The sequence below is a fragment of the Taudactylus pleione genome, unplaced genomic scaffold, assembly GCF_031769625.1.
Source record: "Taudactylus pleione unplaced genomic scaffold, aTauple2 ptg000089l, whole genome shotgun sequence".
In the NCBI taxonomy this organism is placed as follows: domain Eukaryota; kingdom Metazoa; phylum Chordata; class Amphibia; order Anura; family Myobatrachidae; genus Taudactylus; species Taudactylus pleione.
The window spans coordinates 8,381,549-8,453,637 of record NW_028284491.1 but is presented as its reverse complement, the minus strand read 5'-3'; the positions used below and the strand labels follow the sequence as shown (position 1 = coordinate 8,453,637).

Sequence of the window (72,089 nt, the reverse complement as noted above, 5' to 3'; positions counted from 1 at the left end):
TGAGGGTCTGGATTTGTGGAAAGGCTGCTAAGGCCCAGGACTATGGAACAGAGGGCCTCATTCAGACCCGGTCGCAAGCGCTGAGCACTCGCAACTGGGTCGATGGTGGCCCACAGCGCATGTGCACGACGGAGCCGGCTCCGTTGTGCACATGCGCGAGACCCGGCTAGCAACGGGCAATCTGACGCTCCGGGTCTCGCAACAAAGGGGGTGAGCTGTCGATGTTGAGTGACAGCACGCCCCCTTTGGTGGGCGGGCCGGGGGGGTGGCTGCCCAAATGGAGGTGTTCCCATGAGAACACCTGTCATTTGGGGGCTGTTAGAGCCGAAATCTCTCTGGGGCTTGCGGCCACAAGACCCTACCACAAGGGTCTCGTCGCAAGCCCGATGGTCGCGACCATCATCATGGCCGCTCGCTGTAGCTGTGGGTGGTCACCCACAGCTATGCGAGCGACCAGGAGGCCGTTCTAAAAAAAAAAAACCCGGCCCTGATTCAGAGCGAGTGCTCTGCCAGAGCGACCGAGTCTGAAACAGGCCCAGAGCTGCCAGTTTCTACGCATACTTGCCTACTTTTTCTTTCTCCTCCCCGGGAGAAGCCCATGGAGGACAAGCAAGTGGTTTGTGACGGTGGCGGGGCCTGACGGTTTACGTAATTAAGCCACGCCCCTCACTGCAAATTGTTGCGATTGACATGAATTTAAATAGGGGCGGGGCTAAATGTAGAATTGTGTCATTAAGCCCTGCCCCCTAAACGGGGATCCGCAATCGCCGCGGAAATTCTGCCCACTTCACTAGGAAGTGGGCAGAATGTGGAAGAAATGCCTACTCTACCGGGGGTGCGGGGGGTTACCCGAAAAATTGGGAGCCTCCCGTGACTTCCGGGAGAGTAGGCATGTATGTTTCTACGTCATCTTTTTATTTATTTATTTTTTAGATTTGTATAGTAATAATATATTAATTACATACTACGAACATTTACATGGGCTCATTAAGGACTGTATTCTTCCTATAAATTTAATTTATATACAGGGGCATTTAAGGAATGAGGGATTTATTTGCATGCCCCCCCTTTCCCCCCGTAGACATGTGGAGCTGGCACCTGTACAGCTCCATATTTTTGGGACTTTTTCTGGTGGCAGTCAGGGCTCTCAGTACCTTTACTGCCCCTTATAGAGACTGTAAATCTGGTGCATTGATGACAGACCCCAGCTCCATATTTATGAAGAAAGAACAGAACATATGGTGCCAGCGGCAACCCAGTCATATGGGTGCTGGGTGGACATTATGTAGCACTGAAAGAACTATGATCCAGAAGAGAAAATCTCAGATTAGAGCCAATGACGTGCTTGCTCCTCTTCTCATCTACATTATCCACTGATGTCAGGTAGAGGTTCCCCAAAGGTAATATATGTATTGCGTGTGGGGAAGTGGGTTGGGGGGGGGGAGTGTTTCTGTTAAATATCACCCTTGCTTGGCAGCATCCCCCAGACCTGATCCCAGTACCAGGATCACTCCCATTTTGCTTACACATCTGCTCCTCTGTTCTATCTAAATTATCCAATTTCAAAAGGCTCCAGTTTTAAAAGACAGGTTATTTTTTTGCTATTAAATGCTACATAGTATAGTTGCTTTTACCTCCTATTTCTAATCCAGTTTGTGTTTTGACCTCCACTGTTTGCATGTGAGCATTAACTTATGTCTAAATTCCTGACATTTAACCTGTGCTACTTGCCCTGACCTTTGGCTTGTCTCCTTCTATATTTGTGTCTCATCCCTTGATTTCTGGTCAGTGATTTGTCAGTATTTGACTAGTGAAGAGAGCCTGGTCGCCAAATCCAATACCCCTTACAGTGGTTGCTTAGATTCTGTGCCAATGCTGAACCAATGCCCCACACTAGTGCTCCCACAAAGCAGCGGACTGGAATCTTATATTGACCCTGAAAATAATTTCTGAAAGTGACCTCATGTAGGCACAACCAAACACAAAAAAGTCGGCTAGGTTATAATGGTTATCCGCAGTCACAATGGTGGTAAGTGGGGCCAATGTCCGAGTTGGCGATAACAGAAAAGGTATTACAGCAGTACATGTAACGCCACAATATTTGTTAAATAGACTTCACAATGCAATCTTTAGCATGGGTAAGTCGCTGACAGTAACCCTTTGAAGTGGAAAAAAGCCCTACTGATTTATAAAAGCTATTCGCATTTAAAGAATTGTCTTCTTAGTGCAGCCACAGCACTGGTCCTGCGTAAATCATCACAAATCCAGCACTTCACTATCACATGTTTTCCCTTTTCGTGTGATGCCCTGGGGATGGTCCTTGGCTGGATTTTTTTGGGGTGCCTACACCTCGGACGTGAACCCCTTAATGTTAGGGACGCTGGTATAGAGGAGCCTTGACGTTGGCCCGGCGCCTAATCATATATTTGCAAATTAATTCCTCTGAATTTCTATTATCATGTAGGATTCAATTATTTTTGTTGATATTGCTGCAGTGTGCTGGAGGGAATATCCCTTTTTTTCTGTGGTTCAGTGTAAACCCCGCCCTTTACAAGCACCTGTGCAATATCATTAAGCTGATGTGAGCGACCACCACACTTTTTATTTACTGAAATTAGTCAGTCTTACTCATTACAGCAATACTGTCAATGCCGCCGCGGGCACCCATTCCGTCAGTGATGCAGGGAGCCTGCAGTGCACCCTGCATCGCAGCAGAGCAGCCAACAGCTAAATGTATTTGTCTGTGGCCCCTCTGGGGCCCCTAGCATCTCGGGACCCCTAGCATCTCGGGGCCCTGTGTGGCTGTGCCCTTAGTCCCCTCCTGTCGTAGAGCCTGATTGTCAGTACAACCAGTGGCATTACTATGGGGGGTGCGGGCCACACCGGGTGTTACCCTTGGAGAGGGTGACACTAAAATGCCAGCTTCTCTTTGGTGATAGGAGCTGGGTGCTGCAGTGTGACATTCTCTTGTAGCACTTGGTTCCTGTCACAGAGGAGGAGCCAACAGTGCAGCCACTAGTCGCAGGGCGCAGCCCAGCATCACCGGGGATGCTGGGTACACCCATTGAGGGATTTCTCTCGATGTCACGCCCCTTTTATGTTGGACCACTCACCCTTTTTGGGAGAATGTGGCACCACTGCACAAGGGGCATATGGGGTGCGCACCGGGCAGGGCCGGCCCTAGCCCAAATTTTTTGGTAAGCAAGTATATTTTTTGGCACCCCCCTATGCAGTGCCCCTTTTACAGTGCCACCGGTAGTGGTGCCCCAGTAGTATTCCCCTTATATAGTGCCCCCAGTAGTAGTCCCCCTATGCAGTGCCCCCAGTAGTGGTATCCCCTATGCAGTGCCCCTTTTACAGTGCCCCCGGTAGTGGTCCTCCCTGTGCAGTGCCCCTTGTGCCCACAGTAGTATTCCCCTTATATAGTGCCCCAGTAGTACTCCCCCCCCTATGCAGTGCCCCCAGTAGTGGTACCCCCTATGCAGTGCCCTTTATATAGTGCCCCCAGTAGTGGTCCCCCCCTTCTAGTGCCCCCAGTAGTAATCCCCCCATGTAGTGCCCCCAGTAGAAATCCCCCCCTTGTAGTGCCCCCAGTAGTATTTCCCCCCCCTGGTAGTGCCCACTGTAGTATTCCCCCCCTGTAGTGCCCCCAGTAGTAATACCCCCTGTTGTGTCCCCAGTAGTATTCCCCCCCTAGTAATCCCCCCTTGTATTCCACCTTCCCCCGCCCCCCCGCAGTAGAGACATAATAAAAAAAAACACTTACCTGAAACCCGCTTCTGGTCCGCCGAGGATATCAGCTCCTACGTCCGCCGCTTTGCATTATGGGAGGGATGTCACGTCATGACGTCACTCCCATTACCCACTGCGGGAGCCGGAAGATGTCCGGCTCTGGCAGTGGGAGCAGCAGCCGATGAGAGTCTGTCTGACTCTCATCAGCTGCTAAAGCAAACACACAGCTGTCGGAGCCGGCGGCTGTGTGTTTGTGCTATGTAGCGCTGACCGAACTCCATCCGGTCAGCGCTACACACGCGGTGCAGCTGTGTCACAGAGACACAGTTTGCACTGCGGCCCGCATGGTACGCAGCTGAGGCGCCCTACACTATGTGGCACCTTACGCAGCTGCGTACCATGCGTAACGGGAGAACCGGCCCTGGCACCGGGTGTCACCAGTACAACATCTCTCCCTGAGGATCAGTACCCTGGCTCCTGTCCTGGTTCAATATCTGTCCCAGTATTGTTTCACAGCATTCTGCTCCAGTGTTGCTTCAGAACATTCTGCTCCAACGCTAAGCTGAAGTCCCGCTCCAGTATTTTCTTCACAAGCATTCCGTCTCGATGTGTTTCAGCACACCTGCTCCAGTAATTACATTTCTCTCCAGTATAATCCAGCAAACCTGCTCCAGTATTGCTTTAATTACTTTATAGCATATATCACTGAAGCCTGCTCCATCCAGTACTCAATTCCAGTGTTTTCTGCAGCCTGCTTCAGTTCTCCTCTCACTACCCAGTTTCAGTATAATTGCAGTCTGCTCCAATATATCTTATTTACTGCTACAGCCACAGGCCATCTGTCACAAGCCGCCGCACTGCTGATGCTGTGCAAAGCGAACACCTGGCCACTGTTCGCTGAAACTCCGCCTACCTCCTGTCCATCATTCTGGGATCGGCCCGGATTGGCTCCTGCGTCCCTGACTTTCTCCTGTAAAAGTTGCTCCGATGCCGGTGATAGCGTTTCACGTGTTTCAGGCTCTAAGAATGGTCTACCGTATCCAGTCAGTTTAACCCCCAAAGTGCACTCCAAACAAAATAAAAAAATATATTTTCTGTGTTTGTAAATTGTGTGCACTGTGGCTGCACGTGCGTCAACAAAGGAGCAGCGTCAAGTGTGCGCCTGTGTCCCATAAGTAAAGGGCCGGCTGGATTGTCCGTTAAAGGGTGCTGTAACCCCCAAAGTGCACTCCAAAAAAATAAAAAAAATATTTTCTGTGTTTGCGAATTGTGTGCACTGTGGCTGCACGTGCATCAACAAAGGAGCAGCGCCAAGCGTGCGGCTGTGTCCCATAAGTCTGTTAAAGGGTGGTGTAACCCCCAAAGTGCACTCCACAAAAAATAAACAATTCTTTTTTTTCTGTGTTTGTGTGTGAAATGTATGCGCAGTAGCTGCACGTGCATCAACACAGCAGCAGCGCCAAGCATGCGCCTGTGTCATAAGTCAAGGGCCGGTTTGGACATCTGGTCCGGACTGAAGGATGTGCCAACAATGTCAATTTCTCACATGTCTACTGTCATTGCATATGATACTGTCACCACTGACAGAATGGTGGAGGAATTATTTTCTGTGTTTGTGAATTAGCTGCACGTGCATCAACAAAGGAGCAGCGCCAAGCGTGCGCCTGTCTCATAAGTAAATGGCCAGATGGCTTGTCTGTTAAAAGGTGCTGTAAACCCCAAAGTGTGCTCCACAAAAAATAAAAAATTCTTCTGTTTTTTTCTATCTTTGTGAATTGTGTGGGCTGTAGCCGCACCTGCATCCTCAAAGCAGCAGCGACAAGCGTGCGTATGTCTGTTAAAGGGTGGTGTAACCCTCAAAGTGCACTCCAACCAAAATAAAATAATCTTCTTTTTTTCTGTGTTTGTGCATGAAATGTATGCGCAGTAGCCGCACCTGCATCCTCAAAGCAGCAGCGACAAGCGTGCGTCTGTCTGTTAAAGGGTGGTGTAACCCTCAAAGTGCGCTCCACAAAAAATAAAAAATTCTTTTTTTTTCTGTCTTTGTGAATTGTGTGGACTGTAGCCGCACCTGCATCCTCAAAGCAGCAGCGACAAGTGTGCGTCTGTCTGTTAAAGGATTACATCGGTGACAGCATCCAAGTAGGCATGTCAGACAGTCCGTACCTGTACTGGCAGGAAAAAGAGGCAATTTGGAGGCCCCTGTACAAACTGGCTCATTTTACCTGAGTTGCCCCCCCTCCAGTGTGTACTCCGAAAGAGTGTTTAGTGTAGCCGGGAACCTTGTCAGCGAAAGGCGTAGGAGGTTGCTTCCACAAAATGTGGAGAAGATGATGTTCATAAAAATGAATTATCAACTTTTCCAGGGAGACCAGCCTCCAGAACGTACAGAGGGACCTGTGGTGGTGGATTCCAGCGGGGATGAATTAATACTCTGTGAGGAAGAGGATGTACACAACACTGAAGAGGGTGAGGAATCGGTGGATGAGGAGGATGAGGATGACATCTTACCTCCGTAGAACCAGTTTGTGCAGGGATAGATTAATTGCCAGCTTGTTTTGTGGGGGCCCAAACGAACCAATCATTTCAGCCACAGATGTGTGGCAAACCCTGGCGCTGAAATGATTGGTTTGCTAAAGTGTGCATGTCCTGTTTATACAACATAAGGGTGGGTGGGAAGGCCCAAGGACAATTCCATCTTGCACCTCTTTTTTTTTTTTTGCATTATGTACTGTGTGGGGCCTAGTTTTTCAAACTGCCATCCTGTATGCCACTGCAGTGTCACTCCTAGATGGGCCACGTGTTTGTGCTGCCCACTCGTGTCGCTTAGCATAGTCATCCAGCTACCTCAGTGCAACCTTTTGGACATAAAAACACTATTGTGAGGTGTCCAGAATAGACTGGAAATGAGTGGAAATTAAGGTTATTGAGGTTAATAATAGCATAGGAGCAGAAAAACCCACAAATTCTGTGATTTTAGCTGTTTTTATGCTTTTTTTAAAAAAAATACAGATCCAAAACACAAAACCCAGAACCCAAAACATGGAAGGGTGATTTTGGCAAAACCAATCCAGATCCAAAACACGAAGAAAGATCCAGATCCAAAACCAAAACACAAAACACGAAAAGTGGCCGGTGCACACTCCTAGTCCAGCACACACACCTAGCCCAAAGGGTCCCAACGCAAATTAATTAATAAACTCCTTGGGCTGTAACAGTACCTGTGTATATTAAAATCCATGCAACCGCTTCTGGAAGCCTATCCCATCAGATGTTCTAACATCTGCTGCCGCAAACGTCATAATTAGTATCTGGCCTACAATAGCCCTATGTTATGTGCAAAAGATCCAGCTGAGACAGACATCCCATCTCCTCCAAGACAAGAGTTTACTGCAAATACATGGTTGGCGCCTCATTATCGCCAAGTAACAATCATTTAGCAGATAGTGTGGTCTGTTGACAGGTGGATCAATCCGTACACACTAGTGATCTCCGTACTTAAGATTTATGGCCGACCATGTGGCGAGCTGGGCTACTGGTCATCAGCATGCTGTCATGATAGGCCTATTTTTATGTGGAGGCCAAGGGCTTTAGTCCCATCTGCCTTATCACTAATCAGGCCCTACTGATAGGTACTATCTTAATTGCTTGTGCATATGTTATATGATTTTGTGAGGGAGAGTTCTACCTGTTTCACATATGCTACTGGGGTATACTTGGGGCATACTTGCATATACAGATGTGTCATCATACAGTGCATCTAGCCTCAATACGCCACACTGCGCAACTTGCCTGACATGAGGGAGCCGCCAGGTCGCGTGCAACTATGCTAGCGTTATGCGTCTGTTTTTACCGAAAATGCATCTAAATCAATGCGACTAGTGCTGATTAATTTGATATGTGACACTTGTATATCTGTGTGCAACTGAGTCTGTATATGAAGCACAACGGAACTTGGAATGAAAAAAGCAGCGGTCGTTACATTGTAGGACTTCGTATACAGATTCAGGGACTCAGGGGGTCATTCAGACCCGCTCGCGAGCAAAGGACGCTCTCAAGCAGGTCGATGTTGTGCGAATGCGCACGACGGAGGGAGCTCCGTCATGCGCATGCGCGAGACCCGGCGAGCGACGAGGAATACGTCGCTCGGGGGCTCGCACCAAAGGGGGCGTGCTGTCGATGGTGAGTGACAGCACGCCCCCTTTGGGGGCGTGCTGGGGGCATGGCTGCCAGACGGAGGCGTTCCCATGGGAACGCCTACCGTCTGAAGCCGGCCCCACTGACATCAGTAATGATAGAGCCAAAATCACTCCTGGGCTTGCAGCAGCGAGACCCTACCGCAGGGTCTCGTCGCAAGCCCGATGGTCGCAATGGTCTTGACCATCTCGACCATCTTTTTGGATGCTCGCATATGCTGTGGGTGGTCACCCACAGCTATGCGAGCCGCCAGGAGGCTGCTCCATTTTCAGGGAGGAGGGCACTGATTCAGAGCGAGCGCTCTGGTCAGAGCGTTTGGCTCTGAATCAGGCCCTCAGTCGCATACAGATATACAAGTGTTGCATATCAAATTAATCAGCACAGTCTGCCGGTGAGCCCTAGTTGCATCGCATTGCAACTTAGATGTATTTTTGGCAAAAAAAATATGCAAAAAAGATGCCCAGCGCTAGCAGAGTCTCAAGGGACCTGGCGCGCTAAAAGGGGCTTGTTGGCGCAACTGCAGCAAAGATGTGTATATCTGTACATGATATTGTGTGAGCATCAGTTTCCCTTCATTCTTCTTCTACTCATAATTTTTATGATAAATGAGAGAAAGCTTTGCACACAACACCCTTGCACCATAATCATATAAGCTTATTTTGTATCTCCTTGTGTGTTAAGTCCTACTGGGATAAAGTGCTATGTAAATAACATTATTATTATTATTATTATTATTATTATTATTATTATTATTATTATTATTATTATTATTATTATTATATGTTTACTGCTAATGAAGCTGTGATGATGCCTTAAAGATGTTACAAGAAGTTTATTTACTTATTTTGTCATGCAAACAATAAAATCAGTGTCTAGCCTTGCACTAGGTAAATCATGCCCAGTGTCATAATGAGAGGTGTATGGTTGGTGCCACCACCCAGAGACAAAGGCCGCAAGGACAGCACAGTCGCTGCTGCAGTGCCCCTTTTTTCCACCAGTCATCCCACTACATAGAAAGGCACAGGGCATCCATCTTTCTGCTCCCCCAGCACTTGTCATGTGATGTCTTGATTGCATGTGCTCCAAGGGAGGGGGATGGGGCTACCCTGCCCAGGGCACCTCTGAACACTGCTACGGCACTGACCATACCTTCCAATATGTATGACTTTGGTGTTGAGACAGAGCGCACATGACGGCATCTCACATCACTTTAGGTGGGTAACATGCCCTGGCTAGCTTGCTCAGTACTTGCTGGGCCAATCACAGCCCTCTCTCAACACAGGGACTTAGAGAAAGGAGGGGGCATGTCCTAATTTCCCGCCCCTGGGATTGTTGCAGGGCCCAGTGGGGGCCGGAGTCATCTGCTGAAAGGGACATTTTCCCCTTTTATAGCCCAAGGAATTTTTTTTTTTGTGGTAAGGGTCTGTGTCCATTCCTCTCAGATTTGGCCACACCATGCAGTACCCAGGCCCTGTTTAGCTCTCTCTTCAGCCCCCTCTCCAAATAACACCCTTTCAATGCTGCCAACATTGAAGGAGACATATCTCCTAACTGTCTCCAAATCAGGATAAAAGAGGTAGTGCATACATACCGACTTTGCTGCCCCCTCCTCTGGGAGGCAGTGATGGGGCATGGCACCACGATTGCGTCATTATGGCCCACCCCTCTCACCCCCGCTATACATTGCGTAGAAAACAAGCACTGTATAGCGGGGCGGGGCTATGATGAGGCGATTCACCGCAAATCGTGTTATCTCCCCCCCGGACCACTCACTTGTGCCCAGTAAGTGGGTCCCGGTATAGGGGGTGCGAGTAAGTGGAGGGGGGGCTGCGAGAGGGGGTGCGTGTGGTGTGGAGGAGAGTGAGGGAGACTTCCCTACTTTTTCGGATGGCCGGGTTCGCCAGACGATTTTCGGGAACCTCCCGGCCATTCCAGGAGAGTAGTTAATATGAGGGAGTGTCCTTAAATCAGGACTGTCCCATCATCTGCATGCTGCAGCGGGTCGGCCTGGGGGCGGGTGGGGGCGTGGCCTAATCATGGACGACATGGCCTCGCCCCCTTTGGGAAAAAAAAGAGAAAAAATAATTTGCACCGCCGTGCTGGGGAGGGGGGCGCTGTTTGCCCCTCAGCCCGGTGCACAGCCAGTGGGGGGAGCGATCAGCGTGATCTCTCCACCCCTTTGGCATGGGAGACTACCCCGGCTGCTGCTTTAGCAGCCTCAGACAGTCTCCCAGTGCAGCCCAGCACACAGCATCGTGTGCTGGGCTGTTGTGACCTAAGAGGGTGGGGGAGCGGTGCTGGACCCGGGTAATTAGCAACCGCTCCCCCCCCTCTCGGCGCCCATGTGTACGGGCAATCGGCTGATCGCCCGTACACACTTGCTGATGGACAGATATGTCTGCAGACATATCTGTTCATCGGCTGTGCAGCACAGCCAATGCGATATGTCTGTGAACGATGTCGTTCACAGACATATCGTCTGTACACACGGGCCGACGGGGGCACGATATATTGGCTGATCAATTGATCGGCCAATATATCGGCCAGTGTGTACCAAGCATTACACCATACCATCTATCATAAAGTTAATTAATAGCTTTGATGACATGGGACTGGGCTGAGACAGAAAGATAGCAACGAGTACTAGCAACAATATGTACTTAATGCAGTGGCATAACTTCATCCCAGGTGCCCAGAGGCAAGATAAATGTTGGTGCCCCCCCCAAACTAAAATGTACCACCCCCCAGCACCTATGCCAGCCCCAGCTGCCGCCGCCCCCCTTATGCAGTTCCTTTTATATAATGCCCCCAGTAGTGGTCCGTCTATGTAGTGCTCCCCAGTAATGGTCCCCCTATGCAGTACATCCAGTAGTGAGCCCCCGGTAGTTGCCCCCAGTAGTGAGGCCCCTTGTAGTTGCCCCCAGTAGTGAGCCCCCTGTAGTTGCCCCCAGTAGTGAGGCCCCTGTAGTTGCCCCAGTAGTGAGCACCCTGTAGTTGCCCCCAGTAGTGAGGCCCCTGTAGTTACCCCCTGTAGTGAGGCCCCTGTAGTTGCCCCAGTAGTGAGCACCCTGTAGTTGCCCCTGTAGTGAGTCCCCTGTAGTTACCCCCAGTAGCGAGCCCCTGTAGTTGCCCCCAGTAGTGAGCCCCTGTAGTTGCCCCCAGTAGTAGGCCCTTGTAGTTGCCCCCAGTAGTAGGCCCCTGTAGTTGCCCCCAGTAGTAGGCCCCTGTAGTTGTCCCCAGTAGCAGGCCCCTGTAGTTGCCCCCAGTAGTGAGCCCCTGTAGTTGCCCCCAGTAGTAGGCCCCTGTAGTTGTCCCCAGTAGTGAGCCCCTGTAGTTGCCCCCAGTAGTAGGCCCCTGTAGTTGCCCCCAGTAGTGATGGCCCCCACCGCGCGCGCACACACACAAAAAAAACAAACAAACACTTACTTTTATCCCCGTTCCAGTGCTGCTGCCGTCCATCCCTGGTGTCTGCTCCTCGGCACTATGGGAGTGACGTCATTATGTCACTCCCATAGTGCACTGCGGGACCCGGAAGACGGGTCCTTCTCCATGCAGCTCCCGGGGACAATGGAGCCAGGTGCCCCCTTCAGGGCTGACGCCCGGCGGCAAATGACTCCATTGTCTCCGGGAGTTCCGCCATTGACTTAATGATAAATAGGTCAGTAATAAGGTCTGAAGGCCAGGGCACGTTTGCTGCTGATTTATTTACACTTCAAAATTAATTTCCACACAATGGCCCTCAGAGGAGCAAACCCAAGTGATGGGGCAAATTTGCACATGGACTAATCATGTTGTGATGCAGACGGTGCCAACAATGACTGTACTGCCGCTTTTGCATGTAGTACCCAGGTGATGGTAGCTTTTTTACACTATGATTTAGCTTTGAGCAAGAACACAACCCTCTTGAACTCTTTGTGTCCATACATTTAAAATTGTCTTCCCTGTGCACAAAATGGTTTAGCCCAGATGCACCTAACATGAGTGACCAGTTCATTAGGCACACCTGTCTCTATTAGGTGTTGTCTGATCTAACAATCACATTTGCAGACAATGCTATTCAAAAGAAGTATGCAAACACCAACACAAACTCCTGAGCAAATCCATGGGATGATACACCCCTGTTGTATATTATACTGATATTAGAAGTCACAGGGAATTCTGTGACCAAGCATGCGGATGTAAATCACAGAAATCTAATGCTAGGTACACACTGACAGATACATTGGCCGATCAATTGATCGGTCAATATATCTGCTGACACGTCGGCCAGTGTGTACCCGTGATATGTCGGTGAACGTCGTGGTTCACCGACATATCGCATTGGCTGTGCTGCACAGCCAATTTGCCAAATAGCGCTCGTTGACAAATTACATTCTCCAGCCTTAAAAACAGAGCTATCAACAATAATATATATATACAAGAATCTGTTATTTATCACAGAAGACGAGTATTAGACAAAAACTTGTTGATAAATGGGGGCACTGGTGTTTGAATCTGAACTGTGCTGCAGCCATGATGATCAGTCAGGCAGGACATTGCACAGGGGGAGGAGACATGGTGACCTCCCAAACCTTGTGGCTCACTGGAAATCAAAATTATCACAAAAAAACAACACTGTATTGCTCGTGCACGCAGCAGAGGCAGCATTTTGTGGACCCAACCATTAAGACAACGAACCCCTCTAGTAGGAGGGGATTCTATACTGTGCAATGTGGGCTGTTACATGTTCACTCAGGGGCCTATTCATCAACAATAAAACAACGGTTTTAAGGACATTTTCCTTAATTATTGTTTTTTTTTAGTATTCATTAACACACAACACAGGAGATATCACTGATATCTCCTGGTTAAGTTCCCCTGCGTTAATTTCCACACTCCCCATACATTAGTACATTAGTATGGGGATGTAGAAATTAGGCTATTCATCAAATTACAAAAATTATGTATTTTCGGAATTTGATGGTGTTACTATCCGCCACTCTCAGGTGGCATATAGCAGGTTAGGCTTACCTCCTTTCAGCTGGGCAGGTCCTCTTCCGGCTTGCTCCGCCGCTCCCTGATCTCTCCTCCGGCTCCGGCTGCTGCTCTGACTGTGTTCTCCCGGAAGAACAAGGTAATGTAAAAAACAAAAAAAACTACAGCAAGGCACGTGGGCGGTCAGGGTCTGTAGCTGCAGCCTTTCGGGGTCCAGGCGGCCAGCTAGGTGAGGGAGGTTAGCAGAAGGTGGGGTGGATGGACATAGAGTTACCGCACCAGTAATCAGTGCTGCGCATGCGCCGCTTTTGTGAACGTAATGGTGAATGCACAGCACATATTACAGCTGCGGTAAGTTAGAGCAGGCGGGGGAAAGTATCTATTTCCCAAAAAGCTGTCATCGCAAAAATGACAGCTTTTCGGAACAGATAGTTATGGAGAGGAGGAATGATGAATTCCACCAGTAATTAGGTAGAACTCCATGCGAGTTCTAAACTTAATTACCTCCATCAATATTTTAATGTTGATGAATAGGCCCCTCAGTCACCACATTTGCATTGTGGAAAAAAAAAATCAGATTATTGCCAATTAAACAGCAGGATCTGGGCCCTGGGGCCTCCTAGGGCTTGTTATGTCCAGTACTGTTGATTTAAACTTTCTGAATTCCACCCCGTGTCAGCCTCACCTCTAATGTTCTGTGACATAATAATAGCCGTAAATCTATGAGGCCTGCAGGGTGGAAACACTGAATTAATATCTGTTGTCCTGATCTTATCATTGTGAAGGAAAGCAGATCTTCCGCTAGTAAATCACTTTCATTGTAATTTTGTCTCATTGTTCATTGCCTATTCAAAAGGTTGAATGACAAGTGTCACTATTGGTCTAGATTGCATGAGTAATTACAGGCATTATGTCATTTCACAGATAACGCTACATCACAGATCTAACGTCTGCACCACATATATCACCATGTCACAAACAGATATATTGTTAGAGTGCCACATATCACAGGTTATTACTATATGCAAAGCAAGTGCTTGAAACATTATTTTCGGGAAGAAGAGCATGTGATCACATCACATTCCATGTCGGTAAATGTCAACTAAACAGCATCAACTAACTAATTCTATAATGATGACAAAAATTCCTAGAATGTACTTGCATCTCTAGCGGGTTGGACCAAGACACAGTCATCAAAATTAATATCCTATCCAGTGATCTAAGTGTACATTTTGAATAAGAAAACGCATTAGCTACCGACAGAAAACAAACACACACATTGGCCTCAGGAAAAAAATAAAACACAGAATCCCAGATAGGAAAAAAACAAACAAATAAGTCGCAGAGGAAAAAAAATAAAATGATAGGCTCCACATGAAAAAAAAAACACACACACACACATTGGTCCCGATAGGAAAAAAACAAGCACAATGGCCCCCGAGAGGAAGAAAAAACAAACACATTGCCCTCCCAGAGGACTTTAAAGAATTAAACACAGGCTTCACATAAAAAAAAAAACACACACACACACACACATTTGCCTCCACAGAACAAAAAATAAAGCACATAGGCCTCACATTAAAAAAATAAATAAACACATTGTCCCCAATAGGAAAAAAAATAAAACACATAGGGGCCAGTATGAGATGGGCAGCACAGACGGTGTAATGGTTAGCATTACTGCCTCACAGCACTGAGGTCGTGGGTTCAATTGCCACTACGGCCCTAACTGTGTGGAGTTTGTATATTCTCCCTGTGCTTGAGTGTGTTTCCTCCGGGTGCACCAGTTTCCTCCCACAATCCAATAATATATACAGGTAGGTTAATTGGATAACAATAAAAAAATTAACCCTAGTGTGTAAATATGTGCATGTACATGTGGTAGGGAATATAGATTGTAAGCTCCACTGGGGCAATCTTGGTGCAATATTAGCACTATACTAAATATTTGTGGGTATCCCCTAAAAATTGGCATTTTCGGTGAATATGTTGCAAAAATGTAATGATTAATATGCCCCACAGATTCACACTCAATCACTGTCTGTCTTGGACAAGACTGTCATACTTTGGGCCGGCGTTCTGCTTGTGGGCTGTGGCATCCAGGCTTACTCGACGTGGCTTGGCAGCTAGTGCAGTCTGTCTCAGAGTAGGCTCTCAGACAGTCACACAGCGATCCTATCTTTGTGATGTGACGTCATGATGTCACGTCACCCTTACGTGCTTCCAGGAGGCGGAACATTGCCAAACCTCCTTGTGAGGTTCTGGTCTTGTTGTGGACCCGGGGTGGTGATAGGAGCAGACACAGAAGCAGATTTAAATGAAAATGTGGAACTTTTAATGAGTGGTTTAGTAGACATGGAAATGGCAAAAGAAAAAGTCCAAGGATAGCACTGAAGTGCATTTGGGAACTGTAGTGAAGAAAATGGGAGAATGCTTGCGCTGAGAAACACGTTGCACTGGCAATGCAAGGGAGCTCTGAACTCCCCCAAATACCCAGTGCTAAGCTGTGACTGGTCAGAGAGTGAGCATGTGACATGCCAGGATTGGCCGACTAGGTCACATGGCTGAAAGCAAGATGGCAGCGCCCATCCCGGAGCGGAACGGAAGCACCGCCAGACCTACCCAGCACAGAGTGACAATATGCCCAAACAGGTCCACGCACAGCCAATGCTCCCCGCCAGGCACCAGCACCACCGCCAGACGCCCCCCGCCACAGCATCCTCACAGGTAACACCCGCCGACTACCATGCCGAGAAACCCTGGTCGTGACACTCCTCTTCTCTGAACAGCAGCACAGCACCTGTAAGAGTGTGGAGTCAGTGCAGTGGAGTCAGTGTCAGTGACGGGCCGTGTTCTATGTCAGGCTGAGCATGGTGCCCTACTTGGTGTGGCGCCATACGCCGCCGTGTACCGTACAAATTTAGAAGTGGACTTCAGTGTAGATTGTTGTGAATTCCACTTCTAAATTTGCAATGTCCCAAAGTGCTCGTATCTCATACCGTCACATACTGACAAACATTGAGGATACCAGGCTAGGGAAGCCAAGTCTGTGCAGTGCGCCAAGGAGGGGGATGTGTAGTTTGTGCCATGGGTTGTGGATAGAAGAGGAGAAATCTGTGCAGTATACCAGACTAAGAAAACTGAGTCTGTGCAGTATGCCAAATAGGGGGATGGGTAGCCTGTGCCATGGGCTGGGAATGTGGCAGGAAATATCTGTGCAGAGTAAAAAACTAATGCCGGGTACACACTAGAAGGTAATCGGCCGGTGTACGATGCGATGAACAACATATTGTGCGGTCGTTCAACAGCTGCCTCCACAACCATGTGGTCATTCATCAAATTGACAGATTGAGCAGCCTTTAGGCTCAATCTGTCGATGCGATGAATGACCCCGGAGGAGTGCGCATGGTCGGTCATAGTGCATACACACTTGCCAACATGGACGATATGTCGGCCCTATCAGCTGAATCAGGCGACATATTGTCTAGTGTGTACCTAGCTTAAGAAAGACAAGTCTGTGCAGTATCTCAAGAAGGGGGATTGGTTATAGCCTGTGTCATGGGGTGGGAATGGGGCAGGAAAAATCTGTGCAGAGTACCAGTCTAAAGGCCCCCATACATCAGCAATCTGCAAACCACAATTGAACAATTTGAAGATTTGTTGCCCGATTTTAGGATTTCCCAATCTAGCAATCTGCGCCCATACAGATACATATACAGATCTTCTTCAGTGATTTGCAGATCATTTTAAGCACACACAGATCTGACAATCTTGAAAGACCCATAATTTTACTAGTAACGGTCTGCAAATCTGTATGGGGGCCTTAAGCTGGGTACACAGGTAAAGATTTTGGGCCTGATTCAGAGCCGTTCGCTATTTGTGGTCGTTCGTTCAAAAACAAGGGGTGGCTATTCAAATGATCCGTTCGCAAATTGCAGTCTGTTCCCACCTCTAAGTCTGAACGAGCGAGCAAAACATACGCTCGTTTTTTTGATAAAAACGCCCCCTGGCCGCACGCACCATACGTCATGTCCGCTATTTATTAGATTAATCGAGTACATCGTACAGCGTATGAACTGCTCGCTATTCTTGTGGTTGGTGTTTTCAACCGCTATTTTGCGAGCAGTTCTGAGTTAAAAAAAAACAAGTGACGTGGTCAATGACGCTGCTGTATTAATTATGCACTCCCTTAAAACGCCCGTTTTGACCTTTAAGCACGCCTGCGTTCGGATCTCCACTCCCCGTTTTCAAGCACCTTCCCCTGTTACCACCCACATATGCCTCATTCTGTCACTCAAAATAGCAGGCCCTCGCTATATTGCGTACCAACGATTTTCGGCCGCACTGACTGGTTCGCGCATGCGTACTAAAAACCGTACGCATGCGCAGATGTGCGAACATCGCTCGGAACGAGCGTACTGCCGCTAGCGAGTGGCTCTGAATGAGGGCCCTTGTGTCCAACCATCCAACTAGTTGATTGGTTGGAATGAAAATCTGGTAAGGTATGAAAGCAAATGACAATCAGCAATTTGCCCCCAAATGCCGGAAAATGGCCAAGAAATTGTTTGGATCAAACATTTAACAAACTTGTCTGATGACCATTTTCATCTGTTTTCTGGCATTTAGGAGCAAATTACTGATCATTATTTACTCACATACGTTACCAGATTTTCATTCCAGCCAATCAAATAGTTGGATGGTTGGACAGAAAATCTTTAGCTGTGTACCCAGCCTTAAGAAAGATCAATCTGTGCAGTGTACTAAGATGAGTCTCCAAAAACAAGTCTTTGTAATATTGTATTTGTAAAAGATCACATAAATTGACAATACTATATTTTATGAAAACTCATTAAGTAGTTGAATGAATTAATGGAATATTGTATTCTGACAACAGGCCTCAGAATAATTATAAAAATAATAAAATCACACAATGCCAATAATATAGATTCATCCCACCTATTCTCAGCCGAGTAATGGTGAAGAATGATGTTCCATCCCTCCAGTGATTCCCAAACAAGAGTAGAAGGCACAATGATGGTTTCTGTCCTCCTGGCAGTACAATGACCTAGATACATTTTGTTTGTGTTTAATTAAGTAGTTACGAGTACAGACAATGGCTCAAACAATGATATATTTGCACGGTGTAAGGCCACATATGAATTCCAACAGATTGCACCCTGGTGGTTTCTTATGAATGGTAAGGACAGTCTGTAAGTAAAGTCATAGGCACTGGTGAGGTCATAAGTACTAGTGAAAAACATGTGAGCAGCACAACCGCAGCTGGAACAGCAAAAAGAATTACCTGAAAATCTCATGGTGGCACATAAAAAAAGCAGATGTACTGATGTATAAACGGCTGATTGGATGTTTTATGGTCATTTATGAAAGTGCAACATGTTCCCTTTTTTTTCTTAGGAAGTGCGATAGCAATATCTACTGTATATGGGGTACAAACATTTTCATCATCCACTGGGAGGACCTGGCCAGTTACAGTCTAGGTAAACTCAGGCTGATCACACTCATGCATCCAGTGTTGAGCCTAGATGCTAAATAAACAAATTTTGCAGGATAAAATATTAAAATTACATTTAAGAATGGGGAGAGGAAGGATCCACATTGATACAGTACGTGCGCAAACATCTATGTGATACAATCATTCAATTATACAAATGTAGGAACTGTATGAAGACAATCCCAAAGTGCCTTTGTTCTCATGATTAAATTACTTACACAGATTATAGATCTAAGGATTTGTTTGAAAAGAACCCACACACATATATAGTGGCACTATAAGTCTACACAATCTTGTTGAAAATAAAATAAATAGACAGAAATGACCTAGTCCAAGGCTGGAAAATTGACGTAAAAAGAGCCGTGTAGCTGTTACTCATTAAACATTAATGTTTAGATTTATTAATCACATAAAAAGTTAAAAGTATACATACAGTACATCATAAACCACAGTGTAGTAAAAATATTAGTATAGCTGGAATTATTTTACAACATTTAGCAGCTCCACATGTATATGTCACACGGAGGATATCACCGGAGGTGCACTGATGTCCCGTTCTTGTAGAGGGAATATGTTGCCTGGCAATGTGAGTGCTCCAGATCAAACCGGATGTTGATGGCCCAGTTGGTCTTAGTATGCCCAGTTATGTTAGTATCACTAGGGGACTCCTCAGAGTATGCACTGGATGTAAATCCCGTGGAGGGGGAATGCGCTGTCAGTCAGACAATGGTGTTTGTTGATTGATCAGTCATATCCGGTAAGGGTCCGTCTATGGTACACAAATATCAGTGTTTTAGCAGGTGGTGTAACAGGGATACAGAGTCCTCTGCCTAACGCGTTTCTCTGTCTTAAACAGCTTCCTCAGAGGCAATAAGACTCTTATTGCCTCTGAGGAAGCTGTTTATTATTATTATTATTATTATTATTGTTTATTTATATGGTGCCACAAGAGTTCCACAGCGCCATATAAAGTACATAAACAAATAGGTTGACCAGTGACTTACAGTACAATACAATACAGGACATGAATAATATACATTGCTACATTCGCGACCATAACACCCAGATAAGCAACAGAGCAAAGCAACCAAGTGTTAGGTGTCCTAGTGGGGAGAAAGAAGCAGATGAAAGTAGAGAGCAGAGAAGCACAAGAGGGTAGAGGGCCCTGCTCGCAAAAAGCTTACATTCTAAAGGGGAGGGGCAGACAAACAGGTATAACACAGAAGGGGTAGAAAGGGAGGAAGGAGCATGTAGCAGCAAGTTAAGATGAGAGCTTGAAGGCTATGATGACATAGTGGGTTTTGAGACCCATTTTGAAGGATTGCAGAGAGGTGGAGAGTCTGATGGGAAGAGGGATAGAGTTCCAAAGGTGAGGAGCAGCGTGGGCAAAATCTTAGAGGCGGGAGTGGGAGGAGTAATCAATTGGCATCAGAGGCGGCGTACATTTGTTGAACGAAGAGGATGGATAGGAGAGTGAAGGGAGATGAAGTCCGAGATGTAAATGGGAGGGGAATGGGTGAGGGCTTTGTAAATGAGTGTGAGAACCTTAAATTGGGTCCTGAAAGGGAAGGGGAGCCAGTGGAGAGCTTGCAGGAGAGGGGAGACAGATGCAGAGTGTTTTGAAAGGAAGATGAGCCGAGCAGCAGAATTAGGATAGACTAGATAGAGGAGAGAAGGGAGTTTGGGAGGACAGATAGGAGGAGGTTACAATAGTCCAATCTGGAGATGAGCAATGAGTGTATGAAGGTTTTTGTGGCATCCTGGGTGAGAAAGGGTCTAATCTTGGAAATATTTTTAAGATGAAAACTACAGGACTGTGAGAGATTCTGGATATGTGGTTTGAAGGAGAGGGAGGAGTCCAGGATAACTCCAAGACAGCGAACTTTGGGGCTAGAGGAGATAGTTGTGCCATCAATTGATAAAGATATGGTGGGAAGTGTGGTTATGTTAGGAGGTGGGAAAATTATCAGCTCAGTCGTAGACATATTAAGTTTTAAGAAATTGCTAGGACATCCAGGAAGAGATGGCAGAGAGACAGTTGGAGATACGAGTGACTAGAAAGGGGGAGAGGTCAGGGGAGGAAAGGTAGATCTGAGTATCATCAGCATAGAGATGATATTGAAGATCAAATAAGCTGATGAGTTCACCTAGTGAGGACATATAGAGTGAGAAAAGGAGAGGTCCAAGAACAGAACCTTGGGGAACACCTACGGTAAGCGGCTGTGGGGGGGAAGAGGAGTCATGAGAGGAGACAGAGAAGGATCGGTCAGAGAGGTAGGAGGATAGTCAGGAGAGGTCAGTGTCACCTAGAGCTAGGGAGTGAAGGATTTGCAGAAGGAGAGGGTGGTCAACAGTGTCGAAAGCAGCAGAGAGGTCAAGGAGAATGAGTAGAGAGTAGTGGCTCTTGGATTTAGCAGCAAGGAGGTCATTTTCAGTGGAGTGGACAGAATGGAAGCCAGACTGAAAAGGGTCAAGGAGGGAGTAGGAGGAAAAAAGGTGGTAAGGTGGTTGTAAACAACACGCTGAAGGAGCTTGGAGGCAAAAGGGAGGAGAGAGATGGCACGGTAGTTGGAGAGAGTGTTAGGATCAAGTGTAGGTTTTTTAAGAATGGGGGAGACAAGGGCATGTTTGAATGCAGAAGGGATAGTGCCTGATGATAGGGAGAGATTAAGGAGGAGGGCAAGATGGGAGCAGGCAGAAGGAGAGAGGTAGCAGAGGAGACGTGAAGGGATAGGGTCAAGGGGGGAGGTGGAAGGGGGGGGGACCGGATGAGGGACACAACTTCCTCATGACATCACTTCTCTGTTTAAGACAGAGAAACATGTTAGGCAGAGGACCCTGCACCCCTGCTACAGCACCTGCTAAAACACTGATAATTGTGTACCAAAGACAGACCCTTACTGGATATGAATGATCGATCAACAAACACCATTGTCTGATGGACAGCACATTCCCCCTGCACAGGCTTTACATCCAGTGCATAATCTGAGGACTCCCCCCGTAATACTAACATAACTGGGCATACTAAGACCAACTGGGCCATCGACGTCCGGTTTGAACTGGAGCAATCACATTGCCAGGCAACATATTCCCTCTACAAGAACAGGACATCAGTGCACCTCTGGTGATATCCTCCGTGTGACATATACACGTGGAGCTGCAGGTGAATTAAAATACCAACACCTCCCGTCTACACTCTTTCCCAGTGGGAGACATTATCACACTGCACTGGTTCACCAATAACGGTGCTTAGAGAGACACTGCCATTGCACACCCTCTTACGAAGTGTGAGCTATAACCTACCACACACTATTAATGACATTCGTACCACTGCTGAGCCCATGATGCCTCATTTATGGAGTAAAATTTTCCAGCACTATTTCCACTTATAACACTGTCGGCTATTATTGCCCTTACAGTGGTTGTATTAATCTATCTCAGTCATCCGGATTTAATCATTGGACTTAATGAGGCAAAATTATACTGATTATGTGTGTGATCTCTGGACATTTTATGTTTAGCTACAATAGTAGCAAATATTGATTCTACCTGAGCAGGGACTTCTAATTGTATCAGGATTGTAGCATGTGCATGGATCTTATAGTTGCAGAATACTGCTAAATGTTGTAAAGTAATTCCAGCTATACTAATAATTTTTCTGCACTGTGGTTCATGATGTATGTATATTTTAACTTTTTATGTAATTAATAAATCTAAACATTAATGTTTAATGAGTAACAGCTACACGGCTCTTTTTAAGTAAATTTTCCAGCTTTGGACTAGGTTGTTTCTGTCTATTTATTTTATTTTCAACAAGATTGTGTAGACTTATAGAGCCACTATATATGTGTGTGTTTTTTTGTGTAAATATTAACCAAGAGACTATTTGGTTTTCTTAAGCTGCATACACACGTAAAGATTTTCTGTCCAACCATCCAACTAGTTGATTAGTTGGAATGAAAATCTGGTAAGGTATGGGAGTAAATGATGATCAGCAATTTGCTCCTAAATGCCAGAATACAGATGAAAATGGTCGTCAGACAAGTTTGCAAAATGTTCAATCCAAACAATTTGTTCAAACAACAGTTTTTTGACCATTTTCTGGCGTTTGGGAGCAAATTGCTGATTGTCATTTGCTTTCATACGTTACCAGATTTTCATTCCAACCAATCAACTAGTTGGATGGCTGGACATAAAATCTTTACGTGTGTACCCAGCCTTCAGGTGCCTACACACGGTCAGATTTATCAGATGTGTCAGATGAACGTTTGAACAATTTGATAAACAATTTGACCAACGATTTGAACGATTTGAACTACAAACGATTTTTAACTGCATTAAAATGAATGGAATCGTCCAAATCTGACTGCAAACATATCAGATGTCAGATATCATTATCTGACCATCGGGAACGCGCATCGTTCATTGTTCAAACATGTCAGATATATCAGATTTTCCTTCAGATATGAACGATTGAACAATTTTTTTAATTATTATCGTTCAGATTTGAAGAAAAATCTGACCATGTATATGCACCATTAGAGGCTGCTTATAGGTATATTGCACCCTTCTTGTTGCATTATTTATGTGTACAAATCTACTCACCTTTTAAGTGCCCACCCTATACCCACATTGTCTTTTCAAATGAAGGATTTAGCTCTCCAGAGTACATAAAACTGTAAAAGTGCCAGATAAATGGAAAGGATATAGCAGTTATACAAATGTCTTCTCATACACTGTGCCTTCAGTAACCAAACAGCCCCTCTCATCATGCCAGGACCCCGGTTACTTGGCCGCGCCGAGCGTCTTTCTCACTCTAAATGTGCATCTTATTTACAGAAATAACACTGGAAGCAACAAAGCTACCTTGCTATATTGCACTGATCAGTTTGATGTGTGTCACTTCTGTGTGTGAATGAATCTGACTCTGTACACAAAGTGCTACAATACAGCGGCCGTGGCTTTTTCTCACGCAAAGTTCCGTGCTTCATCTGCGACTCTTTAAAGCTACTTCCTGTGTGGTTACAGTAGCAGCCCAGCTTCTCTAGTACATTATATGAGGACACATCTGTACCTGTTTAAATTAACTTACATTTATACTGAAAGGCTAAGTAACCCCCTCTAGAGCAGTGGTTCTCAAACTCGGTCCTCAGGACCCCATACAGGTCACTGCATAAGAGATGGCACTAGACATGTATAAAAAAAGGAAAAAACATGTAAATTACAGTTTTGTAACCTTAAGTTTGATATCACATATAAGTCACATATTTATGGAGAAAAATGTCTATCAATGATATGTATATAAGAAAATCTCTAATAAAATGGCCACCATTATTTGAGAATAATCTGGACAACAAGAAAATGGCCACCAATGAAATTCTAGTGCTATGGCTGTGCAGGAACCAGATCGAGGCCAGGAACCTCCATATGACAACTCAAGGTTACAAAACTGTAATTTACATGTTTTTTCCCTTTTTATGTATGTCTAGCGCCATCTCTTATGCAGTATCCATTTGTTTGAAAATATTGTTGTGTTGAAAACTTGGTGTGTTTTCTAGGGTACTGCTGTAGGAGGCTCCTAGTTAGAGCACTGGGGGTTTTTCCAATTACATTTTCTACCCATACAGGTCACGTTTTGCAAGTCACCCAGCAGGTGCACAGGTGTACTCATTACTCATTTACACATTTTAAAAGTTCCACAGGTGAAGCTAATATCTCACTTTTGATTCTGTGAGGAGTCCTGGAAAACATGCACTGTTTGGGGTCCAGAGGACCAAGGCCCTCATTCAGAGCCGTACGCTCTGAGCAGAGCGCACGCTCTGAATGAGGGCCGCCCTCCATAAAAATGGAGCGTCCTCCTGGACGCTCGTATAGCTGTGGGTCACCACCCACAGCCTATACGAGCGTGCAGTTTGATGGCCGCGATGGTCGTGACCATCGCGACCATCGAAACTGCGAGCCGGAGCCTGCGGTTGAGGTTTTCAACCGCAAGCCCCGGAGTGATTTTGAGAGCCAAAATCACTCCCACTGACATCACTAGTGATGTCAGTGGGCCGGCTTCTGACGGAGGCGTTCCCGTGGGAACGCCCCCGTCAGGGAGGCACGCCCCCGGCACGCCCACCAAAGGGGGCGTGCTGTCAATCAACATCGACAGCACGCCCCCTTTGATCAGACACAACGAGTGAAGGAAAGTCCTTCGCTCGTCGCGTCTGGCGCATACGCACGACGGAGCTCCCGCCGTCGTGCGCATGCGCAGAGCACACCATCGACCCACTTGCGAGCGGACAGCCGCTTGCGAGTGCGTCTGAATCAGGTCCCAAGTTTGAAAACCTGTGCTCTAGAGGATGGGTGGACTCTGCCCATAAAGGGATGCACCTGGCCTGCAGCATGTTGGCTCTGCAAATGCTCTTTTAGCATGGACCTAATCTGTGCCCCGAAAAACATTCCCCTCACCGTTACACCGCATCCCTCAACCTGGCCTGATGAAAAGTCAGAACAGATCCATTGTTTCATGTTGTTTATCTTAAATTCTAACCCTAAAATCTACGATGCGTTAGACCAGTCACTGTTTTACCAATCTTCAGCTATCCAGTTTTTGTGAGACCACAGTTTCCTGTTCTTAGCTGACAGACGTGGAACGCAGTGTGGTGCTGTAGCCCATCCACTTTAAAGTTCAAAGTGCTGGGTGTTCAGAGATGCTTTTCTGCATACCACTGTTGTAATGCGTGGTTATTGGAGTTACTATCGTCTTCCTGACCGGTTGAACCATTCTTCTATGAAATCTCTCATTAACAAGGCATTTCACCTACAGAACTGCCACTCACGTGATGTTTTTTGTTTTGTACACCAATCTCTGCAAACTTTAGAGATTGTTGTACATGAAAATCCCAGGAGTTCTGCAGTTTCTGATATACTGTATTCAAACCAACCTCTTTAGCACCAACAGATATTTGGCTTAAGAAGCAGGTGTACAAGAGTACTCAATAAAGTGGCCACTGAGTGCATTTTCTATATATTTTATAAGATATATTATATAGTTAAACATTTTGTAATATATATTTATATTTGAACAATTGTACAGAAAGGCTTAGTGTACATATTGCATAGTTTCACTGTACCTATTTCAGTGCTACATTCCTGGTTTTCTGTTGGCCCTGAAAGGGGAGGAGCTTACAGTGAAGTGGGTGGAGCTTCATCAAAAGAAGCCGTGATTGGGAGGCTCATGATGAAGATTGGCGGAGCAGGATATTCCTTGCTCTGATTTTTCCTTAATAAATGTTTGGAGATATGCACTTTGGCAGTTACAATCACCAGTAAAATATGTCTAAATTCTCTTTTCAGCTTTCTGTGTTTGTCGTCTCTTCTTCTATGTGTGTTCTATACATTCCTGTCCCCATCTTCATCTGCACCACTCCCCTCCCATACTGCGGATAGAAGTGCTGTATTATGTTGCTGGGTACTTATAATTGTATTATTTTTTCTTATTACTTACTATTAAATTGCCCACAATAATAATTAATTAAATAATTGTGCCCTCATAAATATATTTATTTTTTGGGCTCCTTAATTAAGTAGATACCCAGCTAGCACGGTTCAGGTGCACACCCATTTCATGGTCTCTGGTACCACTTCCATGAAAGGGATTTGCAGATACACCTGGTAGGTCCATTCAAATACTATATGGGTTAGCTTCATTTTCCATTTTGTGTGATTGAAGTGAGCCCTGAACCTGAATATTTTGCACCTTCTAGGCTTTCATACAGCCTAGAAGGTGCAAAATATGTCGTACTTGAAGACTAGGGATGACATTGGAGGTTTTGTGGGAGGGAAACACTGAGGCCTTCATTCAGAGGCGGCCGTACGGTCTACGACCACACGGCCGCCTCGATGTTTGTCAAGTGCGCATGCGCACGAGGGAGCCGGCTCCTTCATGCGCATGCGTGAGGCCCGCTACGACTGACAGCGCCGGTCGTAGCGGGTCTCTTTCCATAGGGGGCGAGCTGTCAATGTTGACTGACAGCTCGCCCCGTTTGGAAGGCGGGCCGGGGGGGTGGCAGCCCAAACGGAGGCGTTCCCATGGGAACGCCTACCATTTGGGGGAGGCCCCACTGACATCACTAGTGATGTCAGTGGAGAGCTTCTGGCTCTGACAGAGCCAGAAGCTCTCCGGGGCTTACGACAAGTGAGACCCTACCCTAGGGTCTCGTCGTAAGCCCCGATGGTCGCGATGGTCTCTGACCATCGCGACCATCACCCTAGCGGTCGTTAGAGCTGTGGGTGTAAACCCACAGCCTAACGACCGAAACAGAGGCAGGCGGTCAGGATGCAAGCGGCCGCCCAGTTTCTGAGCGACCGCTTGCATCCTCCGACCGCCTCTGAATGAGGCCCTGTGTGCTCACCTGTAAAATGGGGAACACCTGACTAGCTGCTCCTTCTCCTGCCAGCTCATTTAAATAACCAGTCCTGCAAAATTAGATATTTTGCACATATTCTTCTCTCAACTATGTCACAATCTTCAAAACTTTTCCTATGAATTCTTTCCATCTACCTCACCTTCTACTAGAGCCAGCTGATATGTCATAATAATAACTAACATCCTAAGACATGTTTAACACAAGGGGGGCTATTTAATAAAAATGTAATCCAGACCTAAAAAATAACATTCCTTATCACCACATATTATGGGAATGTTTTGGGAGGGCAAAATATATTAAAGATCTATTGCCGGGACAGCGCAGCAGTGTCATTTAGTACATTTACTGCGATCCATTAATGAAGGACTATTAACAGTACCTAGAATCTCCCGGAATTCGTCTGGGGGTCGAGCTTTCAGCTTATTGGCTCTGACTCTATGGAACTCACTTCCCCGCACAGTTCGAGAGGCCTCCACTCTAGAGTCCTTCAAAAATAGACTCAAGACTCACCTTTGTGATCTTTGAGAATTTGCATCATCATGATTTGTAATTCTGATTCTCCCACAATAAATCTTTCCTGACTAGTCCTGGACATTAATTGTAACTGATAAAAAAATCATTTATGTTGCTTGTTAGAATTTTTACTCATAATCTGTAGGTAAAAAGTCACAGTGTGTAATCAAGATCAGCATACTTTAGAGGTCAATGATTCCTATGTGTATAGTGAAGCTTTCTTCACTATATACTGAACAAATCCATACCTCCAGCTTTGGCAATGTGTATATGCCATATCAGTGACTGTAAGACTCGAAAATCAAGTTACAGTAAAAATAATAACAATCAAAGTTAACAGAAGCTGGAGACAGCACCATATTATGTATAATCCCTAAGTAACTGATTTGAAATATGTGGATTTATGCTTGTATAGTACTGTATGCACAGATATTTCTAGATATTCAGTGTACTGTAACCACCCAATGCCATGATTCTGCATACCTAACGTGCCTCACCATTGTGTACAAGGTGACTCAACTACAGCAAGTCAGCAAATTTGTAGCGTTTTAAATATCTGTGTACTTACCGTATGCTGGGTGCACACTAAACGGCGGGTCCCGGCATCAGCAAGTGCGTACACACTTGCAGAAGCCGGGAGTGACAGTGCGGAAGGGAGGGCCATGCCTCAGAATGCAGCATGGCCCCTGCTGGCGATATCGCCTGTCGGACCTGCATGCAATTTCTGCTGATGATGAGCAGGAGCTCCCATCGTCAGCGATATAGCGGGTACACACTGCCCGATGTGGACGATATGTTGTCCGATCCGCCGGATTGGACCACATATCGTCTAGTGTGTACCCGGCTCTAGGTTGTATTCTACAGAGGCACATTAGTGACATTTAGCCAGGAACATGCTGCAGGTATTTTTTTTGAAAGGGATACAAATTATTTTGAATCACTCATCACAGTACTATAAATACAGAGCAATGTAACTTGTATGCAGGCATAAAGCTAGAAGCTTACAGGCATATGACAATAAAAATGCCTTCACATATGTTACTCAGAAAGTCAACATTTAGACAATCAAAATGTTGGCAGTTACATTATTTAGACAACCAAAATATCGGCATGGACTATATGTCAACAATTAATATGTAGACACTAAAAATGTCAACATGGACATACGGCATTATGAATTGATGTACTCAAATTCGATGGTTTGCATACATCTCCGATTGTTGGGGGTCTGCGCATGTGCAGAACGGGTCCTGCGTGATTGCTCACAGACCACCCTTAGCCGCAGCACGATTGACATGCTGCGGCGTTTGGGGAGTGGACACAAAGGGTCTGATTCAGAGACGAACGCTATTTGCGGACGGACGTGCTGAAAAAGGGGCCGGATATTCAAATGAAGTGCTCGCTCTTTGTGGTCTGGTGACGCCTCTATGTCTGAACGAGTGAACAAAACATGCGGTTGCTATTTTGAAAAAAACGCCCCCTGGCCGCTCGCATCATACATCATCTACGCTATTTATTAGATTGATCGAGTACATCGAAAGGCGTCTGAACTGCTTGCTATTCATGTGGTAGCATTTTCCTACCGCAATCTTGCGAGCAGTTCAGGCTAAAAAACAACCAAGTGACGTGGTCAATGACGCTGCTTTGTTAATTATGCACACCCTTAAAACGCCCGTTTTGACCGTTTGGCACGCCTGCGTTCGGATCTCCACTCCCGGTTTTCAAGCACCTTCCCCTGTTACCACCCACAAACGCCTCATCCTGTCACTCAAATTATCAAGCATTCGCTATATTGCGAGCACACGATTTCTGACCGCACTGACTGGTTCGCGCATGCGTACTAAAACCCATACGCATGCGCAGATGTGCGAACATCGCTCGGAACGAATGAGCGGCCGCTTACGAGCAGCTCTGAATCAGGCCCAAAGACCGTTCTTTAAAATGGGGAGGGTGGCGCCCCTGTTTTGGAGGTGTGCCGTGTCCCGGGTCTGCATCGTCGGACGCAAACTTCCTGGACCCGGCTGTCCAGGTCGGATGGCCAGGCTGAGTAAGTTTCAGGTTACGCAGCCTGGCTGAAGCAGCAACCATCGCATCCGATGGCTGCGATGCTGGTCCGAGGCAGCACCTATGGACGCTGCACTGATCGCAGATGCGTGCAGGAGGTGTTTATTTCCTACAGAAGCCTCCTGCTGCATTTGCATTTTAATTGGATGTTATTGCACAGCCGCTTCCCTTTGGCTGTGCACCACCGCCCATCTCTGAGTCAGACCCATAATGTAGACAATATAAAAACAGGATAAAATGTAGACACAGTCAAAATGTTGATATTTAAAATACAGACAAATCATAAGGTCAACAACAAAATGTCAAAAGTCAAAGTATAGACATATTATGAATGTGTCGACATATAAAATATATACATGTACTGTAAGTGCAATTTGTGGACATGGGGCGGAATTCAATTGTTTCTACCCCCTTTGCGCCCGATGGAGCTATTCAATTTTTGCTCCGGTCGGGCGCGATCAGCTGCCAGCGCTCCATTTCAGCTCGCAGCCCCAGTGGGGTGCGAGCTGAAATGTGCGAAAAGTGACCTGTTTGGCCGCCCAAACATCATTTTTCGGGGTCGCGCCCAGCACTTTGGTCAGGGGTAGCTGCTTTACATGGCTAAACCCGACCACTTTGGGCATGATCAGCATGAAAAATGGCAGCAATTGAATAGCGACCCGCGATCTCCTGTCACTTTAGACGGGAGATCCGGACTGCGTAAACAATTGAATTCCACCCATGGAGTCTTACTGGCATATTCAAACTGCAATACAAACTTGAAATTAACTTAAAACAGTATGGGCCAAATGTAATAGGGTGAGAGTTTAGAAAATGTGAGAGTTTAGCAGTAAACTCTCACATTGGTTGAGTTTTATCTACAAAATGGGAAAACATCTGAATGAGATTTTAAATCGTGAGAGTTTTCTAAGTCTAAAAAAACATGCAAGTTCGCTCTGTTACTTTGTTTTTGGACTCTATTACATTGGCAAAGTTTAAAAAGTGTCAGAAACTCTCACTTTTTTAAACTCTCACCCTATTACATTTGGTCCTATATGTCTATCAATGGCATTCTATGGATGGGATGCATCAAGCATCTAATTTTTGGATGTGATGCATTCCTCCAGTGATCATATGCATAGCGGCTTTTAGTAATGCCATATGCATGTACATTTAAGCAAAGGACAGCTCTCCTGGTAAGAGCTGTCCTTTGTGGTGTTGGTACTCCTGGATTATAACCTGGGAGTCATTCTGCGCATGCATGGCCATTGGTGCCCACAACATAGATCCTCTCTGACCAACTGCCGCTGGCTTCCAACTGCCACTTGCCATATCACCTGACACTGCTCATGTGTCTTCCTCCTGACCTCTTGAGCATCTGCAGAGGCTGCTGGGAATTGTGGTCTGCCTATGTAATGACATGTGCATGTGCTGTAGCGCCATGCACAGTGTCAGATGTAATATCTTGTATAGTGGGGTATTACATATGTACTTGTCTATTACTATCCTATTTGATCACCACTGTATTATTTAACTTACTTTATGTTCCATACTATGTATGGTGCTGAAGGATCTTTGTGGCGCCTTATAAATAAAAGAATATTAAAAATATTAGTCCAGTTGAATAATTTTTCTGCTGCCATCATAGGGTGTGTGGTCATCTTAAGTCTACTCTTTGACCATTTGCAGTGTTGGTTATGTAGGAGCCTTGCATAGTGATGTTATTATTATCCTTTTTTATATGGTGCCACAAGGATTCCACAGATGAGATGAGATGAGCCGAGCAGCACTAAGGACAGATTAGATTGGACAGAAGTGGGAGTCAGAGAGACCAGATAGGAGGAGGTTACAGTCTTCCAATCTGTAGATGACCAGTGAGTGGATGAGGGTCTTAGTAGCATCCTGGGTGAGAAAGGGTCTGATCATGGACATATTTTTGAGATAGAAACGGCAGGACTGCAAAAAGTTCTAAATGTGAGTTTTGAAAGTGAGGGAGAAGTCAAGGATAACTCTTGGGGCTAGAGGAGATGGTTGTGCCATCAATAGATAATGAAATTGTGGAAAGATGATCAGCTCAGTCAAATGTTAAGTTTAAGAAAGCGCTAGGACATCCAGGAAGAGACAGCAGAGAAACAGTTGGAGACGCGAGTGAGGAGAGAGAGGGAGAGGTCAGGGGAGGAGAGGTAGATCTGAGTATCATCAGCATAGAGATGATGCTGTGCTACTACTCACCTATAAATTATACAAATGTTAAATTAAATTCCCCAGTTATAGTCTAAATATATAACTATGGTCCTAAATATTGCTGAATTTTCAGATGTATGTTTTATATGAATGGAAAGCAGTAGCTGCTGAAATGAATAATTAGGGGTGGGAGGGCATAGTAATAATTGGCATGGGGACATGTGTTTCTCTAGCCATATCCTGGTTACAGTAATTTCTTTTTGGCAGGAATTAGAAACAAATGTGAAAGCTAATCTGCTTCTTAAGTGTATTACTCAAATGTGAAATCTGAAAACTGTCAATGACCTAATTGTTTGCCACAAATATTATACCTAACAATTTTATACTGTGCAGCAGCAGTATAGGTAAATAAGATACAGGTCTGAAATAAAAGTATAAGTGGAGAGATTAAGGATCTTTCCTTTATTTTTGGAGTAATACGCTCTCTACAGTAAATTATATTTATATATCATATGAGAAATCATTACTCCCACCTCTAAGCTTTCTCCTGTGCTATTACTCACCTATGAAATTCCCTGCCACTGCTTCCAGTGTTAAATATTTAAACACTCTCTCTTAAAACCCACCTTACTAAAGCTTACTCTACTCCCACCTAAACAAGGGATGACCATCGATGGTTGATAGTTTGTAAACATTGGATAGAAACCATCCACGGTTGAGCCATCGATGGTTCAACTCAGCCCATGCGCATTCGGCACCCGTGCATGTGCAGATGGTTCCTGGCACTAACCATTGAGGGCTCCCCCACATTTTCACCAGAGCCCCAATGTTATTTAAGCATTATTACTGTGTCGGCATTATAATTGTAAACATGATAGTAAAGCATTGTTTATACTGTAATTATAATTACTACATTACTATTATTATTATTATTATTATAACATTACTACAGTGTCAGCAGTCTGCGGTAGAGATTATGCAGTCAATATTTTGACTGTTGACAGTATAACTGTTGGCCATTTAACTACATCCCCTTGTTTGGTATCAAAAGCCCATTTACTATTAGGATTTTGAATTTTATGAATAGGATACTGTGAGGGAGATGCGCTAAGCCTTGGAGAGTGATAAAGTGGATGGAGATAATGGGGTCTATTTACTAAAGCTGGCCACACACATGGCGATCTGCACACGATCAGCCGATGTGTACGATTTGTGTACGATTTGCGTACGATTTCCCTTGAAACTCTCCCTGGCAGCTCAGCACACGATCTCCACACAATCTGCACACAATTTGGTGTCCAATCTTCATACGATCTCTCCTGCAGTCAGACTTTCACAGTTCATCGCCTCCTAGATTGTCAGATCTGCCCTAGTGCACGGCAGATCTGACGATGCGATGTGCGACCACTGGGGACGCGCATAGCATCATGATCGTGAGTGAGGACTCACGACTTACTCAGGATTTGGCCATATTTTACACGATCTGTCGTTCCAATGTGTCAGAATCGGCCAGATCGGGTAAAATATCGCTATGTGTGTGGCCAGCTTAAGCCTTGGATGGAGATAAAGTGGACGAAGATAAAGTACCAGCCAATCAGCTCCTAACTGTCATTTTTCAAACACAGCCTGTGACATGGCAGCTAGGTGCTGATTGGCTGGTACATTATCTCTGTTCACTTTATCTCCATCCAAGACTTAGTAAGTAGATCCCAAAGTACCAACCAATCAGCTCCTAACTGTCATTTTTCAAATACAGCTGTGAACTGACAGAAGAGCTGATTGGTTGATACTTTATCACTCTCCACTTTATCGCTCTCCAAGGCTTAGCACATCTCCCGCTGTATAAAGAGGTTTTTATTCTGTAACTTGACAAAAAATAATAAAATCAAAAGACTTAACTGACATTCAGTTATGTGACGTTGGTTACAATTGCACCTCTGTTCATGATCGGCAGCCACCAGGACTTCATCAACTTCAGAAGATCAGGAGGAAGAAGGAAACGATGAAGAGAGTAGATGAGGATTAAGAATGAAGAGAAGGTGCAGGGCTTGAGCAAAAGTGGTTTTCATGGGCACAAGGGAAAACTTAGAGATGGGGAAATCGTAAAAGAAGGTTGGGGGTTAGATTGGTGGGTTAAAGAGAGACAAAGCTAGAGACAAACAAATAGAAAAAAGATTAGGACAGAGGCATACAAAGGAGGCAGATGCACAGACAAACACATACAAAATTGGAGATAGGAATAGAAATGGGATAACAGGCGGGAGAGATAGATGATACATACACACAGAAAGGGTTAGAATGCAGACAGCAGAACAATAAAGAAATCAAATGGGAGATGTATTCAGGAGCCCCAAACCCAGTGAAGGAGAAGTACTGTAAATGTAGGGGAGCACAGAAAGAGGGGCAACAACCAGATGATGGGCAGAGATTATAGAGAGACGGAGATAGAAAGATACTTGTTCGAGAGAGAGGTGTGAAAAAGAGAAACAGGAGCTAGGTAAAGAGGCTAAGGGCTCTATTTATTAACATTATTTTTGCTAAAATAAAGTGAAAAAGGGTGTTTTCACACCCTTTTCACATTATTTTAGTATCACCTAAAGTTACTAAAGGGCAATTGGAGTAGAATTCGTAAAATTCTACTCCAAACCCTAATTATCACTTATTTTTTAGTATTCAGATCGCATTTCCCATAATTGTAATGGGAAATGTGATCTGGCCAAAGTTACTAAAATTAAATTGAGAAAAAATACCGGGGAGTGTCTTGTGATAATAAGGCCACCTGGAGGTGGCGTTATCCAGGGTCTTCCCCGGTTACCAGACTCCTGCTCCTCTCTAACGGACAGAGCAGAGCAGAGCCCGGAGCCGGCCCCAGTGATCAGCTGTGTGGTCTAAACAGACCACACCAAAAAAATAGTAAAAAACCCAAAACTTACCAGAGTTCAGGGACCGGTGATCTGGGCTCCCGTGATGTCCTCCCTCTGGTCAGCAGGTCTCCCATGCTGTACTGGGACCCGGTCATCACCTGACCGAGTCCCAGTGCAGTATGGGATGTCAGGTGACTGGAGCCACTGTGGACATCACGAAGCACTGATCACTGCAGGTAAGTGTAATTAAGGGAGGGGGGATCGCAGGGGGGTCCGCGATCGTGGGGGGCAGGGCTTATCGTGGGGGGCGGGGCTTAGTGACGGCCGGTCGGCGCATGCGCAGGCACTTGTCACTGTATTTTTTGCGAAAATACCGTGATAAGGCTGCAGAGAGAATTCGTAGGGACAGAGCTTTATCGCAAGCTCTGTCCCTGTAAGGGATTTTTAGCAAATCCCTGTGATATTGCCTGAATTCGCAATGTGAATTCAGTCGGTAATATCACACTACAATCTGCATTACAAATGCGGATTGTAGTAAATAGAGCCCTAGGAGAGATAAGCAGGAGCTATGGAGAGAGCCTGGAAGAGACAAGCAGGAGCTATGGGCACGTGAAAAAGACAGTCATGAGCTATGCAGGGGAAAGAAACATGCGTGAATCAACTAAAGAGGGAGAGCGAAAGACAGAGGCTGGAAGGTACAGACAGGAAATATAGTGAGAGTGGAGGGGGAGCAAGTTGTGTTGTGAGGTTGGAGGGTACAGATAGGAGATGTAGGTGCTCATTTACTATCAATAATTAGCTAAAGTACCTGGCATTGTATGAGTTTAAATCTTCATGTTATTAAGTTTTATTATGTGACGTCGTCCAAATGGATCCAGTGGGAGGCCCAGAACAGGCTCCCCGGGTCAAAGTTCTGTCTGGCACACTCTGCAGTGAGGTCTGACCCGGGACCCCAACCTCTCCAGTAAGCATCCCAGACAAATTGCCACCCCTCTGTGAAGTTTTCATCCAAATCCACCTCAACCCCCTAGTATGTCTTCTGGGAACCAATGTTACCACTCTGTGAAGTTTTCATCCAAATCCACCTCTAACCCCTAGTATGTCTTCTGGGAACCAATGTTACCACTCTGTGAAGTTTTCATCCAAATCCATCCAGTGTAAGGCTCAGAACAGGCTTCCCGGGTCAAAGTTTCCTGGCATACACCAACGGGAGGTTGACCGGGACCCTAACCCCCCTAAAACTTGGCCAGGATCCAACTGGACTACCATGCGTTGGTTTCATTCCATTCGGTGCAGGAGTGTCCGAATGCATAACTGGACAAGTAAACTAACAGACGGATGAATTTTATATATAAGATCACATTTGCAATGCGATCAATGCGATCTTGGCACAATATTAGTGCCTGGGATGTAACAAAGAGCACAGCGGCTCCTATAGTGTTCAGGAAACAGGAAATGGAGTGTGCTACTTTTATACTGTCTCTTGTCAACATTTGTACATGGATAACCTTTCTGCACTCCTCCAGCTGGATGTGCAAGTGGTCACTCGCAGACTTCTGTTCTATAACCAGTGCCGGATTAAGACTTGTGGGGGCCCCAGGGCAATTAACTTGTGGGGCCCCCCCATACCACATGGAGGCTACTGCCTTCTCCGCCCCCCCCAAGCCACACGGGGCCTACTGCCTCCATCCCTGCCCCTGATTACTCACCTGACCTCCGGATTCCGGCAGTGCTGCTTCAGAGTCCCCTCATCAGCATCACTGAAGTGACGTGTCACGTGACGCTGATGAGGGGACTCGGGAGCCACTCTGCACTGCATGTAGCAGCACTGACTGTGCTGCTGCATACAGCAGAACTCAGAGCTGCGGCAGCTGAGCCCCAAACCGGGAACAGGTGCCGCTTGACACCTGTTCTTAGGAGGGTCACACCAACCCTGTGTGGGAGCCCCTCTGTGTGTGGAGGCCCCGGGGTGACCTTTCCTGTTGCCACCCCCTTAATTCGGCTCTGTCTAAAACCAACGTTTTTTTTTCTTCACTTTGGCTTACTGGTTATGAAGATTCTTCATCTGAATGACTGTCACTGCAGATGCTGTACCTAGCTGTCCTATACTGCCCTGACAATGCTAAATTACATTAAACTGTGACTGAAACAGATATAATGAGTCTGACTAGCAACTTACATGTGTGACTAAACACAGGCGCCCTTTATAACTTTGTGAATGACCATTACTAGGTACAACAGTTACAAAGCAGAGAAATTCTTGCTGTGACCAATAGATGTGTAAGCAATTATTAGACACTGGTCAAAAAAGAATTACCAGTATTATTTCTGGTTCACATGTTCACTAAAATACTTTTTATGAATTTCATATCCAGTATATAATACATTTGAATTAATTTGCTGTGCTAGAAGCAACTATACCCTAACCACACACAAAACATCTATTGCTCATCAATTAATACTGTATGCCCACAAGAAGTAAGAAGCCAGCAATATACCTAATAGCAGTACTATTAGCCTTGCTAAGAGTAAAGCAACCATTTCATGCAAAGGATCCTGGCTCCCAGTTACTGGGGAGGAGCCGGTATTTAGTGCCCCCACTCTAGAAATTAAGTGTCAGGGCCATTCATCAAAAAGGTAATGTGGCGATGTGGCCTGCTGTCCCCATACACTAGTATGGGGACAGGAATTACTATATTTTCGGAGCTTGACTGCGTGAGCATGTGAGTTAGTATGTTAATTATTGGGGTCCGCTATAGGATCACTGCAGAACCAAACCAGCAAAGGTGCAACTGCACCTCATGGGATATCTTCTTAAACTATGTTTGGTGTAAGGACCAGCTCCACTCCCCAGGAGCAATCAGGCGAGTAGAGCTAGGTAACTATACCGGGACTGTGTGCTTATATCATCGCCCTATACTACAAAACACACAACATACACGGCAGCAACTATTGTGCTAGCGACTGCACTTACTACTACATTCTCCTAACACTGCATGGAGGTTAATTCATGTGGTTACGTTCATCTGCTGGAGTTGACACTTATTATACTTCTAATATTGCACAGAGGTTAATTATTTTGGCAATATACATCTTATAAGGAGCCTGGTTAAAATCTTGAGTATATCCAGAGACAATACCAATACAAAAACAAAGTTGTATATGTTATAAATGATGGGTGTATAAATTGAATTGCTAATCTAAGTGCATAATTTTATGAGTTTTTCTATATACTTTTATAATAAATTAGGGGTGTGCACCGGCCACTTTTCGTGTTTTGTGTTTTGGTTTTGGATCTGGATCTTTCTTCGTGTTTTGGATCTGGATTGGTTTTGCCAAAACCACCCTTCCGTGTTTTGGGTTCTGGGTTTTGTGTTTTGGATCTGTATTTTTTTTAAAAAAAGCATAAAAACAGCTAAAATCACAGAATTTGTAGGTTTTTCTGCCCCTATGCTATTATTAACCTCAATAACCTTAATTTCCACTCATTTCCAGTCTATTCTGAACACCTCACACCTCACAATAGTGTTTTTATGTCCAAAAGGTTGCACCGAGGTAGCTGGATGACTATGCTAAGCGACACGAGTGGGCGGCACAAACACGTGACCCATCTAGGCGTGATACTGCAGTGGCAGACAGGATGGCAGTTTGAAAAACTAGGCCCCAAACTGTACATAATGCAAAGAAAATAAAGAGGTGCAAGATGGAATTGTCCTTGGGCCCTCCCACCCACCCTTATGTTGTATAAACAGGACATGCACACTTTAACAAACCAATCATTTCAGCGCCAGGGTCTGCCACACAACTGTGGCTGAAATGATTGGTTCGTTTGGGCCCCCACAAAACAAGCTGGCAATTAATCTGTCCCTGCACAAACTGGCTCTACGGAGGCAAGATGTCATCCTCATCCTCCTCATCCACCGATTCCTCACCCTCTTCAGTGTTGTGTACATCCTGATCCTCACAGAGTATTAACTCGTCCCCACTGGAATCCACCACCACAGGTCCCTCTGTACGTTCTGGAGGCTGGTCTCCCTGGAAGAGCTGATAATTCATTATGATGAACATCATCTTCTCCACATTCTGTGGAAGCAACCTCCTACGCCTTTCACTGACAAGGTTCCCGGCTGCACTAAACACTCTTACGGAGTACACACTGGAGGGCGGGCAACTCAGGTAAAATAGAGCCAGTTTGTACAGGGGCCTCCAAATTGCCTCTTTTTCCTGCCAGTACAGGTACGGACTGTCTGACATGCCTACTTGGATGCTGTCACCGATGTAATCCTCCACCATTCTGTCAATGGTGACAGTATCATATGCAGTGACAGTAGACATGTCAGAAATTGTTGCCAGGTCCTTCAGTCCGGACCAGATGTCCAAACTTGGTCCTGCCTGCCCTGCATCACTGCCAGCGGGTTGCTTAGGATACCTAAGTTTTTTCCTGGCAGCCCCAGTTGCGGGAGAAAATGAAGAAGGAGCTGTTGACGTGTCACGTTCTGCTTCAGCTGACAGTGTTTTCACCAGCAGGTCTTTGCACCTCTGCAGGCTTGTGTCGGCCGGAAAGAGAGACACCACATAGGCTTTAAACCTAGGATCGAGCACGGTGGCCAAAATGTAGTGGTCTGATTTCAACAGATTGACCACCCTGGAATCCTGGCAAAGCGAATGAAGGGCTTCATCCACAAGTCCCACATGCCGAGCGGAATCGCTCCGTCTTAGCTCCTCCTTCACTTTCTCCAGCTGCTTCTGCAAAAGCCTGATGAGGGGAATTACCTGACTCAAGCTGGCAGTGTCTGAACTGACTTCACGTGTGGCAAGTTCGAAGGGCTGGAGAACCTTGCACAACACGGAAATCATTCTCCACTGCGCTTGAGTCAGGTGCATACCCCCTCCTTTGCCTATGTCATAGGTGGATGTATAGGCTTGTATGGCCTTTTGCTGCTCCTCCATCCTCTGAAGCATATAGAGGGTTGAGTTCCACCGCATCACAACCTCTTGCTTCAGGTGATGGCGGGGCAGGTTCAAGAGTGTTTGCTGGCGCTCCAGTCTTCGGCACGCAGTCGCTGAATGGCGAAAGTGGCCAGAAATTTTTCGGGCCACCCAAAGCGTCTCCTGCACGCCCCTGTCGCTTTTCAGAAAATTCTGCACCACCAAGTTTATTGTGTGAGCAAAACATGGGACGTGCTGGAATTTGCCCAGATGTAATGCCCGCACAATATTGGTGGCGTTGTCAGATATCACAAATCCCCAGGAGAGTCTAAGTGGGGTAAGCCACTGGGCGATGATTTCCCTCAGTTTCTCTAAGAGGTTGTCGGCGGTGTGCCTCTTTCTGAAACCGGTGATACACAGCGTAGCCTGCCTTGGAACGAGCTGGCGTTTCTGAGATGCTGCTACTGGTGACGCTGCTGCTGTTGCTGCGTAAGGTGATACATCTACCCAGTGGGCTGTCACAGTCATATAGTCCTTAGTCTGCCCTGTTCCACTTGTCCACATCTCCGTGGTTAAGTGGACATTGGGTACAACGGCATTTTTCAGGACACTGAGGACACTTTTTCTGACGTTTCTGTACAGTCTCGGTATCGCCTGCCTAGTGAAGTGGAATCTAGACGGGATTTGGAACCAGGGACACACTACCTCCATCAATTGTCTAAATCCCACTGCACTAATGGCGGATACCGGATGCACGTCTAACACCAACATAGCAGTCAAGGCCTCAGTTATACGTTTTGCTTCAGGATGACTGCTGTCGTACTTCATCCTCCTCGCTAAGGACTGTTGGAGGGTCAATTGTTTAGTAAAAGTAGTGGTGTTCCTACTTCCTCTCTGGGATGATGAACGACTCCCAGCAGCAGCAACAGCAGCAGCGGCAGCAGGAGGCGTAGCAATGCAGGATCCTCCGCAGGAATCCCGGATAGGAGAGTCAGTCATGCCAGTGACATGGCCTGCAGGACTACTTCCGATCCTGACTAAGGAGGAAATTGACGAGGAGGGAGTTGACGGTGTGGTTTGCAGGCGCTTGGATATAACAAGACAACGGATTTAGGTGTCCCTGGACTGCTTACGGTCTTAGCCAAAGTTTCTGAACTTGACAGTAACTTATTATGAACACGCTGCAGGTGCCGTATAAGGGAGGATGTTCCTAGGTGGTTAACGTCCCTACCCCTACTTATTCCACCTTTACATATGGTACATATGGCAAGACAGTTGTTATCCGGATTTGGATAGAAATATTGCCAGACCAAAGAGGTGGAATGTTTGGTCTTCTGCCCAGGCATGACCGTGATGGGCTTTTTCATCCCACGGACAACAACTGTCTCCCCCGAAGCCTGATTTAAACAAACCGCATCACCATCAGAATCCTCCTCGCCAACTTCCTCCTCAGCGCCAGCTACACCAGTATCCTCATCCTGTTGTACTTCAACAGTGACATCTTCAATTTGCATATCAGCAAGTGGACTGTGGGTGCTCCTTTCAGCACTTGCAGGGGGTGTGCAAATGGTGGAAAGAGCCACCTCTTCCCGTCCAGTGCTGGGAAGGTCAGGCATCGCAACCACCACCACACTTGGACTCTCCTTGGGGATTTGTGATATCTTCTTAGAAAGCACAGTTCTTCGCTGTGCTTTTGCCAGCTTAACTCTTTTGATTTTTTTAGTGGGAGGAGGGCTTCCATCGTCATGTGAAGCTGAACCACTAGTCATGAACATACTAGGGATCGACCTTAGCCGTTCCTTGCCACTCCGTGTCGTAAATGGCATATTGGCAAGTTTACATTTCTCTTCAGATGATTTAAATGTTTTTTTCAAGGTCATTTTCCTGAACTTTGTCATTTGGGATTGTATGTGCCCTCTACTATGACATTGGGCATCGGCCTTGGCAGACGACGTTGAGGGCATGTTATCGTCTATGTCATGACTTGTGGCAGCAGCTTCAGCACTAGGAGGAAGTGGTTCTTGATCTTTCTCTATTTTATTTTTATCTGAGAAAGTTTGGTCCTCCATTTATGTTATATCGATTAGATATATATACGTGCGGCTAAACACAGAAAATATATATTTTTTTGGGTTTGGACTGGAGTGTACTTTGGGGGTTACAGCACCCTTTAACAGTCAGGCCAGCCGGCCCTTTACTTATGACACAGGCGCACGCTTGACACTACTTTGTTGATGCACGTGCGGCTACTGCGCACACAATTCACAAACACAGAAAAAATATTTTGTTATTTGGTTTGGAGTGTACTTTGGGGGTTACAGCACCCTTTAACGGTCAAGCCAGCTGGCCCTTTACTTATGACACAGGCGCACGCTTGGCACTACTTTGTTGATGCACGTGCGGCTACTGCGCACACAATTCACAAACACAGAAAATATTTTTTTTTTTGCTTTGGACTGGAGTGTACTTTGGGGGTTACAGCACCCTTTAACGGTCAAGTCAGCCGGCCCTTTACTTATGACACAGGCGCACGCTTGGCACTACTTTGTTGATGCACGTGCGGCTACTGCGCACACAATTCACAAACACAGAAAAAATATTTTGTTATTTGGTTTGGAGTGTACTTTGGGGGTTACAGCACCCTTTAACGGTCAAGCCAGCCGGCCCTTTACTTATGACACAGGCGCACGCTTGGCACTACTTTGTTGATGCACGTGCGGCTACTGCGCACACAATTCACAAACACAGAAAATATTTATTTTTTTGGTTTGGACTGGAGTGTACTTTGGGGGTTACAGCACCCTTTAACGGTCAAGCCAGCCGGTCCTTTACTTATGACACAGGCGCACGCTTGGCACTACTTTGTTGATGCACGTGCGGCTACAGCGCACACAATTCACAAACACAGAAAAAATATTATTTTTTTAGCACTTGGGGGAAGCACCTCTGATGGACAGAGCACCCCCTGGACAACACTACAGCACCCCTTTAGGACTGGGACACTGCACAGGACTTTGGAGTGGACACAGCCCCTATGGAGAACTGACTGCACAACACAGTCCAGCCAGCCCCTATGGACTTTGAAGTAGTGGACACAGCCCCTATTAACAACAGCAGCACAGCACAACACAGCCAGCCCCTATGGACTTTGAAGTAGTGGACAACAGCAGCACTACACTACACTACACTACACAGCCCTAACTCCCACCCTCCCTCTTCACTGTCCACAGCCGAGTGAGAAAATGGCGCCGACGTGGGTACCTTATATAGGATCCAAAACCCGCGAGACTCGGAAGGCGGGATGATGACGTTTTGCCTCGATTTCAGATCCGAGTCAGGCGGGAAAAGTCGAGCCTGATTCGGATCGGACTCGGATCGGGGGGGCTCGGGGGGGTTCGGATTTCAGAAATCCGAACCCGCTCACCCCTATAATAAATATGTTTACTATTATTATATGTGGTCTAAATAAGTGTATCCTAAGGTGAATAGTAATTAATTCATCATATTTCCTATATAATGTTAAGAGAAATTAATTGGGTAGCAGCAACCATATATACTTTTTATAGTACAGACGACTTGGTATATAGTTTACATATATTTATATTGCGCATGTTTAGTTTTTCCTTTTTTGTTATGGACCTCCCAATGAAAACCTTGCACAGCACTGACCGCTGTCACTTACAAATAGTTGGTAACTATGTAATGGTGTACAGATACAGTAGTCTTGCACTATTTCTCTGGGGAATCTGTTACATTTGCTAATATCTTAACTGGGAATAATTCCAGCTAAGGCCAAAGAAAAAGGCGCACAGCCAGATCCCTGCATCCCTCTGTGCATTGCAAAATAAGCCAAGTTAATTAGGGGACTTCTTATTTTTTCATCACAATGATGGCTTAGTTAGTGTGTCTTGACCCAAGTGTTTCTCCTTCCACCACTCCTGTTTTCCAGCCGCCTGAGCACTTTGGAAAGATGGGATTTCAAACAGACACTAATAATGTGACATCAGATTTCTAGCTAAACCTTTATACAGTTATCTTTCCTTCAGACTATTATATTGTTAACCAGAGCAGTGAAGCAGAGGGAATGTTAATGTTAAGTATTAAGCTTGAGCAACTTAGAACAAATGGATTTTATATCGCAAATGTAATTTCATTCATTACAGTATGTAAGGGGTTAGTTATTCAGTAATTATAAAGCAAAGGTCATGCTAAAAAATAAACATTTTGAACTGTAATTAAAACTCTATATGTTGCCCACACATGGGGTGGAATTCAATTCTTTTCATCCCCTATCGCGCCCGACGGAGCTATTCTATTCTTGCTCCTGTCGGGCGCGATCAGCTGCCAAGCGCTACATTTCAGATCGCAGCCCCTGGGGGATGAGAGCTGAAATGTGCGAAAAGTGACATGTTTGGGCGCCCAAACATCACTTTTCTTGATCGCGCCCAGCACTTTGGTCGGGGTCAGCCGTTTTATGCGGCTAAACCCGACCACTTTGGGTGCGATCAGCGTGAAACGCTGGCACAATTGAATAGCGGCCCGCGATCTCCTGTCACTTTAGACGGGAGATGCGGGCCGCGAAATCAATTGAATTCCGCCCACAGTGTATGCAGTCATACTGTACGCTCAACCAATCTTCACGAGAACGCAACCTAACTGGAAATAGTGACATCACAGTGGCAGGTTGTGCATGGCAATTTGGACATGCTACATGCATTATCATATGTGAATGCGAAATCCTCTGAAAATTGATAAAGAATCTGTTTTAGAAACTTATACAGTATATGTAACACTTCTTAAAATACAAGATGTGTCACAAGGAGCCTTTTTATCAATTTAGTGTTTAGTTTTAAACCTAACAGTCCTCTTTATGATGTGATAGAAAGGGGCAGAGGTGTAAGAAGAACTTTGTGGGCCCTATAGCAACACTTTGAAGTGATACCCAATGCTTATAGAGAAACACCTCTCTCCCCAGGGCTCCACCGGAGTGGGTATGCTTAGTGCTTCCCAGGGGGCGTATTTACTGTTGCCTACCATTTTAATGCGTTAACACCCTCAAGTCTCTTCATCATCATCACATCCTCTCATTTCATGATGTTTTTCTTTTATATTCATTACCCAATGTTATAATATCCAACAAGCACTTTCAGTAGTAAAATGACCAAGCACCTATATTTAGTCCTAAAATGGGTTGGCTGTGTCTTGCACTCTGTTGCCAATGAGCATAATCACCACCTCAAATAAAATGGAAGTTGAAAAACTGCGATCAATTTTGAATATAAATATGTAGAACTTTATATGAATTAAATGTACACTGTTGTAAAATAAATGAAGTACATATTCCACACAGTAGAACTCTGATGTAATAATATGCCCAACAATATTATGACCGGGGCATATTGTTGTGTGGGGGCACTACTGTGAGGCATATTATGACTTGGAGACACTACGTCTCCAAGTCATAATATGCCTCACAGTAGTGCCCCCACACAACAATATGCCACGTGAAAACACGTGGTGCTGTCGCCAGGCCAAAAGGTAACGCCCGAAACTGGAAGTGGTCGCTGCGGATTGCAAACCTGAGGAACTGTTGATGGCGCAAAAGAATAGGGACGTGCAGGTAAGCGTCCTGTATGTCCAATGACACCATGTAGTCCCCAGGTTCCAGCGCCAGATTGATGGACCGTAGGGTCTCCATCCGAAACTTCGGAACCCGCAAAGACTTGTTGAGTGCTTTGAGGTTGAGAATCGGACGATACGACCCATTGGGTTTCTGTACCAAAAAAAGATTTGAATAGAAACCCAGGCCCCTCTGGGAGAATGGAACAGGCACTATAACTCCATCCTGGAGCATAGTGTGCAATACCTTCCGCAGCTCCGTAGCCTTGTCTGATGGTAGACCCGTGGTGAAGAATAGCGCCGGGGGTCTGTGCCGGAAGGAGAGGGCGTACCCGTTGGAGACCACCTCGAGAACCCAAGTGTCTGTCGTAGTGGCCGACCAACACTGGGCGAACTGCAGCAGGCGGCCTCCCACCCTGGGATCCCCCAAAGGGAGGCCCGGACCGTCAGGCTGCAGGCTTGTCATCTGGCTTGGGGGCCGGACATCTGGTACTCCATGCCTGCTTCCGGGGCTTGGCCGATTTCTTAGGGCCAGCCTGTCGAGGAAACGACTGTGGTTTGGGCCTGCCCTGGGCCCTAGATGACCGAAAGGACGATGGTCCAGAACCAGAAGGAGCAGCGGCCGACGGGAGACAAGCCGATTTGGCTGCCGCCAGCGTGGCCACAATCTTATCCAGATCCAGACCGAAGAGAACTTCTCCGGTAAACGGCAACGCCTCCAGACCCTTTTTGAAATCAGCGTCCGCCTTCCAGGATCGCAGCCACAAGGTGCGACGAGCAGCCACCGCTGCTGAAGAAATTCTAGACACCAGAGTACTAATGTCTAGGGCCGCCTCGTTGATATAAGTGGCCGAATCACGGAGATTACCAATCAACTCCGCCTGTTCGGCCGGACAGTCGGAATCAAAAGAAGCCTCTAATGAATCCGCCCAGCGCTCCATCGCTCTGGCAACCCAGCAAATGGCCATAGCCGGCCGTGCTGCCCCCCCCGCAAGGGAATAAGCGGACTTCAGGCAGATCTCCACCTTGCGGTCCGTAGCATCCTTAAGGGAGGACATGGATGGCATCGGCAATGTGGCACTACGGACAAGACGGGTCACGTGAGAATCCACCTGTGGAGGGGATTCCCACTTTGCAAAATAATTATCCGCGAACGGATAAGCCACCGCCAGTCGTCTCTGCGGCTGGTATCTTTTGCCAGGCTGTTTCCACGCCTCCTCTAAATGGTCCACTAACTGACCCGACAGAGGAAAGACTGTGGCATCGCCCTTCACATCTTTGAAAAAGGCATACTTAGATTTACCCGCTGGGGGAACTTCGTCATCAATCACCAAGGCTGTGCGGACCGCCCGAATAAGTCCAGGAATATATACTTTGGACTTAGCATCAGCGTCCTTAGTTTGGAGAGGTTCCTGATCGTAAGGATCCAGAATCTCCCCATCATCAGACGTCCCCTCGTCATCTTCATAAGGAGCCGACAGAGACGCCACCGGACGTTTATGCGGCCGCATCACAGACTCCCCTTGCAACACATCCGACAAGTGCTGTACAGAACTCGTCAGGGAGTTAACCCATGCTGGCTCCTGAGAAACCGGGAGCGGGGAAATAGGGAGACTGTGGGGTACCACCAATTGTCGTGGGAAACCCTGCATGGGTGACGACACCACTGACTGCTGGGACAAACCCATCGGTGTAAACGCGGGCTGCAGAGCTAACTGGCCCACTAAGGCTGTAAGCGCCTGAGCGAAACAAGCCCAGGGCGGCTCCTGTACCGGTGCTGTAACTGTAAGCGGCCGCGCCATGGACAAACACTGCCGGCAAAGGCCCTCCGCGCTACCCTCCCCCTCCGCTAACGGTACTTTACACGTAGTACACTGTAGCCGGAGAGGAAAATCACTTTCAGACATGATGGCACCAAGTATGTGACCCCTCTCACCAATTATATAGTAAATAGGCGAGAGACCACCCTGCAGCACCGCACCGCAAGGGCTTAGCAGAGCGAACAGGGACAGAATAAAGCTGACAGTTTAGAAGAAAAGTTACAGGCAGCAGCGCTAGCACAGTCACATACAATGCAAAGAAAATCAATTCCTGCACTAACAGCACTGATCACTCAACTACGCAGACACAGGGCCTGGTAGGACACAGCGCTGCATACACAGACCTGACCACAGCGGAGGAGAGGTATGCAGGGGGACCCAGACCACGATGCTTCCTTCCAGGCTTCCAGCAGCGTTCACCATGCGTTCAGAAGAAGATGGCCGCCGAGGAGCAGAGAGGATGCTGGCCTGGGGGAGGAGCGCTGCCACAGGGCCAGTCGGCAGCATGCAGAGAGGGCTGTGTGCAGCGGGGGAGGCGCCGGCTGTGAGACAGGGAAGGCGCGCTCCCCTGGCATGCATTTAACCCCTGGGACACCGCAGCGCTACCGCTCTGCTGCGGTCCGCTGTCCCAGGGGGTAGTGGAGGCGCAGGTTGGTCGCCTGGCTCCACGCTGCAGCCAGTCCCCAGGGAGCCCCCTGCCTGGGGACTTAGGACCATGTGATCAGCGGGGACCCACCGCGGGACCCCGCTGCTTACCTTTGTCCCCCTTGAATCCGGCCATGGTCCGGAACATCTGGGGTCACCGCTAGCTGTGACCCCAGATGCTCACCAGCATCCCCGGATCGGTACCGGCGTTCTGGTACCGGCGGGGGTGTAGGGAAGACAGCATGGACGTCAGGACTGACTGTCCATGCTGTACATCCAGATGTGCAGCCACAGCTGCATAAAAGAAAGCTTCAGGGGCTCTTCTAGCCCCCACTCCGACAGGTGCACCCGACTCCGGCCGGGCACTAAACTAAACTGAGGTGCCTTGGCTCGGGGGCGGGGTATAGGAGGGGGACCCTAGTGCATCCTGGGAGGCTGAAAAGCTTAACTCTATGGTGCCCGGCGACTGACGTCACACCTATACCCCAAGGTATCCTGTGGATACCCTATGGACCCTGAAGTAGAAAAAACTAGTTGCAGCACAGCGTAGAGCTGTGGGCTGGGTAGGTGGGTGCTGTGAGCCCCTCGGCCAAGCGCAAATCCAGGAGGGGCGCGATCAGTGTGTCAGTGTGATCGCTCCCCCCAACAGGCAGAAAAAAATGCAAGTAGTCTCTAAATGCAGCCCAGCACACAGTAGCATGTGCTGGGCTGCTGACACTTAAGAGGGAGGAAGGGGGCGGCGTCAGACCCAGGCGCCGGGTCCCTCCAACAAGCCCGGGCCCATGTAATTAGTATCCGCCCCCCCCTCTCGGCGCCCCTGCCTCCTATCCCCTATTTAAGATGGCACCTGCCACTTGAACATTGTTGCAATAATGTGGGTCATTACCTCTCTGCGTGCTCTCTCACCAGTGTGTATGTGCTAGCGCTGCCGCTGTCTGTACCTGTGCTGCTGTCTGCTGGGTTTTTGCAAGCTGCTGCTGCCTCATCTACTCTGCAGTCCTACACTGTGACCAGACTCCAGTCTGTAACTTGGTGAAAGAAAGAAAAGAAAGGAAAAAAGGCTCTCAAAAATAGGGGCACTCCAATGGAACTAAAACTTAAGTTTTACTTGTTATACCAATAATATCATTACATAAACTATAAACATTGTAAAAAAATCTGTGCTGAAAAAGTGTGCAAAGTGTCATATGTGCCGTGTCAAAGGGGTGTGGTCATGTGTAAGAATGGCGATACACTACATATACAGTACAAATATTTAAAAACATATATTAAAATACACCAGGATTTATAAGGAGACACTGGCCCTGATTCAGAGCCGGACGCTCTGAAAGAGCGCTCTCTCTGAATCAGGGCGTTTTGGTTTTTTTTGGATCGGCCTCCCGGCCGCTCGCATAACTGTGGCAGACCACCCACAGCTATTACGAGCGGCAAGGATGATGGTCTTGACCATCGCGACCATCGGGCTTGCGACAAGACCCTTGTGGTAGGGTATCATGGCCACAAGCCCCAGAGAGCTTCTGGCTCTAATAGAGCCGGAAGCTCTCCTACTGACATCACTGGTGATGTCAGTGGGGCCGGCCACAAAGGGCAGGAGTTCGCATTGGAACGTTTCCATTTGTGAAGCCATCCCCACACCACGCCTCCAAAATTATGCGAGCTGTCAATTAAAATCGACAGCCGCCCCCTTTTGGTGCGAGACCCGGAGCGACGGATCGCCCGTCGATAGCCGGGTCTCCGCATAGCGCTCGCGAGCGGGTCTGAAACAGGCCCACTGTTCTCCAGATCGATTGTTCTGATTAATGTCAGATGCAATGTTGCTGCAAATTCAGTAGTAATCAAAAGTAATCGATTATTCCAAATGCATTGTCTGTTGTAACAAAAGGAGTATAGTAGAATGGTGTCATTTGTGCTCCGGATTTTGCTTCTCGTTGTGTGCCAAATGACAGTGAACAACATGTGAGAGATCGGTATTAGCCACCATTCATAGAAACAACAGAAAGACTAAAGTTTTCCAATCCTATCAATTCTGCTGTCAGCTATTATGCCTTTGGGTATTGAACAACTGATGAGAGATCTACATGGATAGTTGTACTATAGTTAGGAAAGGAAAAAAGTATCAAGGATTTTAAGTCAAAAGTGTCATGGTAAGTATCGTATAGATTTTGACACTTATTGTATCGGTACGTTATTCCAATTACCATATGCAATGCAGTGGATTGATTCTCCAAGAGCAATAATTCAAACAATTATAGAAATAGTAATGATGTATGTGTAGTTCACTGAAACAAAATATACACTTCAAAAATGCACCACACATGGCCCGCTGGATTACTATAGGTCAAGATGATTTAAGTATTCATGGGTAAACAAACTGTGTTGTATCCTGGGAGATTGAACCACATTTATCACAGTATAATTATATATTGTTTCATTTGTGCATATAAGTTTATATATAATTCACAGTAATGGGCTGTTCATACTTAATAATTGAAAGTATGGCATCAGATTCTCCTTCAGAGTAAAACTCCTAAATGATTAGTATATCAGTGGCATGATCATATATATGTAATTAGCAATGAAAAGACTGGTCAGGTAAATATTGGATATATATCCCTAAACTAACCTACTTTTGAAAACGCATTTCATGGAGATTGTGAAAGCAACACCTATGAGCTCGGCGGTAAAGTGGGCTGTACTGCTACATCTGAGAGGCGTGTCATAAAACTGACCAAATGTAAATGAGCTCCAAAGCAGTTAGTCAGATCTACTTGTTGATGAAAACACACTAATACTTTTCAGAAAAATGCATGTAGCCATAGTGATCATTGTGCCTTATAACCAATGAATGGAAATGACACTAATGATCCAATTTGAATGTATAGATCTCTGTTTTTGTTACTATAACAGCTTCATAATGGGGGTAAGGTGCAATAAGGGAGATTTGTAGACTTTTCAGGGAGACAGTGAGATTGCTACTATTTCAGGGAGTCTCCCTGACAATGATGGAGAGTACACAGTACACAGGTTTAACAATCAAACAAGCATAAATGGATAAGGAAAAAAGAGAAAATAACTGTTGCTCAGTTTTACTTAACAGTCCCTGTGTATACTCAGATTTAATTCCACTACAGTGATCATCGGCAAGTTGGTAATTATACATAAAGAATTCAATTATATTACCCTATATTAAACAGGTAAAGTGGTATATCACTTTCCAAAACAATGACATGCACTAACAATCGCTACAGTTGCAGGTGTGAAGGCAATAGGTCAGTTTACCTGTGTCCTAGCTATGGTAAGCTTACAATTTATCTGCAGCAAACGGATCTCCTGGTGTAAGGGTGTCCTGCAGTGCGCAACTAGACACACTCTCTATGCTTCATTTGTAGTGCGTTTCGCCTGGCGTCTTACTCACTGGCAATTCACCGGTCCCAGCCCGGTTCTACCCTCCTGTCCCATTCTGATTCTTTCACTGCTATCTCCGGTCCCAGCCTCCTGTTCTGTTGCTGTTACCTTCAGTCCCAGTCTGGTTCAAGCCACCAGTTCCATTGCTGTTACCTCTGCTCCCAGTCTGGTTCAAACCTCTGGTACCACTATCGATGGTGGTTGTTGCCCTGAGGTTCTTCTCTTTGAGTGTTAGAGTTCGCAATGTGGGTCTCATTCAGAACGGGTAGCAAGTGCCGATGCGCTCGCAACCGGGTCGATGGTTAGCCCTGCGCATGCGCAAACTCTCTTGCTCCGGAGCTCTCTACAAAAGGGGCGGCTGACAATGTTGATTGACAGCTAGCCCCGTTGTGTAGGCAGGCCGGGGGGGTGGTTTCCAAAACAGAGGCGTTCCTTAAGGAACGCCTCCCATTTTGTGGGCAGCCACACTGACATCATCAGTGATGTCAGTGGGGAGTTTCCTGCTCGATCAGAGCAGGAAGCTCTCTGGGGCTTGCGGTCGCCGAGACCCAACCTTAGGGTCTCGTCGCAAGCCCCGATGGTTTTCACCATCGCGACCATCAACCTGGTCGGTCGCTAAGCTGTGGGTGGTAACCCACAGCTTAACTAGCGACCAGGAGGCCGCACTACAAAAAAGGAAGCGGCCGCCCTCATTCAGAGAGAGCGATCGCTTCTTGCGACCGCCTCTGAATGAGGGCCTGAGTCTCCGCTTCAGCGTTCACTCTGATTTATGGGGACTGGGTCCTGGATCTAGATTTCTCTTTAAGGGTGTAGGCTAGAGTCACCCAGCTCTAGTAATTGGTTTGCAGCATCTGCTAGCAGATTCCAGACTGGCTACAGATTACCTGTATTACTCACTGCTCTGTTCTCTGAGTTCTCAAACACTGGTCTGGCCTCTTATCCCTGTATTCAGGGTAAGGGGTTGAGTTCTACTCAATTGGTTCCTGGGGCAGACTGGGAGCCTTCCAGGTGTCACTGACTTCTCTGAAGGCACCAGGCATAGGCCAAATGGGTCACACCTATGAGTAGACTCCTGATTCAACCACCAATAATCCTCTAGTACTTGTCAGCCCAGTCCAAGGGTTCTGACTCTGATCTGAAAACCTTAATCGTGACAAATAGTTCATACTACCCAACTTCCTATAAGTCGGTGCACAGTATCAACTCATGGCACAGTGGTGCTGTCTCCTCAAAATGTAACTATTACACTGTAATCTGTACAGTTGGGTGGTGTGTGTCCTGCAGTATTTATTACAGTATTTCTCAGTGCTCTCACTCTTGGCTAATATAGATTCACTGATTGTTAATGCACTGAAACATCCCCTATCCCTTTATGAACCAATCTGGAACTGAAAATAAATGTAAAACTTCCCATACATTGGCAGAACTTGAACAGTCATTGTATTTGCATTTGCTATTTAGCTGAGCACAAGCTATTGTCCTTTTCTTCGTCATTTTCCGCAAAAGACGATCAATCATGGAGGTTTGCAGTGTCCTTTAACACAAATAACTTTGGCCTGTCATAAACTTTACATATGTAGTAATGTGTTTATTTGCTTTTATATACAATACTGTCTGACTTGTATTTTTATTAGTGGTACTTTAAAGTTGGTTGTACAGAATAGGCCATGCTAAACTGTTTTAGGAATTCTGGATTTTTACACACTTTGTATTACATGGGACATAAACAGACAAAAGAGTTATACGATTAGTGTAAAGAATGAAATTACAGTTGAAGATGGGGAGATAAGAAGAAATGTGTAGTAAACAGGTGTTTTACTCCCTTCTGCGTTACAGGTGTAATACTGCTTAAGGGCGTGTATACAGGACGTGTGCTTGTCACACCCTGTAACACCCATGTAGCTGCAGACTCCTCTCTACATATTTGACCTTTTACTAATGAATTGCTGCCTACAGGCTTCTTTACCCTCAGATAACACATTTTTCAACCTGTCATGTCAGGCCTGTCACTCAGCATTTGTGCTGTCAGTGGCCAAAATTACACATGTATTGTACATGTTTCCAGAACATAATTTTGTTCTTCTTACCAAAAGAATAACTGCATCTCTGTATACTCACATCAACTCACGTTATAACTTGTTTTTTTTGTGTGTTTAAAACAAATCATTTATCAAAAGAACAATTGCCTCACACACATTACAATTTTTACCTGCTAGAGCTAATAGAAGGGTTTATTGTGTGCATAATGTAGAAGGATTGTAGGATCATCAGACTTCAATGACAAACTTAAGATGGGTACACATTAGGACACGGGATAGGCCTTCCGCCTTCCTATCTGACAATTGGTAAGTGCATACACACTTGCCTATCATCGACCAGATGATTTACATGTGCCCGCCCAGTTATGATGTCAGTCACCAGGCAGCGGCCTGTGCAGCAAGTGTACGGGCAGTCGTCTGACTGTTCGTACACACATGATATGTGCAGATATATCGACCATCGGCTGTGCTGCACAGCCGACACAATATGTCTGTGAATGACAACGTTCACAGGCATATCGTCTGTACAGACTGGGCGATGCACACACGATGTATCGGCCAGTAAATCGGCCAGTGTGTACCCAGCATTACACTAAATGCTATCAAGCTACATCAAAATCAATGCATGTTTACCACCTAATCCGATCGGATTATAGATTTATTTCTCCATCTATATTTGATTGGTAGATACATTTTCACCCACACCCATGGCCATTCTTTCAAATTACATATTTTTCACTATTAAAAATTCAATAAAATATACTATTTGATGAAATGGTCGGATTGTATCATGTGTAGACGGCTCTACTCATGTTTATATTGTATGTCACAGACTTGAAATATGCTAACAGCAAACGGTATGCAGTCAGGAAGCCAACGGTTGAAACGCCGACCGTTGGCTTCCCGACGGTCAAATTGCCGACCGTCAGCTTCCCGACTGTCTTTTCCCGGCAAGGTACTAATGATAGGCTTCGAAATCCCGACGCCTATCATTAGCCTACGCTGCGAGACCGACGCCCGGCACACCGGACGAAGGTAAACCGAGCGGTGGCAACGGAAAGCCACGGGGGGGAGGGTTAGGTTAGGGGCTTCTTGGGGGGAACTTAGGGTTAGGCACCCTCCCGGGAGGGTTAGGCTAGGGGAAAGGGGGGTTAGGTATAGGCACCCCCACGGGGAGGTTCAGTTTAGGCACCCCCCCGGGAGGGTTACGTTTAAGGTGCGGGGAGGGGAATGTTAGGTTTAGGCACCCCTGGGGGGAGGTTAGGGTTAGGCACTTGGGGGGGAGGTTAGGGCTAGGCACCCCTAAAGAAGGGTTAGGATTAGGGGAGAAGAGGGGAAGGTTAGGGATAGATGAGATACTTACTGTGTCAGGATCTAGTCCTGTCGAGCTTCCGGCGCCGGTATTACATCCGCCGGGCTGACGTCCGGCTGCATTTCATACCGATCCCCAGCAAACAGCAGTACATTTTGTAGTACAGTAGTATCCTATATTGAAGTAAAAAAAAAAAAAAAACATATTTAGTGGACAATTCACCCAGGAAAGTGTATGGGGTTAATGTATTGTTCAATGCAAGTGAGACAGAGTTACATCTGCATTGCGTCACGTGCACGGAATAGAAATGAGATATGTAATGAGTTGTATGCATTCATGAGACTGCAATGACCCTATCTATATGCTTGTTTTCATAGACATCATCATCATCAGGGTGCACTTGCACCAGCCCTATCCTTGGTGCAAGATTCGTGTAAAAATCAGACGTGCACAACTCTGCATGGCCCGCAGTTCCGTTGGCACGCCCTCGCTAAATTTTGTCTACACATAAACACCCCATTACCACCCAGTTACACTCCAGCCACTAGTGGAGATGCGACTGAGTTACGTACCAGTCTGTAGATACGTGCAATCGACTATAGATCATACGCAATGCGTAAGCATGCAAGATCTGTCAGAAAGACGGACTTGTGTTCAACTCCCCTTATGCGTTTCGGAGGTTGCGTATTTGGAGCCCAATTATGCTGCCCATCCACTAGGCGATGCATGAGACGACGGCACGATTACGACGCTGTCGTCTCCCGTGGGGTGAACTGCACGCACTGAACGTTCAGATATTCAGTGTATGCAGATCAATCATCCCCGAACCTGGCAACCTGACGGCGGTCGTCAGATTGACCGTCATGTTTGGGCGATGATTGATGTTAAAAACGACCAGCGGGCGCGCGCATCGCTGATCGTTTTTAACCTTTTACTGCCCGATTTGCGGGCGATTACCAAGCGATAGAGCGATAACGACCGATGTTATCGCTCCATCGCTAGGTTTAATCGCCTAGTGGATGGGCAGCATTAGAAGTACATTCCTAAATTACAACACACAAAGCTTAGGGGCCCATTTATCAAAGAGTTTTATCATACGCAACAAGTTTTAAAACTTCTTGTGCGCTCCAGTCAATTGCAAATAAAGGGGACTAGGGAGAACATGCACAGGAATAGACACATGCAGTAGACTTAATAATAATAAAGTGTATTAAAACAATAATCTGATGCAAATTTTGATCCTTACTCTATAGAGACATATTATAACTATTAGTACTCCAAGATAACCACCACCCCAGTAAGACAGCATCCAGTTATGCTGAAATGTTTATGATGGATAAAGGTCCACTCGTTTTAGCACAATAAAATATAAATAATGATGTTCATTGCAATTTGCTGTAAAGTACTAGGAATGTATTCATTCCCATTCCCAGCTCGCCCTTCTCTCTTGTACGACGGGACAGTCTCATCCTACTGCAGAGAGCTTTTATTATTTGGGGTTGGGCGCATTCCGGGGAAGAGCAGCACCCAGCTTCTCTATCTCTCTCACCCATTGCACTCATTTGTAATCCTGAGGGTGCTGCAGAATTGTCGGTAAGTCAGCCCCTCCCAGCAGGTGCCCTCACCCCCCTAGTGTCGGACAGGGCAATGTGATGTCTGCAGGTGGCAGTCCCGCCTCTCAGTGCCCGGCCCCAGCCACTCAGGTGCGTGGTGACTGCTGCCCCCCTGCCCTTTCCCATAGCATATAAAGGGAGCCGCTCCCTGTCTCAGCCGCTCAGTCTGTCCTGCGCTCACACAGTACTCTCATTCCTCTTCTTACTCACTGTGCTCTGCCCGCAGCCGCCAACATGTCCATCAAGATGAGCAAAGTCACCTACCGCACCAGCAGCTCCGCGGCCCCGCGCTCCGGCGGCTTCAGCAGCTTCTCCTACAGCGGAGCCCCGGCAGCCAGCAGAGCCAGCACCGCGTCCTTCAACCTGGGCTCCGGATATGGAGGCTCTAGGTTCGGCAGTGGCTACAGGTCCGGCTATGGTGGGTCAGCAGGTATGGGATCCGCTGGAATCACCTCCGTCAGCGTCAACCAGAGTCTGCTTTCCCCCCTGAACCTGGAGATCGACCCCAACATCCAGATCGTCCGCACCCAGGAGAAGGAGCAGATCAAGACCCTCAATAACAAGTTCGCTACTTTCATTGACAAGGTGAGTCATCAGCAACTGGCAGTTACCCCCTGGCACACACCCTATAACCCCATGGCATATCATTCTACTCCAACCAACGCCCACACCACCATTCCCTTCCAATGTTGTACCTGCACACTGTTCCTAAAATATCGTGCATTACACCTGTCCTCATCAGTCCCTATTCAGTACCTTTAACGGAACCTCGGCACTCAGCAGAATGTTAAAATGTTGCCATATTCTTTATCGTTCATTATTTCCTGCCCTAGTGAATTAGAGTAACCTGCTGTAACCCTCCTCTCCCCCCCAACTTTCCAGACCCACAGACACACCCCTTCCACTCCTGGGCCGCATTCCAGACTTCGTGGTGGCTATTGACCTCCTCACCAGACAGCATTAAATTATAGACTCCCACCTCTCTCCGAGGAATCTTTTTAATCTCCTGGCTGCCAGAGAGGTCTGTCTGTCCACCAAGGCATTGGCCTGAATTTCAGTCCCCACTGGCAGGGAAAGGGTTAATGTAACAAGAAACAGTTTACTTCACTTTTTATTATTAATAATAATAATAATAATAATAATAATGTCCTTGTGTGATGTAGTTGTGCAGTTTATCTCTGTATTTTATTTCTTATGTGTCATGAATATTTTATTGTTATAACATTATGAACTGTAAAAAGAGTCACCATTGGTGAACTGTGCAGGGTAACAGCTGCTTCACCTGTATTAGTAACTTGCCCAGTGAGAAGCTGTACATGTCCTAATATAATACAGCCGATGCAAAGTTTCACTGATTTCTTTCTGAAATATATGGGAAAAAAATCCATTTATTTCTGAAACAGGGCTGCAAGGTACAAGAGGATGTTGTGTGCATGTAGTTTTACAATACTGTAAACTATTATTATTTTTTACATATCAACAGTCATTCATCAGCACTGTATAATCAGGGAAACAAAGCACACACCATGACCGTAATACGGTAATACACACCGGCCATACATTCTTTCATCATACCACCATGGGTTACATGTTTCAGTTTCTAACTTTCCATACATTCTCAGATTATCCATTCCTCCCACAGTGTAATGCATTCACCACAGACTGACTGTCCGGGACAGGCAGGATATACCAGATTAACCACTCCTTGCTTGAGTCCTCACTTTGTTAGAATGTCGTTGTAGTCACAGATTAATTTCTTTATCACTATTGTTGGTTTATGAAGTAGCAAACAAATGCTGCAGTATTGTACAATAACCAATGAAAAAAACACACATTTACCAGGGGCAGATAGGGGGTCTCATTCATCAACACGTTTTATCATACGCAATGAGTTTTGAATTCATTGCATATGATAATGGTGCTCCAGCCAATCAGCTCCTAATTTTCATCTGTTTGAAAAATGACAGTTGGGAGCTGATTGGCTTGAGCACCATTTATCATGCGCAACAACTCGTTGCGTATGATAAAACTCATTGATAAATGAGGCCCCTAGACCGCTCATGTTAATGTGGTTTTGCAGAGCAATCCCTACCCTTTCCTAATCTGGTTGCATTAATATACAGACCTCCTTCCCCCAAACAATTTCTATTTGTGTAGAATTGGACCCTAGATACGGGGGACCAACCCATATGAATGACCTTCCTGCTGTTCCTCATGTTGGCGTGCTGTACAGGCCATAGACAGGATCCAGTCATTCAACAATCAAGAGAGTGTGGAGCCCCTCCACTACTCTGTTACAGGAACCATCGACCAATAAGACTGATGATGGTTATGCCACTGTCATACCCAGTAACTGTGTGGCCGCACAATGCATGGCTGAACCTGATGACTGAAGGAAAGCAGAATATTCTCATTGTATTTAAAACAGAAATGGAGCTGCCGGGCAGAGGCCTTTGCCTGCCTTTAGGTACCAGGCACATGTATGTCTTGTGCCTCCATATGTTATATCTTAGTACCAGACATCACTGATGGCCTTCACTTCAGTGCTGTACATTATCTAGATATTTTAGGTATGACAATTGTCAGCCAAAGGGTTAAATTAGAAATGTATCAAAACAAACAAGAAAACATGTTAGCACAATTCTGCCGTTGCACATAATCCACCACAATATATTTATTTGCATTAACCGCAAACGGTTTGATATGTCATATATCATTTTATATCTCATATGGTTCCAGTTGTTGATCATAGGATTTGTGTCATGGCAGAACTAATACTAAATTGAGCCTGGCAGCTGCCACATAATCCTTTGTTACTACACCCAACTATCAGGTCTTATCTGTATCCTCCTGGACTCTCTCCCTATCTGTACTAGAAGGGAGGGGCACGTCAGGTGAATACTTACCTGTAGACATTACCTTATAGGGCAATGAGAGCTGCCTGCACCTTAGCTTTGCCCAGCTCATTATCATGTGCACACAGAGTAGTCTGTCACAAAGTACACAAACCCATTCCAGAGTGAAATGTCACAAGTCAAACAAACCTGGCACCATGCCCTGTGGCTCAAACTTCAATGTGATTTTCTTTTGTATTTATAAAAACCGCCACACAGGAGACAAATGCAGAGAAAATAGTGACAACATAAAGTACTACATAAAGTTTATAAATCACAAATTACTGTGTATAACAAGAAATACCAAAACACTTATGTGTAAACGTTTCCATACCTTGACAGAACATGAGATTTGCACATTAGCAAATGCTAATACAGAGTGAGAGATATTGCTCTCTGTTATCAGCTGTATCACGCTGGATATAGGCAGGCTACAATGCCTTTTAATCTGGTTTAGGAGCTGAAAATATTTTGTGTATGTAGAAAGAGAATCCATTACAATCACATGTTTATCTTAAGTGTGTGCATTAGCTTTTTTATATAAGAAAACTTGTAGTTTGGGGTTAATGATCCTTTAAGAACAGAATTGTGATTGTATTTCTGTGACTGTCTTTCTCCCAGAACAGTCCTCTGTTTATGTTATAATTCTGCCAGGAAAGTCACGGACACCTCATAATTACATCCTGGGCTGCAATCACAATTCTGTTGCCAGTGCTACCACTGGGAGCTAGAGCTACTGAGAGGAACAAAAGTATATCATTGTCTGTGAAGGGATGTGCCCAAAATATACTGCTTGAGAACGCCAATATGGTTTTCTGATAATCTGGCCACTAGGTGGGGCACTTCTATTGCAGTCTGTGGGATAATAATGTTTGCTTTGAAAGTGCTTGGGCAGACTTCTTTATATGGATGATATATGTATAGAAATCTATGTATCAAGGAACATTTGTAGAACAATACAGTGAATATAAACGTGCTAACTTCCCTTTAATACCATAGGCTATTTTATTTATACAAAAGAGGTTGTTCAGCTTTTGTGTACATTTCATTGTTCCGCAAACCAGCTGGGACATTACATTAGTGCCAGTATAATAACAGGGACTCAAATCCAGCTTCGCAGGCCAATTAAAAATGCCACCTATTGTTACAATTCTATGACATTCTATTTAATCTGGTACATCCCACAAAAGGGCTACTGCTTACAATTCTTTACATTGAAAACTGTATATAGTATGTATATTAATGGCATTACTTAAGCCCTTAAAGTCCTCTGCCAATGTACTACTGTGAGACAATTGGGGTGGGTGTACATGGAAACCCCATCCAGTATAGTACATGATAAATTCCTTTAAGGTGTGGCCAGTTAGGCTGTTTTATGTCAACTCTTATTGAAATCTATGAGAATGAATGGTAAATGAGGCCGATAGTGGCTGCATCTGACTATATACACTGACCATGCTAATAGTGTCTTGTAAGACGATATTGTGACTCAGCCTAATTATTGAAAGTCTGGATATTTCATATTGAACCACACAAATAATCTTACTGGTAGGCCTGTGTATGGCCAACTCTGGTGTATGGGAACTTAGCTCATGTTCTTTGTAGCTTTGATCTTAAGTATTTGGCTTCATGCTTAGTATAAAAGCAGAGAGATAACGTTACAATATTATAGCATCTATTAATGAAAGCACTTTATATCCCCTATTGTAGGTACGTTTCTTGGAACAACAGAACAAGATGTTGGAAACCAAGTGGAACCTTCTCCAGAACCAGAAGACCACCCGCAGCAACATGGATGGCATGTTTGAGGCATACATCAACAATTTGCGCCGGCAGCTGGACACTCTGGGTCAGGAGAAGATGCGCCTGGAATCGGATCTGGGAAACATGCAGGGTCTGGTAGAGGACTTCAAAAACAAGTGAGTTCAAGCTAGTTTTACTTCATATTTACAGGTGACTGATACACGGTGCAGGCAGCCATTTTGTAATCTGACCAAATATGAATGGACCTGCGATTGCACTAATTCTTAGTGAAGTGAAAGTCTCTTTCTTGGCTGCTTCTGCTATGTGCATGCTGATTGGCCACAGATTTGTAACTCATGTAAGACTGCTTAAAACCTAAACATAAAAAGTAATACTTTAATTTAGTTTGTGGTGTATATATAAATACTGACAAGCCAGGTGCCTCATTGAAAAGCATACGCGGTACTGAACGTCTTCCAATTCTTTGTGTAGATGCCCTTATGAATCTTCCATTATCTGCTTACTTAATGGTTCCTTATACTTCCAGTATTACAATGCACTATATTTATGTAGTAGCCACTGTTTCCTCTAAGGTGATCATGCTAAAGTATGGTTAAAAAAAGGCTGAAAATAAAGTGAGATTAAAAAAAACATCACGATGCAGGGTTGCACTAAACAGGATATTTTTGACAACCCTTCAAGGGTGGAATTCCTAATAGATGACGCTGTGTCTCACAGATAAGAGGGGTAACACAAAATAGCTAATCTCTATGGGCATTTTTATTAAGAGTCTGGGAATGGCATCAAACTTCTATATCTCCATTTATGGTGATTGGTTGGTTCAGCATTTGAGCAGGGCGTAGAGGGTAATGAGGGTACTTAAATATGCCCCTTATAATTATATACTTAGAGCCGTATTCAATTTGAGCGGACCCGTGATACTTTTCCACCTCCCGGACTTTTCGCCTACATCGCATGTTTTGCAGGCGGAAAAGTATCGCGCGCGTCCCCGCGTATCCCTGTATTCAATTTGAAAGTACGCGAAAACAGGACCCGGCGAAACTTAAACAAGCGGAAAGTCCTGTCAGTTTGGGGAAATCAGCCTGACACCCCCCAAAATATGCTCTGACATGGGGGTTAGCTATGGTTACCCCCGATTTGGCTTGCTGAAGGTATTTGGTGTTTTTAAACGGGCTCAATAGCTGCTAAATAGCGTTTTGGGGTACTTGAAATTGGGTCCAGCGTATTTTAAAGTTGCTAAAGTTAAGTAAAAAAAATCGTGAAAAATCCACCTGCCGCAAGCCCCTGCAATGAAAAAAACACAGAGTCTAGTTTGCTAGTTTTTAACTTTGTCCCACAACATTTTTTTTTTCGCCCCCAAATTCAGCGTGATTTTTTTGGGTGTTCTTAAGTGTTTTTTTTTTTTAATTTGACGCACTTTACCTTTGGGGGACTATCAAGGCTGCACCCAAAACCCCAATACTGCACCTTTTTCCGCCTGCTATTCGTAGGCGAAACTCTTCCGCCTATTACATTGCATTGACTTTCCGCCTAGGCAGAAAGTCTTTCAAATTGAATATGGCGATACTTTTCCGCCTGGCGAAACGACGTCATCTGCGAAACTTTTCTGCGGATTCCGTCTTTTCGCCTCAAATTGAATACGGGTCTTAGGGTGCATACACACCTGTACGATATCGGCACCATTTGGCCGATTTAGCAAAATCTGAACGACAAATCAGGCATATCGTGCAGTGTATATGCTCAATTTGCGCGTACCCGTGGTCGCGTACGATATCGTGCGATTGCCTGTGCTGCACAGTCAATCATACGATATCGCATGTGAGCCTGTACAAGTGAATGAAGGACGGAACAGTGATTGTTCTGTCTTTCATTAAATCTTTCAAGTGTGTACCGGCAATCATGCGATGTCCAGGGTGAAGGCAAATCGCCCTGAACATCGGCACGATTGCCGGTCGTTTAGGTGTGTACCCTGCCTTAGTTGTGATTAGAATGCAGAATCAGCAGTTCAAACCACCAGTGATGAATTGCTTGTCTGCATTATAAGGAACCAGAGACAAAAAGCCTGCTAGCATACAAGGTGCACTCTGCAGTTGGGGGTCTGTTTTATTATGGACGGCTTACCGGGAGCTGCCATACAATTTTTAGGCTATTATCTTTCACTAATATTTACACATTTAAATCCGTGGGTGGCCATTTACTGCACCTCTCGACTTTCGCCCAGAGGGACAATTTTGATTAAACCTGGCCCTAATTATATAACTTCTTTATATTACAAAATATTCCTATCTGCATCTGTGCATGTTGTGCTTGGAACTGACATATCAATAAGACCAGGCAACTCTATTAGAAAGCTTGACGAAATTAGAAAAGTTCTATAACCATAAATGGACTGTAAGTAGCTGGTGTAGAGAACAGCATATCTGGAAACATCATATTAGAGAAAGTTCTGCCAACTTTTATACAGCAGAACATTTTCATCTTAAAGGGAGAGTTTCCCTTTCACGTTCCCCTAATTCCTATTCCTATATTTATACTTTATTTCACACTACAGATTCTAACGCTTTTATGTTTTCTACAGATACGAAGATGAAATCAACAGGCGGACTGAAATGGAGAATGAATTTGTCCTGCTTAAGAAGGTGGGAATGGTTTTAACTTTTTTTTTCTATACTAATATAATAAGAATGTTCTGTCTGTCTGTTTGTTCCAAGTTGCAGCAAAAACGACAATCGATTTTCATGACAACATCATTTTGTAGTGGGGACTCCTAGAAATAATCTTATCACGATCCGTCAAGTCAAAGATGAGCAATGACAAAAACAATTTTTATTGACATCACCAAAGCAAGAGATAGGTGTTGTACAGCCGGTAAGGGGTGGGGGGAGAGGTGCTCTGGGCCCGCGTTCAATGGAACAGGATAGGCTACATAGCAATCTGTGCACAGGGCACACAGTGACATTGGTGTGAGTGGTGGGTGAAGGTGCTGCCACCAGTCTGTATAACGCCGCTGGTCACATGGGCCATTCCTACGACAGGGCCTCTATGCAAAGCAATACACCTAGAACACCTCCAATAAAAAAATGTTGGCAGCAGTGATTTCATCATGGGTGAAGCCGAAGGCAACAGCTGGTTTACCATAAGTGTATACGCCATTGTACTAACGGTGGACATCTTGTCTGTAGGATGTGGATGAGGCTTACATGAACAAAGTGCAGCTGGAGGCAAAACTGGAGGGTCTGACAGATGAAATTAACTTCCTGCGCCATCTGTATGAGGAGGTAAGAAATAGTTGTGTGAATGCTGATAAATAATGCACATCATAAAGAGAGGCAAATCACACAATAATGTGTTTCTATGTTTTCCTGTAGAGTTTCCCATTTAGATTGTTAGCTCTTCAGGACAGAAAACACCAATTTTCCCATTACTGTCAAACAAATTCTTTTACACTTGCCATATTTCCCTTGTCTATATCTATCTATCTATCTATCTATCTATCTATCTATCTATCTATCTATCTATCTATCTATCTATCTATCTATCTATCTATTCATAACACCACAAAATGAGAAGAGTTAGGGCAGGATGTAGTAAAGGGATAATGTAGACACAAATCCCAAAACTGCAGTTTTCAGAGTGTTGGCCGCATTTCCCATATGTACTAAGCCTTGGAATGTATCACCTTCCGGAGCTTGAACCCGATAGCAATGCCATCTATATCATTACCCAATAGAAGCCTATGGGCTTCTCTTCGCATTTTGCACCAAGAGAGATCCAATCAGATCCCTCGCAGCATCCCTCGCAGCGCACGCACCATATGACACATGCGCAAAAGGACTCCCTGGTCATAAATCCGGAAGTCCTGTCATCGCAAAGGACAGCTCTTTTTGGAAGTGCTGTCCTTTGCGATTTTAATCCCAATTCTAGGTATATACCGGCGTTATTAACAGCGGTATGTACCCATTAAAAGGTGGGATATACCGCATTCAAAATGCGATGCATAGTACATCCCGTCCTTTAGGGAGTGTTTTAAGCCATTCCCTAGTGACAATATGAACATAGGAACTCCTATTATGGAAAAGTGATTAATGGGAAGTGCATTAAATGGCAGCTTCAGTCAGGGTTTTACCTACTGTAAATTGCAGCTCCCTGAAGTCACTTGCAATTAAACACCAGTAAATGTCCTTTTTTTTTAAAAGAAAATATATTGAATGATTTATTATATGTATATATTATAATGTAAGTGTTCAGTAGTTGAGGTTTTCCAGCCTTGTTTATGTTCTCACTCAGTATGTCTTGGTCTATGCAGGAGCTCCGTGAGCTGCAGTCTCAGATCTCTGACACTTCCGTTGTGCTATCTATGGACAACAACCGAAACCTTGACCTGGATGGCATCATTGCTGAGGTCAAGGCTCAGTATGAAGACATTGCTAACAAGAGCCGTGCTGAAGTAGAGAGCATGTATCAAATAAAGGTGAGTCTGAGACGTAAATGTGATTTGTTCAAAAAAATATTATAACTAATGACATGTATAGTTATGGCGAGCGCCCATTTTAAACTGCTCATGCACATGCATCGCGGTGCGTCTGCGCTAAGACCCAACTGCAATCCAGCGCGTATCACTTACCTCCACGCAGGGTGACTGACAGGAAGGCACTGTTTGGGGGGGAGATGGTGGTGGTAAAAACGCACGCATGTAGCCAACGTTTTAGGGGCGTGTCGATGTCTGCTGCGATCCCGTGGTTTCAGCGCCTCAGGTCAGTTAGACATGCTACGTAGCCTTAGAGTCACTCGAGCCGTCGATCTTCGGAGGATCTGCGCATGCTCTGCGAATGTGTATACAGTTGCTGTGTCTTTTGCAATGGCTCCGGCGGACGTCTCTATTCACTTCTGTGCGGCTGCTGCACTTTCTCACATCCGCAGCCTGCAAAATCGCAGCTGCGATCGGCATAGCGTACAACTTGGAATCAGGCCCACAATCATTAAAAGAAGCGGGGAAAGGGTGTAATATGCAGGAGTCTACAGTGCAGGGAATCTGTTGATGTCAATAGTAAAATATTCTTTATGTAGTATATTACAGAGTAGATTCTGCAGGTAGTGCTCACTGTGCTGTTAATCCGGAAAATCATGCAAATGTTCTTCTCATTCATTATAATTAATCAGCTGAAGCTATTAAGCTTCAAAACGTACAGGTTTAAAATGACACCAAGCGCAAAATACCTCAGTCTACTTGTGAATCGATATTGGTTTTGTCTCCAAAATGGCTGCCGTCATTGACATAGCTTACTTTAAAAATGTAATTTTGCACTGAAATATATTACTAATGAATTGAGCCTGAACAGTTTGACGTTGACCTTGCACTGTCTTGTTTAGCAGATAGTTTTTTCATGTTAAAGTTCCTTTTACACGAGACGGATCACCTCATTGTTTTGCTTAGTTTGAGTTGTCCACATTTTTAGGGGATGTAGTCAGGCTACCGGCGGTCGGGATCCGACACTGAAAGCCCGACATGGACTAAAGATAGGTGTCAAAATCCCGACGCCTATCATTAGCCCCACGACAAAATCCTGAGGCCCGGCACACCAAACGAAGGTTAGCCGAGTGTCTTAGGTTGTAGCCGCGGGGGGGGAGGAGGGTTAGGTTTAAGAACCCCTGGGGGGACAGAGTTATGCACCCCCCGAGAGGGTTAGGCTAGGGAAAGGGGAAGTTAGGGTTAGGTGCCACTAGGGTGAGGTTAGGGATAGGTAACCCCCGGGAGGGTTAGGTTTAGAGTGCGGGAAGGAGGGGTTAGGGTTAGGCACCAACGGGGGGGAGGTTAGGGTTAGGCACTAGGGGGGAGGTTAGGTTTAGGCACTAGGGGGGGAGGTTAGGTTTAGGCACCACTAAAGTGAGGGTTAGGGTGCCTACCAGCCCCAGTCGGGATTTTGATCTGTCAGTCTTCCACTGTCTGTATTTATTTGATCCAGAGGCTATTCAGCTGCCGGGATTACATACCGATTCCCACTTTTAGTGGGTAGGATAAAACAACATGTAGCCAGATAATCAAAATATTCACGTAGGCACTTAGGGACAGGTGTACTAAGCTCTGGAAAGTGATAAACTACCAACCAATCAGCTCCTGTCATTTTTCAAACACACACTGTAAAATGACAGTTTGGAGCTGAGTGGCTGCTAGTTTATCACTTTCCACTTTATTACTTTCCAAAGCTAAGTACAACTCCCCCTTAGTATTTCAAGAGATTGGAGTGCTAATCTTAGAGATAGGGACAGTAACATTTCCAATCAGGCTGCCCGAAGTCCCCTTGGAGAAGGTTGTGTTTGCTACGGTGGGCCTTGATTCAATCCCCTCCTTCTCATGGATCTGCTACTGTTTTGTGTATGTGAGGGGACAACATCAGATTTGAAAAATATAGTCCCCGTAGGCTTCTCTGGGACTGCGATGTGGCCACATGCACCAAGCTCAATTTTCCAGAACTTGTACTCACTAACTAACTTTATGAGTAAATGGTATTGTCTACTGAAGCCTATGGGCTTGTTTTCCGAAAAATCAGTGCTAGGGGCCCCCCTATGTTACTAGCGAAGGCTGATGGCCACGCATGTGCATTTCAAGTGTTGAGTCCGAAACTTGCAAGTGACTGTATCGCTGGGACAGCTCTATATAGGAACAGCTCTCCCCGAATATTTGATGCATTTCGGAGCAAGTTAATGCCGGCAAGCATGCAAAGACGGGCAGATGATTGCAATTTAATTGCGATAAGTGAGTAATATGGGAATGGCAGTGGTATGAGGAGGCAAATGGAAGCAAGTGGGAAGACACAGACTGAGCATTTGATAGTGGAAGCAGCAGAGTAGTGATGTGAGGATATGATGTCTAATGTACCACTATTTAAAATCTAGTTAATGCATTACATTGCTTTGTATTATTTTGTATTTATAGTACCAGGAACTTCAGGCTTCCGCTGGGCGCCGTGGTGACGACCTCAAAAACACCAAAACTGAGATCAGTGAGCTGACCCGCTACATCACTCGGCTGCAGTCTGAGATCGATGCTCTAAAAGCACAGGTAAGTCCTTTGACACTGAGATCTGCAAGGGTCAGGCATGAGTACAAACTGTCCACCAGAACCCATAGGCTAGACAACTTGTGTATTAATCACTTCACGATAGAGAATATTTTAGTTGTTTACTGTACATCAGTCCCTGCGCCAGTGCAGCTTACAGTCTATGGGGGAGATGTATCAAGCCTTGGAGAGAGATAAAGTACCAACCAATCAGCTCCATACTATTTCATGACACTTGTACTGGACACCTTTACTAAATACATTCTATCAATCATTAATTATATTGCACAGACATATTATTCAGCACTTTACTTATACTATGTATGTATACTGCTGATATTTCTAATTGCAAGACTCTTGTGGGACATAGCAGGAGGCAGTTTATGCAAACTCTTGTTAAAGAGGATGTTGAAAGACCTTAAATAGCTGTAAATGGGGATTGTGTATGTAATTTTCTTATCAATTCTTGCAGCGTGCAAACCTTGAAGCTCAGATCGCAGAAGCTGAAGAACGTGGGGAAATGGCACTGAAAGATGCCAGATCCAAACTGGCCGAGCTGGAGGCTGCTCTACAGAAGGCCAAGCAGGACATGGCTCGCCAGCTCAGAGAATACCAGGAATTGATGAATGTCAAGTTAGCTCTGGATATTGAGATCGCCACCTACAGGAAGCTGTTGGAAGGAGAGGAAAGCAGGTAATGGATTGTGACATTTAAGTCTATAACCTAACGCTGCTACTTTCTACAGAAATAGTTTTTAGATTTGACACGATCTTTATGATCAGTTAAATGGAACAATATTTCTATGACTTACGAATAGTCAAAAATAGTGTTATTGATTGACATATATATTATTGTAGTGGTGCTGTTTTTTCTTTTAATTACAACTAAGTTATGTTTAGGTTATGTTTTGATGCATACCTTATGTCAATTTTGAGTTCTTGTTTTTTTTTCTTTTCAGGCTGGAGTCAGGCTTTCAGAACCTTAGCATTCAGACCAAGACAACCGGTTACTCAGGTAAGCTATTTTTTCTTTTTATTTATATTGGAAAAATTGACATTGAATACAGCCTAGTTTCTTCTGCAGCTTCAAGTACAGGATTTTGATAGCGAGGTTGCACTTTTTCTTTTCTTCAAAATAAAGGTCTTTACATATATATAATATTTTTTTTTTCTCTTTGATATAGGAGTTAGCAGTAACTACAGTGGTGGACTGTCCAGCGGATTTAGTGGCGGATACGGCAGCGGTTTTGGTAGCGGATTAACCAGTGGCGGATACAATGTCTACAGCAGCTCCTCCCCTCTGGAAACATCCAGAACCAAGCGCAGCGTTGTAGTGAAAACAGTTGAGACCAAAGACGGAAGAGTGCTGTCCGAGTCCTCAGATATCTTCACAAAACCATGAGCATGTTCTCAGCTGAAGCACGACGCTGTCCCACAGCCAGGATTCTTTTACAGATGAGCCTTCAAGGCAGAAATCAGGACTATTGGGGTAGATGACTAAAATATTTTCCCAAATTTACCTTGGACATTTTTGTAGACCTGGAGCAAGCTGCCTAGCTTGTGCCTTTAACATGGCACCTGCGCTAGTGACAGTAAACGGTGCTATCCCAAATGATAGAATAATATTGTTTACCTGTTTCTGAAAGTGGGGTGACGGAAGAAACGAAACCAGTGATAAGAGAGGATGATTTACTGCGGTACCCATATCCCCAACATCTTGTACTGATTCCCTCTTAGCAGGCTCAAATGAAGGCAGGCTTGGCTTTCTGTGGACTCAGCTGTGCAGTCTCCACGTCCTTTCTTTCTTTCTCTGCTTTCTGTGCAATTCTCACACCAAACTTTTGCAAAATCAGAGCTGAGTACAACCTCTTGCAATTGTGCCTTATCACCCGTCCTCACTGGGTGGATACTGGAGGTGCTCTTCTTGTCTTTCAGCTCCCATAACTCTATTAATAAACAGTTATTTGTTTAAGAAAAGGGAACATGTCTGTTTTGTTTCATTGCATTACTAAACATGTTGGTCCTTACATTACATTCTTTACATATCGGCTGTACAAGAAAATGGAGTTGTCCAACAAATATCTAGTTTTCAAAAACTTCTTTGTCAAGTAAATATAAATGACTGTAAAATATTTAGATCAAACAGAAACATTAATGCTGTGATTGACAAAAAAAAGTTGAAGCCATGCAGGCTCGCACTTATTAGTGCTTACTAGTTGCTCTGAAACCTGTCCCTGTACTTGAATCGTTACTTGACATTAGTAGATATGCAGGACCAGTATATTGCTGGCACACAGGGTGGGGTTTCTGAGTACCTAGAAACCCCCCTAAATTACCATAATCAGAGCCCCCCCCCCCCCCCGCGTGACGTAATGCCTAATTGTGTAGATTACCTGGCTCTGCCTCCAACAAGAGCTGCTGTATTGTATCTTTCCTTTGAATGGAAGTGTGAGATATATACACATATACTTTATATAATGATAACCCCTAGCAAATCCCGCGTTTGACCCTGAGTGTTCATGGTCTCTGTCACTGTGGTAAAGTCTTATTCTGCAATGGAAGGTACCACCTTCCAAAAGGCAGTGGTTGTGCTACCTTCTTCCTCTGTCAAGCTGTTCCCTGTTACCATAAAGAAGACAGCCACTTAGATTGTCATATGAGGCAATAGTAATAATAATACTTTTATTTATATAGCGCTTTTCTCCTAAAGAACTCAAAGTGCTATACATTTACAGTACAAAATACAAAATAAGCTTAAACAATAGAGGTTTAGGTTCCTGCTTCTCTGCAAGTATAAATTGCAAGGTAAGCAAGGGGAGGAATCCACAGCAAGGGAAGGGTAAGGCAAATATTCCACTTAAGAGGAGTTATCCTACAAATATATCAAGTGTAATTCCTCCTTAAAATAGTGTGAAGCTGTGTCCCTGGTAATGCTAGAATCACCAGGGGACGTGGCCAAGCAGTGACATTTAGGGCCAATAGTGGACAGATGGGGAGAGAGTCATCAGAGCTGAGGAAGCTGTGTTCTCTCCCAACGTTAAGGGGTGCTGGTCATGGCGGCTGACATAGAACACCTAAAATGTACAATGGAGTATACAAGGAATCTACCTATGCCAGGATGGAGATTAATTACAGGTTGGTGAAAGAGGGGGAGAGTCTCCATGCACAATAGCCTACAGCAGGCAGGGAAGGAAGGTCACAGAAGCATGGTGAACACATGAGTGTTGGTCTGTTCGGCATGTTTGCAACTACTACCTACGGCCAGTGCAGGAGGAATGAGAAGATGTACATCATAATTTAAACACTGCAAGGTAAGATGTGCTGGAGTGGAGGTATAGGAGTGTAGTTAAGGTTCAAATGCTTGAAATTAACAGATGGTTTGGTGTCCAACTTATTCCAACAACTCATTGTGCTGCACTGTATGAATATCTGGTGACTTTGCTATTAAATCTGCATGTGCAGAGACCTCTTGTGCACCCACACTCATGGGCTAGCCTGGGCAGAGAAGAGTGACCGAGAAGAGGAGTACTACTTACACATGCACCTCACAACACGTGCTCAGTGACAGAGGGTTACATAAATAAGAGTAGCATTCATTTAATATCCATCCTATGTGCTTCTGTGATATTTACATTGTGTTGGCCACTGTAAGTCTGAGATAAACATTTTCACTGCACCAGTGTAATTATCCTGTGGTATTAAAGCTGCACTATTACCTAATAATATATTTTATCCTCCCTTTAGTAAAAGCCTGAGGACTCCTCTGTGCAGCCATTTTAGCTGGTAGCAGGAGGACCAATCACATCTGCAATCATATTTAATACAACTAATGTCTCGGAACCAAACTTTATGATAATTCGAATTTGTGTATTTTTTTTTTACAAAGCTCCAGAATTAAAAAAAATGTACTTCACAGTTATTTTCTACACAGTTACAAATAAAGTAGTCTGTTGCAACAACTCAGATCGTAACTTGTTTTTCAAGTATAGTTTAGAAAATTAAAGCAAACTTATGATTGGTTGCTGTGGGCTACATTACTTTCTGCATAGTTAGATGTAGAACAGCTTTCATCATTATCTCCCATTGTATATAGAGTATAAAAAGAAGTAAACGTGGTGTTAATTACATTCTCAAACTACGGCAGCTAATGTTATCAAGCAATTACTGAGAACATTCATTTTTTTCTGACTATAGTAGTGGAACCTACCTGGCCTACCCAAACTGGGTGCTGTGGTACCCTGAGTTGCCGCGAGGAACTTGCAGGGGTGTTACACAATGCCGCCATCTGCGGGTACAGCCCGAGCTCAGAAGGGGGGCCTGCAGGATGCAGATGATCCTAACTGCTGGGATCATCAGTGCTCTGCGGCCCCCAAGGCTCCCTGACAGCGGGCCCGCACTCACACTGTGCAGCATGGCACACGCACTCCACTCAGACACATTTTTTTTTTTTTTTAACTGCATTTAACAAATATATATATATTTTTACAACTTATATTTTCTAAAATATAATTATATTTATTTTATGTGTGTAAATAGTAATATATGTGTGTGTGTATGATG

The 72,089-nt window shown here is 45.4% G+C and overlaps 1 protein-coding gene and 1 long non-coding RNA gene across 2 annotated transcripts; one reads left to right on the top strand and one right to left on the bottom strand.

The window, feature by feature from the left end:
* Positions 1–19,156: 19,156 nt before the first annotated feature.
* On the bottom strand, positions 19,157–56,638 carry LOC148527342 (uncharacterized). Its single transcript, XR_015878036.1, has 3 exons — positions 56,572–56,638; positions 54,254–54,375; positions 19,157–19,184 (listed from the first exon to the last, which is right to left on the bottom strand). It is a non-coding gene; the product is annotated as an uncharacterized LOC148527342 (long non-coding RNA).
* KRT8 (keratin 8) lies at positions 55,969–69,511 on the top strand. Its single transcript, XM_088469145.1, has 9 exons — positions 55,969–56,400; positions 60,420–60,628; positions 63,052–63,112; positions 63,656–63,751; positions 64,780–64,944; positions 67,408–67,533; positions 68,003–68,223; positions 68,489–68,544; positions 68,714–69,511. Exons 1-9 carry the CDS (start codon positions 56,050–56,052, stop codon positions 68,929–68,931), a joined length of 1,503 nt encoding a protein of 500 aa, XP_088325271.1. The 5' UTR covers positions 55,969–56,049; the 3' UTR covers positions 68,932–69,511.
* Positions 69,512–72,089: the final 2,578 nt, after the last annotated feature.

Excerpts from the sequence above, each read along its gene's own strand:
- KRT8 (XM_088469145.1), top strand. The coding sequence starts at position 56,050 with ATGTCCATCAAGATGAGCAAAGTCACCTACCGCACCAGCAGCTCCGCG. Across the intron at positions 68,224-68,488 it reads TTGGAAGGAGAGGAAAGCAG|GCTGGAGTCAGGCTTTCAGA; the intron begins GTAATGGATTGT and ends TTTTCTTTTCAG. Across the intron at positions 68,545-68,713 it reads CAAGACAACCGGTTACTCAG|GAGTTAGCAGTAACTACAGT; the intron begins GTAAGCTATTTT and ends TCTTTGATATAG.